This window comes from Mustelus asterias, unplaced genomic scaffold (genome assembly GCF_964213995.1).
Source record: "Mustelus asterias unplaced genomic scaffold, sMusAst1.hap1.1 HAP1_SCAFFOLD_2234, whole genome shotgun sequence".
Lineage (NCBI taxonomy): Eukaryota > Metazoa > Chordata > Chondrichthyes > Carcharhiniformes > Triakidae > Mustelus > Mustelus asterias.
The window spans coordinates 1-61,595 of NW_027592179.1; the positions used below are offsets into that span (position 1 = coordinate 1).

At 55.6% G+C, this 61,595-nt stretch overlaps 2 protein-coding genes across 2 annotated transcripts; both read left to right on the forward strand.

Annotated features, from left to right (window-relative positions):
• Nucleotides 1-7,602: 7,602 nt before the first annotated feature.
• Nucleotides 7,603-41,982, forward strand: LOC144489489 (V-type proton ATPase 116 kDa subunit a 2-like). The gene is made up of 9 exons (XM_078207350.1): nt 7,603-7,753; nt 8,421-8,511; nt 11,342-11,460; nt 13,243-13,456; nt 21,347-21,460; nt 30,184-30,276; nt 32,017-32,134; nt 41,295-41,466; nt 41,695-41,982. The coding sequence occupies exons 1-9, from the start codon at nt 7,608-7,610 to the stop codon at nt 41,786-41,788; spliced, it is 1,161 nt and encodes a 386-aa protein (XP_078063476.1). The 5' UTR covers nt 7,603-7,607; the 3' UTR covers nt 41,789-41,982.
• Nucleotides 41,983-57,859: 15,877 nt separating this feature from the next.
• On the forward strand, nt 57,860-59,104 carry LOC144489490 (apelin receptor B-like). The gene has a single exon (XM_078207351.1). The coding sequence runs from the start codon at nt 57,860-57,862 to the stop codon at nt 59,102-59,104; it is 1,245 nt and encodes a 414-aa protein (XP_078063477.1).
• The last annotated feature ends 2,491 nt before the right edge of the window (nt 59,105-61,595 follow it).

Sequence of the window (61,595 nt, forward strand, 5' to 3'; positions counted from 1 at the left end):
TGTGGGAGGGTGTCGGGGCTGTGGGAGGGTGTCGGGGTGAGGGAGGGTGTCGGGGTGAGGGAGGGTGTCGGGGCTGGGGGGGTGTCGGGGCTGGGAGGGTGTCGGGGCTGCGGGGGGTGTCGGGGCTGCGGGGGGTGTCGGGGCTGCGGGGGGTGTCGGGGCTGCGGGAGGGTGTCGGGGCTGTGGGAGGGTGTCGGGGCTGTGGGAGGGTGTCGGGGCTGTGGGAGGGTGTCGGGGCTGGGTGGGTGTCGGGGTGAGGGAGGGTGTCGGGGCTGGGGGGGTGTCGGGGCTGGGGGAGGGTGTCGGGGCTGTGGGAGGGTGTCGGGGCTGGGTGGGGTGTACGGGTGAGGGAGGGTGTCGGGGCTGCGGGGGGGTGTTGGGGCTGGGGGAGGGTGTCGGGGCTGGGTGGGGTGTAGGGGGAGGGTGTCGGGCTGCGGGAGGGTGTCGGGGCTGGGTGGGGTGTAGGGGGGGGTGTCGGGGCTGGGTGGGGTGTAGGGGCTGGGTGGGGTGTAGGGGGAGGGTGTCGGGGCTGCGGGAGGGTGTCGGGGCTGGGTGGGGTGTAGGGGGGGGTGTCGGGGCTGGGTGGGGTGTCGGGGCTGCGGGGGGTGTCGGGGCTGCGGGGGGTGTCGGGGCTGCGGGGGGTGTCGGGGCTGGGTGGGGTGTAGGGGGGGGTGTCGGGGCTGCGGGAGGGTGTCGGGCTGCGGGAGGGTGTCGGGGCTGGGTGGGGTGTAGGGGGAGGGTGTCGGGGCTGCGGGGGTGTCGGGGCTGCGGGGGGTGTCGGGGCTGCGGGGGGTGTCGGGGCTGGGTGGGGTGTAGGGGGAGGGTGTCGGGCTGTGGGAGGGTGTCGGGGCTGCGGGAGGGTGTCGGGGCTGGGTGGGGTGTAGGGGGGTGTCGGGGCTGGGTGGGGTGTCGGGGCTGCGGGGGGTGTCGGGGCTGTGGGAGGGTGTCGGGGCTGTGGGAGGGTGTCGGGGCTGTGGGGGGTGTCGGGGCTGTGGGGGGTGTAGGGGTGAGGGAGGGTGTCGGGGCTGTGGGAGGGTGTCGGGGCTGTGGGAGGGTGTCGGGGCTGTGGGAGGGTGTCGGGGCTGTGGGAGGGTGTCGGGGCTGCGGGGGGTGTCGGGGGCTGCGGAGGGTGTCGGGGTGAGGGAGGGTGTCGGGGCTGTGGGGGGTGTCGGGGCTGTGGGGGGTGTCGGGGCTGGGTGGGGTGTAGGGGTGAGGGAGGGTGTCGGGGCTGCGGGGGGTGTCGGGGCTGCGGGGGGTGTCGGGGCTGCGGGGGGTGTCGGGGCTGCGGGGGGTGTCGGGGCTGCGGGGGTGTCGGGGCTGTGGGAGGATGTCGGGGCTGTGGGAGGGTGTCGGGGCTGTGGGAGGGTGTCGGGGTGAGGGAGGGTGTCGGGGCTGGGGGGGTGTCGGGGCTGTGGGAGGGTGTCGGGGCTGCGGGGGGTGTCGGGGCTGTGGGAGGGTGTCGGGGCTGTGGGAGGGTGTCGGGGCTGTGGGAGGGTGTCGGGGCTGTGGGAGGGTGTCGGGGCTGGGTGGGTGTCGGGGTGAGGGAGGGTGTCGGGGCTGGGGGGTGTCGGGGCTGGGGGAGGGTGTCGGGGCTGTGGGAGGGTGTCGGGGCTGGGTGGGGTGTACGGGTGAGGGAGGGTGTCGGGGCTGCGGGGGGGTGTTGGGGCTGGGGGAGGGTGTCGGGGCTGGGTGGGGTGTAGGGGGAGGGTGTCGGGCTGCGGGAGGTTGTCGGGGCTGGGTGGGGTGTAGGGGGGGGTGTCGGGGCTGGGTGGGGTGTAGGGGCTGGGTGGGGTGTAGGGGGAGGGTGTCGGGGCTGCGGGAGGGTGTCGGGGCTGGGTGGGGTGTAGGGGGGGTGTCGGGGCTGGGTGGGGTGTCGGGGCTGCGGGGGGTGTCGGGGCTGCGGGGGGTGTCGGGGCTGGGGTGTGGTGTCGGGGCTGGGTGGGGTGTCGGGGCTGCGGGAGGGTGTCGGGCTGCGGGAGGGTGTCGGGGCTGGGTGGGGTGTAGGGGGAGGGTGTCGGGGCTGCGGGGGGTGTCGGGGCTGCGGGGGGTGTCGGGGCTGCGGGGGGTGTCGGGGCTGGGTGGGGTGTAGGGGGGGGTGTCGGGGCTGCGGGAGGGTGTCGGGCTGCGGGAGGGTGTCGGGGCTGGGTGGGGTGTAGGGGGAGGGTGTCGGGGCTGCGGGAGGGTGTCGGGGTGAGGGAGGGTGTCGGGGCTGCGGGGGGTGTCGGGGCTGCGGGGGGTGTCGGGGCTGGGTGGGGTGTAGGGGGAGGGTGTCGGGCTGCGGGAGGGTGTCGGGGCTGGGTGGGGTGTAGGGGGAGGGTGTCGGGCTGCGGGAGGGTGTCGGGGCTGGGTGGGGTGTAGGGGGAGGGTGTCGGGCTGCGGGAGGGTGTCGGGGCTGGGTGGGGTGTAGGGGGAGGGTGTCGGGGCTGGGTGGGGTGTAGGGGGAGGCTGTCGGGCTGCGGGAGGGTGTCGGGGCTGCGGGAGGGTGTCGGGGTGAGGGAGGGTGTCGGGGCTGGGAGGGTGTCGGGGCTGTGGGAGGGTGTCGGGGCTGCGGGAGGGTGTCGGGGCTGTGGGAGGGTGTCGGGGCTGCGGGGGGTGTCGGGGCTGTGGGAGGGTGTCGGGGCTGTGGGGGGTGTCGGGGCTGTGGGGGGTGTCGGGGCTGTGGGAGGGTGTCGGGGCTGGGGGGGTGTCGGGGCTGGGTGGGGTGTAGGGGTGAGGGAGGGTGTCGGGGCTGCGGGGGGTGTCGGGGCTGCGGGGGGTGTCGGGGCTGCGGGGGGTGTCGGGGCTGCGGGGGGTGTCGGGGCTGCGGGGGGTGTCGGGGCTGCGGGGGGTGTCGGGGCTGCGGGGGGTGTCGGGGCTGCGGGGGGTGTCGGGGCTGTGGGTGGGTGTCGGGGTGAGGGAGGGTGTCGGGGCTGGGGGGGGTGTCGGGGCTGTGGGGGGGTGTCGGGGCTGTGGGAGGGTGTCGGGGCTGTGGGAGGGTGTCGGGGCTGTGGGAGGGTGTCGGGGCTGTGGGAGGGTGTCGGGGCTGTGGGTGGGTGTCGGGGTGAGGGAGGGTGTCGGGGCTGCGGGGGGTGTCGGGGCTGCGGGGGTGTCGGGGCTGCGGGGGGTGTCGGGGCTGTGGGTGGGTGTCGGGGTGAGGGAGGGTGTCGGGGCTGGGGGGGGTGTCGGGGCTGTGGGGGGGTGTCGGGGCTGTGGGAGGGTGTCGGGGCTGTGGGAGGGTGTCGGGGCTGTGGGAGGGTGTCGGGGCTGTGGGAGGGTGTCGGGGCTGTGGTGGGGTGTAGGGGTGAGGGAGGGTGTCGGGGCTGCGGGGGGGTGTTGGGGCTGCGGGAGGGTGTCGGGGCTGTGGGAGGGTGTCGGGGCTGCGGGGGGTGTCGGGGCTGTGGGAGGGTGTCGGGGCTGCGGGGGGTGTCGGGGCTGTGGGGGGTGTCGGGGCTGTGGGGGGTGTCGGGGCTGCGGAGGGTGTCGGGGTGAGGGAGGGTGTCGGGGCTGTGGGAGGGTGTCGGGGCTGTGGGGGGTGTCGGGGCTGTGGGGGGTGTAGGGGTGAGGGAGGGTGTCGGGGCTGCGGGGGGTGTCGGGGTGAGGGAGGGTGTCGGGGCTGTGGGAGGGTGTCGGGGCTGCGGGGGGTGTCGGGGCTGCGGAGGGTGTCGGGGTGAGGGAGGGTGTCGGGGCTGTGAGGGGTGTCGGGGCTGTGGGGGGTGTCGGGGCTGGGTGGGGTGTAGGGGTGTGGGAGGGTGTCGGGGCTGTGGGAGGATGTCGGGGCTGTGGGAGGGTGTCGGGGCTGCGGGGGGTGTCGGGGTGTGGGAGGGTGTCGGGGCTGTGGGAGGATGTCGGGGCTGTGGGAGGGTGTCGGGGCTGTGGGAGGGTGTCGGGGCTGTGGGAGGGTGTCGGGGCTGTGGGAGGGTGTCGGGGCTGTGGGAGGGTGTCGGGGCTGTGGGAGGGTGTCGGGGCTGGGTGGGTGTCGGGGTGAGGGAGGGTGTCGGGGCTGTGGGAGGGTGTCGGGGCTGTGGGAGGGTGTCGGGGCTGTGGGAGGGTGTCGGGGCTGGGTGGGTGTCGGGGTGAGGGAGGGTGTCGGGGCTGGGGGGTGTCGGGGCTGGGGGAGGGTGTCGGGGCTGTGGGAGGGTGTCGGGGCTGGGTGGGGTGTACGGGTGAGGGAGGGTGTCGGGGCTGCGGGGGGGTGTTGGGGCTGGGGGAGGGTGTCGGGGCTGGGTGGGGTGTAGGGGGAGGGTGTCGGGCTGCGGGAGGGTGTCGGGGCTGGGTGGGGTGTAGGGGGGGGTGTCGGGCTGGGTGGGGTGTAGGGGCTGGGTGGGGTGTAGGGGGAGGGTGTCGGGGCTGCGGGAGGGTGTCGGGGCTGGGTGGGGTGTAGGGGGGGTGTCGGGGCTGGGTGGGGTGTAGGGGGGGTGTCGGGGCTGGGGTGTGGTGTCGGGGCTGGGTGGGGTGTAGGGGGGGGTGTCGGGGCTGCGGGAGGGTGTCGGGGTGAGGGAGGGTGTCGGGGCTGGGTGGGGTGTAGGGGGGGGTGTCGGGCTGCGGGAGGGTGTCGGGGCTGGGTGGGGTGTAGGGGGAGGGTGTCGGGCTGCGGGAGGGTGTCGGGGCTGGGTGGGGTGTAGGGGGAGGGTGTCGGGCTGCGGGAGGGTGTCGGGGCTGGGTGGGGTGTCGGGGCTGGGGGGTGGTGTCGGGGCTGGGTGGGGTGTAGGGGGAGGGTGTCGGGCTGCGGGAGGGTGTCGGGGCTGGGTGGGGTGTAGGGGGAGGGTGTCGGGGCTGGGTGGGGTGTAGGGGGAGGCTGTCGGGCTGCGGGAGGGTGTCGGGGTGAGGGAGGGTGTCGGGCTGCGGGAGGGTGTCGGGGTGAGGGAGGGTGTCGGGGCTGCGGGGGGTGTCGGGGCGGCTGGGTGGGGTGTAGGGGGAGGGTGTCGGGCTGCGGGAGGGTGTCGGGGCTGTGGGAGGGTGTCGGGGCTGCGGGAGGGTGTCGGGGCTGTGGGAGGGTGTCGGGGCTGTGGGAGGGTGTTCGGGCTGTGGGAGGGTGTCGGGGCTGTGGGGGGTGTCGGGGCTGTGGGAGGGTGTCGGGGCTGTGGGAGGGTGTCGGGGTGAGGGAGGGTGTCGGGGCTGTGGGAGGGTGTCGGGGCTGCGGGAGGGTGTCGGGGCTGGGGGGGTGTCGGGGCTGGGGGGGTGTCGGGGCTGCGGGGGGTGTCGGGGCTGCGGGAGGGTGTCGGGGCTGGGGGGGTGTCGTGGCTGGGGGGGTGTCGGGGCTGCGGGGGGGTGTCGGGGCTGTGGGAGGGTGTCGGGGCTGGGGGGGTGTCGGGCTGGGTGGGGTGTAGGGGTGAGGGAGGGTGTCGGGGCTGTGGGAGGGTGTCGGGGCTGGGGGGGTGTCGTGGCTGGGGGGTGTCGGGGCTGCGGGGGGGTGTCGGGGCTGTGGGAGGGTGTCGGGGCTGGGGGGTGTCGGGGCTGTGGGGTGTAGGGGTGAGGGAGGGTGTCGGGGCTGCGGGAGGGTGTCGGGGCTGCGGGAGGGTGTCGGGGCTGCGGGGGGTGTCGGGGCTGCGGGTGTCGGGGCTGTGGGAGGGTGTCGGGGCTGTGGGAGGGTGTCGGGGCTGTGGGGGGTGTCGGGGCTGTGGGAGGGTGTCGGGGCTGCGGGAGGGTGTCGGGGCTGCGGGGGGTGTCGGGGCTGGGGGAGGGTGTCGGGGCTGTGGGAGGGTGTCGGGGCTGTGGGAGGGGTGGGGGGTGTGGGGAGGGTGTCGGGGCTGCGGGGGGTGTCGGGGGCTGTGGGAGGGTGTCGGGGCTGCGGGGGGTGTCGGGGCTGCGGGGGGTGTCGGGGCTGCGGGGGGTGTCGGGGCTGCGGGGGGTGTCGGGGCTGGGAGGGTGTCGGGGCTGTGGGAGGGTGTCGGGGCTGTGGGAGGGTGTCGGGGCTGTGGGAGGGTGTCGGGGCTGTGGGAGGGTGTCGGGGCTGGGTGGGTGTCGGGGTGAGGGAGGGTGTCGGGGCTGGGGGGTGTCGGGGCTGGGGGAGGGTGTCGGGGCTGTGGGAGGGTGTCGGGGCTGGGTGGGGTGTAGGGGGGGGTGTCGGGGCTGGGTGGGGTGTAGGGGCTGGGTGGGGTGTAGGGGGAGGGTGTCGGGGCTGCGGGAGGGTGTCGGGGCTGGGTGGGGTGTAGGGGGGGGTGTCGGGGCTGGGTGGGGTGTAGGGGCTGGGTGGGGTGTAGGGGTGAGGGAGGGTGTCGGGGCTGCGGGTGGGTGTTGGGGCTGGGGGAGGGTGTCGGGGCTGGGTGGGGTGTAGGGGGAGGGTGTCGGGCTGCGGGAGGGTGTCGGGGCTGGGTGGGGTGTAGGGGGGGGTGTCGGGGCTGGGTGGGGTGTAGGGGCTGGGTGGGGTGTAGGGGGAGGGTGTCGGGGCTGCGGGAGGGTGTCGGGGCTGGGTGGGGTGTAGGGGGGGTGTCGGGGCTGGGTGGGGTGTAGGGGGGGGTGTCGGGGCTGGGGTGTGGTGTCGGGGCTGGGTGGGGTGTAGGGGGGGGTGTCGGGGCTGCGGGAGGGTGTCGGGGGTGAGGGAGGGTGTCGGGGCTGGGTGGGGTGTAGGGGGAGGGTGTCGGGGCTGCGGGAGGGTGTCGGGGTGAGGGAGGGTGTCGGGGCTGCGGGGGGTGTCGGGGCTGCGGGGGGTGTCGGGGCTGCGGGGGGTGTCGGGGCTGGGTGGGGTGTAGGGGGAGGGTGTCGGGCTGCGGGAGGGTGTCGGGGCTGGGTGGGGTGTAGGGGGAGGGTGTCGGGCTGCGGGAGGGTGTCGGGGCTGGGTGGGGTGTCGGGGCTGGGGGGTGGTGTCGGGGCTGGGTGGGGTGTAGGGGGAGGGTGTCGGGCTGCGGGAGGGTGTCGGGGCTGGGTGGGGTGTAGGGGGAGGGTGTCGGGGCTGGGTGGGGTGTAGGGGGAGGCTGTCGGGCTGCGGGAGGGTGTCGGGGCTGGGTGGGGTGTAGGGGGGGTGTCGGGGCTGGGGGAGGGTGTCGGGGCTGGGTGGGGTGTAGGGGGGGGTGTCGGGGCTGGGGGGTGGTGTCGGGGCTGGGTGGGGTGTCGGGGGAGGGTGTCGGGGCTGCGGGGGGTGTCGGGGCTGCGGGGGGTGTCGGGGCTGGGGGGTGGTGTCGGGGCTGCGGGGGGTGTCGGGGCTGGGGGAGGGTGTCGGGGCTGTGGGGGGTGTCGGGGCTGCGGGGGGTGTCGGGGCTGCGGGGGGTGTCGGGGCTGCGGGGGGTGTCGGGGCTGCGGGGGGTGTCGGGGCTGCGGGGGGTGTCGGGGCTGGGGGAGGGTGTCGGGGCTGGGTGGGGTGTAGGGGGGGGGGTGTCGGGGCTGGGGGGTGGTGTCGGGGCTGGGTGGGGTGTAGGGGGGGGTGTCGGGGCTGCGGGTGGTGTCGGGGCTGGGTGGGGTGTAGGGGGAGGGTGTCGGGCTGCGGGAGGGTGTCGGGGTGAGGGAGGGTGTCGGGGCTGGGGTGGTGTCGGGGCTGCGGGGGGTGTCGGGGCTGGGGGAGGTTGTCGGGGCTGTGGGGGGTGTAGGGGGGGGTGTCGGGGCTGTGGGGGGTGAGGGAGGTGAGTTGCGCTGTGTGTGTGGCTCTGGGATTCACTCTGTCCTTTCCCGCTCTCCCTCTCTCTCAGATTTGGAGGATGTTTTTTGAAGGCCGTTTCCTCATTCTGCTGATGGGGATATTCTCAATCTACACCGGCCTGATTTACAATGATTGCTTCAGTCTCTCACTCTCCATCTTTCCGTCTGCCTGGCATGTCCAGCCAATGTTCGAGCATGTCTGGGGGTAGGTTCATGTCTCCCTCCCTCTGTGTCTCACTCGCTCCCTCCCTCCCTGTCTCATTCCCTCCATCTCTCACTCGCTCCCCCTCTCACCCTCTCCCCCTCCGTCTCGCTCCCTCCCTCGTCCTCTCCCCCTCCGTCTCGCTCCCTCCCTCTCCGTCTCTCCCTCTCTCCGTCTCGCTCCCTCTCTCTCTCGTTCCCTCCCTCTCTGCCTCGCTCCCTTTCTCTCCGTCTCTCTCTCTCTCTCCCGCTCTCTCCGTCTCTCTTGCTCCCTCTCCGTCTCGCTCCCTCCCTCTCCGTCTCTCCCTCTCCATCTCTCCCTCTCTCCATCTCGCTCCCTCTCTCTCTCGCTCCCTCCCTCTCTGTCTCGCTCCCTCTCTCTCCGTCCCTCTCCGTCTCTCTCTCCCTCCCTCTCCGTCTCTCTCCCTCCATCTCTGTCTCTCTCCGTCCCTCTCCGTCTCTCTCCCTCCTTTTCTCTCCCTCCCTCTCCGTCTCTCTCTCTCCCTCTCCGTCTCTCTCTCTCCCTCTCCGTCTCTCTCTCTCCCTCTCTGTCTCTCTCCCTCCCTCTCCGTCTCTCTCCCTCCCTCTCCGTCTCCCTCCCTCTCTCTCTCTCTCTCTCTCCCCCTCCTCCCCCTCTCTCCGGTTCTGATACTTGTTGCTCTCTCCTGCAGCGAATCTGATCTGGGGAAATATCCGTACCTGGCTCTGGATCCCAATGTCAGCAGCGTGTTTGAGGGTGTTTACCCGTTCGGGATCGACCCGGTGAGTGAATCGGAGGCCGGCACTGCCGCTCAGAGTTCGGTGTTTGTCCCGGGATGGGGGGGGGGGTTTGGGCAGATCGCTGGGGGGGGGGGAACTCCAGCCACAGGGGCAAAGAAAGCTCACCACCTCAATCACGGCAAGAGTTACAGGAGAACCGGGAAAGGAGGGGGGCGGGGGCTAGGGAGCTGGGGGGTGGGGGGGCGGAAGGAGGGAGACGGGAGGGACGGGGACAGCCGGGGTAGGAGGGAGCTGTGGGAGGAGGGAGCTGGGGGAGGGGGGTGGGCGGAGGGGGGCGGGAGGGACGGGGACAGCCGGGGTAGGAGGGAGCTGTGGGAGGAGGGAGCTGGGGGAGGGGGGGTGGGCGGAGGGGGGCGGGAGGGACGGGGACAGCCGGGGTAGGAGGGAGCTGTGGGAGGAGGGAGCTGGGGGAGGGGGGAGCTGGGGGAGGGGGGGCCGGGAGGGACAGGGACAGCCGGGGTAGGAGGGAGCCGGGGGAGGGGGGGCGGGCGGAGGGGGGCGGGAGCCCAGGGGAGCGGGGAGGGGGGAGTGGAGGGAGTCGGGGGAGCTGGGGGAGGGGGGAGGGGGAGGGGGAGTCGGCAGGGGGGGAGTCGGCAGTGGGGGGAGCCAGGGGGCGGACGAGGGGGAGGGGGAGATTCTGCAAAAGTTTGAACTTTGTCATTTCCACGGTCAGGATGGAAAATGGGAATGTTTTTGGGAAATCGGTGAAACGTGTTTGTCCGCCTTTGGGATGAGAAGCCACAGTCACCGAGTCAGCAACCCGTCCCCATCCAACATCGGGAAGGGAAGGGACAAGTGGCACCGGGGACCGGGCTTCCGGAATAGAGAATTCCCCCCGCACCGCGGAACCCATCCACCCTGGACCGGCAAGGATACAGCCGGGAGCTTTCCCCAAGATAGTTGATTGGATTTCTGGGAGCTGGGCGTCTCTGGCTAATTATTATCCATCCCTAATTGCCCCTCGAGAACCAACGGCACGGTGGCCCAGTGGGTTAACGCTGCTGCCTCACAGCGCCAGGGACCCGGGTTCGATTCCCGGTTTGGGTCACTGTCTGTGTGGAGTCTGCACATTCTCCCCGTGTCTGCATGGGTTTCCTCCGGGTGCTCCGGTTTCCTCCCACACTCCGAAAGATGTGCTGGTTAGGGTGCATTGGCCGTGCTAAATTCTCCCTCAGTGTCAAGGGATTAGCAGGGTAAATACGTGGAGTTACGGGAATGGGGCCTGGGTGGGATTGTGGTCGGTGCAGACTCGATGGGCCGAATGGCCTCCTTCTGCACTGTCGGGATTCTATGGAGCAGCTGGTGGGAAGCTGCCGCTCAAACCCACGGAGGATTTTGATTTGATATATTATTGTCACGTGTATTGGGATACAGTTAAAAGTATTGTTTCTTGCACGCTATACAAAGCATACCGTTCGTAGAGTACAGAGGGGAGAAGGAAAGGAGAGGGTGCAGAATGGAGTGTTACAGACACAGCTAGGGTGTAGAGAAAGATCAACTTAATGCGAGGTCGGTCCATTCAAAAGTCTGACAGCAGCAGGGAAGAAGCTGTTCTTGAGTCGGTCGGTACGTGACCTCAGACTTTTGTATCTTTTCCCCGACGGAAGAAGGTGGAAGAGAGAATGTCCGGGGTGCGTGGGGTCCTTGATTATGCCGGCTGCTTTTCCCCGAGGCAGCGGGAAGTGTAGACAGAGTCAATGGTCGGGAGTACTGGTTTGCGCGATGGACTGGGCGACATTCACCACCCTTTGTAGTTCCTTGCGGTCTTGGGCAGAGCAGGAGCCCAGACCAAGCTCCCAGTCGCATTAGGGCGGCACGGGTAGCACAGTGGTTATCACTGCTGCTTTACAGCTCCAGGGACCTGGGTTCGATTCCCGGCTCGGGTCACTGTCTGTGTGGAGTCTGCACATTCTCCCCGTGTCTGCGTGGGTTTCCTCCGGGTGCTCCGGTTTCCCCCCACTGTCCAAAGATGTGCGGGTTAGGTTGATTGGCCAGGTTAAAATTGCCCCTTAGAGTCCTGGGATGCGTAGGTTAGAGGGATTAGTGGGTAAATGTGTAAGGGTATGGGGATAGGGCCTGGGTGGGATTGTGGTCGGTGCAGACTCGATGGGCCGAATGGCCTCTTTCTGTGCTGTAGGGATTCTAAGATTCTAAGATTCATTCTAAGATACACCCAGAAAGGATGCTTTCTATGGGGCATCTGTAAAAGTTGGTGAGAGTCGTAGCGGACATGGCAAATTTCCTTAGTCTCCTGAGAAAGTAGAGGCGTTGGTGGGCTTTCTTAACTATAGTGTCGGCGTGGGGGGGACCAGGACAGGTTGTTGGTGATCTGGACACCTAGAAACCTGAAGCTCTCGACCCTTTCTACTTCGTCCCCGTTGATGTAGACAGGAGCATGTTCTCCTTTACGCTTCCTGAAGTCGATGACAATCTCCTTGGTTTTGTTGACATTGAGGGAGAGATTATTGTTGCCGCACCAGTTCACCAGATTCTCTATCTCATTCCTGTACTGATGTAGACAAGTGCATGTTCTCCACTCAGCTTCCCAGATTTGCAGAGGCGAAAGGTGTCACGGGGAGAGAGCCGGGGAGCCTGATGTTAACCAGGAGGATTAGCCATGATCTTATGAATGGGGTAGTAGTCCCTTTGGGCCGAATGGCCTACTTTTTATTTTGTGACCATCGAGGTTATTAACCCAGGGAACAGTGGGGTAGCGGCAAGGCGTAAGACGAACTGGAGACAGGAGGAGGCCATTCAGCCCCTCAGAGGCCCCTGCTCGCACTCACATTAACCTTCTCTCTCTCCATTACAGATCTGGCACCTCGCAAACAATAAATTAAACTTCCTCAACTCGTTCAAGATGAAGATGTCAGTGATCCTGGGAATTATCCACATGTGTTTCGGGGTCTCGCTGAGTGTGTTTAACTACATGTGAGTGTCCGCCAGTACCAAGGGAGTGCCGCACTGTCAGAGGGTCAGTACCGAGGGAGTGCCGCACTGTCAGAGGGTCAGTGCTGAGGGAGTGCCGCACTGTCAGAGGGTCAGTGCTGAGGGAGTGCCGCACTGTCAGAGGGTCAGTACTGAGGGAGTGCCGCACTGTCAGAGGGTCAGTGCTGAGGGAGTGCCGCACTGTCAGAGGGTCAGTACCAAGGGAGTGCCGCACTGTCAGAGGGTCAGTGCTGAGGGAGTGTCGCACTGTCAGAGGGTCAGTGCTGAGGGAGTGTCGCACTGTCAGAGGGTCAGTGCTGAGGGAGTGTCGCACTGTCAGAGGGTCAGTGCTGAGGGAGTGCCGCACTGTCAGAGGGTCAGTGCTGAGGGAGTGCCGCACTGTCAGAGGGTCAGTGCTGAGGGAGTGCCGCACTGTCAGAGGGTCAGTCCTGAGGGAGCGCGCACTGTCAGAGGGTCAGTGCTGAGGGAGTGCTGCACTGTCAGAGAGTCAGTGCTGAGGGAGTGCCGCACTGTCAGAGGGTCAGTGCTGAGGGAGTGCTGCACTGTCAGAGAGTCAGTGCTGAGGGAGTGCCGCACTGTCAGAGGGTCAGTGCTGAGGGAGTGCTGCACTGTCAGAGAGTCAGTGCTGAGGGAGTGCCGCACTGTCAGAGGGTCAGTCCTGAGGGAGCGCGCACTGTCAGAGGGTCAGTGCTGAGGGAGTGCCGCACTGTCAGAGGGTCAGTCCTGAGGGAGCGCGCACTGTCAGAGGGTCAGTGCTGAGGGAGTGCCGCACTGTCAGAGGGTCAGTACTGAGGGAGTGCCGCACAGTCAGAGGGTCAGTGCTGAGGGAGTGCCGCACTGTCAGAGGGTCAGTCCTGAGGGAGCGCGCACTGTCAGAGGGTCAGTGCTGAGGGAGTGCCACACTGTCAGAGGGTCAGTGCTGAGGGAGTGCCACACTGTCAGAGGGTCAGTGCTGAGGGAGTGCCGCACTGTCAGAGGGTCAGTGCTGAGGGAGTGCTGCAGTGTCAGAGGGTCAGTGCTGAGGGAGTGCTGCAGTGTCAGAGGGTCAGTGCTGAGGGAGTGCCGCACTGTCAGAGGGTCAGTGGTGAGGGAGTGCTGCACTGTCAGAGGGTCAGTGCTGAGGGAGTGCCGCACTGTCAGAGGGTCAGTGCTGAGGGAGTGCCGCGCTATCAGAGGGTCAGTGCTGAGGGAGTGCCGCACTGTCAGAGGGTCAGTGTTGAGGGAGTGCCGCACTGTCAGAGGGTCAGTGCTGAGGGAGTGCCGCACTGTTAGAGGGTCAGTGCTGAGGGAGTGCCGCACTGTCAGAGGGTCAGTACTGAGGGAGTGCCGCACTGTCAGAGGGTCAGTGCTGAGGGAGTGCCGCACAGTCAGGGGGTCAGTGCTGAGGGAGTGTCGCACTGTCAGAGGGTCAGCGCTGAGGGAGTGTCGCACTGTCAGAGGGTCAGTACTGAGGGAGTGCCGCACTGTCAGAGGGTCAGTACTGAGGGAGTGCCGCACTGTCAGAGAGTCAGTGCTGAGGGAGTGCCGCACTGTCAGAGGGTCAGTGCTGAGGGAGTGCCACATTGTCAGAGGGTCAGTGCTGAGGGAGTGCCGCACTGTCAGAGGCACTGAAGACATTCGCCCTTTCTCCAGCCTGTTACACAGGAACAGGAGGAGACCATTCGGCCCTCCTTGAGTCTGGATCCAACATGGCTGACAGCTGTGTCACTACAAAATGGCCTCCCCCGTTCCATGAGTAAATGTGGTGTTTTGGTCCCACGGCAGACACTTCAAGAAGCGTTGGTTAATTCTGCTGGTGTTCGTGCCGGAGATGCTCTTCATGTTGTGCCTCTTTGGCTACCTGGTCTTCCTGATTGTCTACAAGTGGTTGGCCTACACGGTGGTGCGGTCACAGGAAGCCCCCAGTATCCTTATCCACTTCATCGACATGTTCCTCTTCACCACGAGTGCGTCCAATGAAGACCTGTACGAGTCTCAGGTGAGGAGAGGGGGAAGGGGGGCAAGTGTGGGGCAAACGGTCTGTTGGGGCCTTCATTGCCAGAGGTTTTGAGTACAGGCGCAGGGATTAGAGTTTTTCGAGGAGGTTACCAGGAAAGTGGATGAAGGGAAGGCGGTGGATGTTGTCTACCTGGATTTCAGCAAGGCCTTTGACAAGGTCCCTCATGGGAGGTTAGTTAGGAAGGTTCAGTCGCTGGGTATACATGGGGAGGTAGTAAATTGGATTAGACACTGGCTCAATGGAAGAAGCCAGAGAGTGGTTGTGGAGGATTGCTTCTCTGAGTGGAGGCCTGTGACTAGTGGTGTGCCGCAGGGATCGGTGTTGGGTCCATTGTTGTTTGTCATCTATATCAATGATCTGGATGATAATGTGGTAAATTGGATCAGCAAGTTTGCTGATGATACAAAGATTGGAGGTGTAGTGGACGGTGAGGAAGGTTTTCAAAGCTTGCAGAGGGATTTGGACCAACTAGAAAAATGGGCTGAAAAATGGCAAATGGAATTTAACGCAGACAAGTGTGAGATATTGCACTTTGGAAGGACAAACCAAAGTAGAACGTACAGGGTAAATGGTAGGACTCTGAAGAGTGCAGTTGAACAGAGGGATCTGGGAATACAGGTACAGAATTCCCTAAAAGTGACGTCACAGGTGGATAGGCTCGTAAAGAGTGCCTTTGGTACATTGGCCTTTATAAATCGGAGTATCGAGAATAAAAGTTGGAGTGTTATGGTAAGGTTATATAAGGCATTGGTGAGGCCGAATTTAGAGTATTGTGTACAGTTTTGGTCACCTAGTTACAGGAAGGATGTAAATAAGGTTGAAAGAGTGCAGAGAAGGTTCACAAGGATGTTGCCGGGACTTGAGAAGCTGAGTTACAGAGAGAGATTGAATAGGTTGGGACTTTATTCCCTGGAGCGTAGAAGATTGAGGGGAGATTTGATAGAGGTGTATAAGATTTTGATGGGTATAGATAGAGTGAATGCAAGCAGGCTTTTTCCACTGAGCCTAGGGGAGAAAAAAACCAGAGGGCATGGGTTAAGGGTGAAAGGAGAAAAGTTTAAAGGGAATATTAGGGGCGGCTTCTTCATGCAGAGAGTGGTGGGAGTGTGGAATGAGCTGCCGGATAAAGTGGTAAATGCTTCAACACCTCGATCACTTTTAACATTTAAGAAAAACTTGGACGGGTTCATGGATGAGAGGGGTGTGGAGGGATATGGTCCAGGTGCAGGTCAGTGGGACTCGGCAAAAAATGGTTCGGCACAGACAAGAAGGGCCAAAAGGCCTGTTTCTGAGCTGTAATTTTCTATGGTTCTATGGATGTGTTGTTCAGAGAATCACACAGAATCCGACAGTGCAGAAGAGGTCCTTTATCCCATCGAGTCTGCAATAAAGGCCCTAACCTGCCCACCTAATCCCATTTCCCGGAGCCCGGAATATTATGGTGTGCCAAGTGCTCATCCGAATACATTTTAAAGGATGTGAGGCATCCCGCCTCCACCACCCTCCCGGGCAGCGCATTCCAGACCCTCACCACCCTCTGAACAAAGAACAGTACAGCACAGGAAACAGGCCCTTCGGCCCTCCAAGCCTGTGCCGCTCCTTGGTCCAACTAGACCAATCGTTTGTATCCCTCCATTCCCAGGCTGCTCATGTGACTATCCAGGTAAGTCTTAAACGATGTCAGCGTGCCTGCCTCCACCACCCTACTTGGCAGCGCATTCCAGGCCCCCACCACCCTCTGTGTAAAAAACGTCCCTCTGATATCTGAGTTATACTTCGCCCCTCTCACCTTGAGCCCGTGACCCCTCGTGATCGTCACCTCCGACCTGGGAAAAAGCTTCCCACTGTTCACCCTATCTATCCCCTTCATAATCTTGTACACCTCTATTAGATCTCCCCTCATTCTCCGTCTTTCCAAGGGGAACAACCCCAGTCTACCCAATCTCTCCTCATAGCTAAGACCCTCCATACCAGGCAACATCCTGGTAAACCTTCTCTGCACTCTCTCCAATGCCTCCACGTCCTTCTGGTAGTGCGGCGACCAGAACTGGATGCAGTACTCCAAATGTGGCCTAACCAGCGTTAGGGTAAAAAAGCTTTCCCTCACATTCCCCCCCTAAACCTCCCCCCCTCACCTTGAACCCGTGTCCCCCTCGTGACTGACCCTTCAACTCAGGGGAACAGCTGCTCCCTATCCACCCTGTCCGTGTCCCTCATAATCTTCAACACCTCGATCAGGTCGCCCCTCAGTCTTCTCTGCTCCAATGAAAACAACCCAAGCCTCTCCGACCTCTCTTCATAACTTAAACACTCCGTCCCAGGCAGCGTCCTGGTGAATCTCCTCTGCACCCCCTCCAGTCCAATCACATCCTCCCTATAATGTGGTGACCAGAACTGCACCCAGTGCTCCAGCTGTGGCCTCCCCAAAGTTCGATACAACTCCAACAGGACGTCCCTGCTTCTGTAATCTACACCCCGATTGATAAAGGCCAGTGTGAATATGCCTTTCTCACCTCCCTATTTACCTGCCTTTCCCCCCTCAGAGATCTGTGGACAAACACGCCAAGGTCCCTGTGTCCCACAGAACTTCCCAGTGCCAGACCTTTCAGAGTCTACTGCCTTGTCAAATTACTCCTTCCAACGTGCATCACCTCACACTTTTCAGGGTTAAATTCCACTTATCTGCCCATTTGGAGAGGGTGGCACAGTGGTTGGCACTGCCACCTCACAGCGCCAGGCACCCAGGTTCGATTCCCGGCTCGGGTCACTGTCTGTGTGGAGTTTGCACATTCTCCCCGTGTCTGCGTGGGTTTCCTCCGGGTGCTCCGGTTTCCTCCCACAGTCCAAAGGTGTGCGGGTTAGGTGGATTGGCCGTGCTAAATTGCCCCTTAGTATCAAGGGGACTAGCTAGGGTAAATGCATGGGGTTATGGGGATAGGTGAGATTGTGGTCAGTGTGGACTTGATGGGCTGAATGGCCTCCTTCTGCATGATGCTATCACCATCTCGTCTGTATCTCCCTGTAACCCAAGACACTCAACCTGTTGCGATTATACAGGGCCTTGGTGAGGCCACACCGAGAGTATTGTGTGCAGTTTTGGTCTCCTTTTCTGAGGAAGGATGTTCTTGCTCTCGAGGGAGTGCAGCGAAGGTTTACCAGGCTGATTCCGGGGATGGCGGGACTGATGTATGAGGAGAGATTGACCAGGTTAGGATTGTTTTCACTGGAGTTCAAACCAATGAGGGGGGATCTCAGAGAGACTTATAAAATTCTAACAGGACTAGACAGGGTAGATGCAGGGAGGATGTTCCCGATGGTGGGGGGAGTCCAGAACCAGGGGTCACAGCCTGAGGATTCGGGGTAGACCATTTAGGACGGAGATGAGGAGACATTTCTTCACCCGGTGAGCCTGTGGAATTCATTCCCACAGGAAGTAGTTGATGCCAAAACATTGAATGTATTGAAGAGGCGGCTGGATAGAGCACTTGGGGCGAACGGGGTCAAAGGTTATGGGGGGAAAGCAGGATTAGGCGATTGAGTTGGATGATCAGCCATGATGGTGATGAATGGGGGAGCAGGCCCGAAGGGCCGAATGGCCTCCTCCTGCTCCTATGTCTATCTGGCGGAGAGGAAATGAGGAATATTTGGGAGAAGTAACACAGATGTGAGACAGTCAGTCCTCCGCAGGGTCACTCCCCTCCCAACTCCTCCCCCCAACCTACCTCCCTCCCCCACGGCCCATCCACCATCTCCAGGGACACAGGTGCCGGGCACTGACCATCTCCAGCGAGAGAGAATCTAACCATCCCCCCTGGACCTTCAATATCATTCCCATCGCTGAATCCCCCCTCCCACTCTCAACATCCTGGGAGTTACCACTGACCAGAAACTGAACTGGACCCAGCCGTATAAACACAGTGGCTCCCAGAGCAGGTCAGAGGCTGGGAATCCTGCGGAGAGTAACTCACCTCCTGACTCCCCCCAAAGCCTGTCCACCATCTACAAGGACACAGTCAGGAGTGTGATGGAACACTCCCCACTCGCCTGGATGGGTGCGGCTCCCAACAACACTCGAGAAGCTCAACACCATCCAGGACAAAGCAGCCCATCTCGATCGACACGCTAACCACAAACACTCACTCCCTCCACCCCCGACGCACAGTGACAGCCGTGTGTACCGTCTACAAGATGCACCGCAGCGACTCACCAAGGCTCCTTAGGCAGCACCTTCCAAACCCACCACCTCTACCATCTAGAAGGACAAGGGCAGCAGATACCTGGGAACACCCCCACCTGGAGGCTCCCCTCCGAGTCACTCACCATCCCGACTTGGAAATATATCGGCTGTTCCTTCACTGTCGCTGGGTCCAAATCCTGGAACTCCCTCCCTAACAGCACTGTGGGTGTACCTACACCACACGGACTGACTAATGTCCAATAACAATCCTGGAACTCCCTCCCTAACAGCACTGTGGGTGTACCTACACCACACGGACTGACTGATGTCCAATAACAATCCTGGAACTCCCTCCCTAACAGCACGGTGGGTGGACCTACACCACACGGGGACTGACTGATGTCCAATAACAATCCTGGAACTCCCTCCCTAACAGCACTGTGGGTGTACCTACACCACACGGGGACTGACTGATGTCCAATAACAATCCTGGAACTCCCTCCCTAACAGCACTGTGGGTGTACCTACACCACACGGGGACTGACTGATGTCCAATAACAATCCTGGAACTCCCTCCCTAACAGCACTGTGGGTGTACCTACACCTCAGGGACTGCATTGGGTTCAAGATGGCGGCTCACCTGCCACTCTGTTTTGTGGAGGAGGTTACAGAGATCATAGAATCTCTACAGTGCAGGATGAGGCCATTCGGCCCATTGAGTCTGCACCAATCACAATCCCACCCAGGCCCTATCCCTGGAACCCCATGTATTTACCCTTTCAATCCTCCTGACAGTAAGGGGCAATTTAGCATGGCCAATCAACCTAACCCGCACATCTTTGGAGTGTGGGAGGAAACCGGAGCACCCGGAGGAAACCCACACAGACACGGGGAGAACGTGCAAACTCCACACAGACAGTGACCCGAGCCGGGAATCGAACCCGGGTCCCTGGCGCTGTGAGGCAGCAGCGCTAACCCACTGTGCTACCAGGCCTGTGGGATGTACGGGGCCGGAGGAGGTTACAGAGATAGGGAGGGGTGTAGGGGCTGGAGGACGTTACAGAGATAGGGAGGGGTGTAGGGAGCTGGAGGAGGTTACAGAGATAGGGAGGGGTGTAGGGGCTGGAGGAGGTTACAGAGATAGGGAGGGGTGTAGGAGCTGGAGGGGGTTACAGAGATAGGGAGGGGTGTAGGAGCTGGAGGGGGTTACAGAGATAGGGAGGGGTGTAGGGGCCGGAGGAGGTTACAGAGATAGGGAGGGGTGGAGGGGCTGGAGGAGGTTACAGAGATAGGGAGGGGTGGAGGGGCTGGAGGAGGTTACAGAGATAGGGAGGGGTGTAGGGTCTGGAGGCGGTTACAGGGATAAGGAGGGGTGTAGGGGCTGGAGGAGGTTACAGGGATAAGGAGGGGTGTAGGGACTGGAGGAGGTTATAGAGATAGGGAGGGGTGTAGGGTCTGGAGGCGGTTACAGGGATAAGGAGGGGTGTAGGGGCTGGAGGAGGTTACAGGGATAAGGAGGGGTGTAGGGACTGGAGGAGGTTACAGAGATAGGGAGGGGTGTAGGGGCTGGAGGAGGTTATAGAGATAGGGAGGTGTGTAGTGGCTGGAGGAGGTTACAGAGATAGGGAGGGGTGTAGAGGCTGGAGGAGGTTACAGAGATAGGGAGGGGTGTAGGGGCTGGAGGAGGTTACAGGGAGAGGGAGGGGGTGTAGGGACTGGAGGACGTTACAGATATAGAGAGGGGGTGTAGGGGCTGGAGGTTACAGAGATAGGGAGGGGTGTAGGGGCTGGAGGGGGTTACAGAGATAGGGAGGGGTGTAGGGGCTGGAGGAGGTTACAGAGATAGGGAGGGGTGTAGGGGCTGGAGGAGGTTACAGAGATAGGGAGGGGTGTAGGGGCTGGAGGAGGTTACAGAGATAGGGAGGGGGTGTAGGAGCTGGAGGAGGTTACAGAGATAGGGAGGGGTGTAGGGACTGGAGGAGGTTACAGAGATAGGGAGGGGGTGTAGGAGCTGGAGGAGGTTACAGAGATAGGGAGGGGGTGTAGGAGCTGGAGGAGGTTACAGAGATAGGGAAGGGTGTAGGGGCTGGAGGGGGGGGGCGGTTACAGAGTTAGGGAGGGGTGTAGGGGCTGGAGGAGGTTACAGAGATAGGGAGTGGTGTCGGGGCTGGAGGAGGGTACAGAGATAGGGAGGGGTGGAGGGGCTGGAGGAGGTTACAGAGATAGGGAGTGGTGTCGGGGCTGGAGGAGGTTACAGAGATAGGGAGGGGTGGAGGGGCTGGAGGAGGTTACAGAGATAGGGAGGGGTGTCGGGGCTGGAGGAGGTTACAGAGATAGGGAGGGGTGTCGGGGCTGGAGGAGGTGACAGAAATAGGGAGGGGTGTAGGGGCTGGAGGAGGTTACAGAGATAGGGAGTGGTGTCGGGGCTGGAGGAGATTACAGAGATAGGGAGGAGTGTAGGGGCTGGAGGAGGTTACAGAGATAGGGAGTGGTGTCGGGGCTGGAGGAGGTTACAGAGATAGGGAGGGGTGTCGGGGCTGGAGGAGGTGACAGAAATAGGGAGGGGTGTAGGGGCTGGAGGAGGTTACAGAGATAGGGAGTGGTGTCGGGGCTGGAGGAGGTTACAGAGATAGGGAGGAGTGTAGGGGCTGGAGGAGGTTACAGAGCTAGGGAGTGGTGTCGGGGCTGGAGGAGGTTACAGAGATAGGGAGGGGTGTCGGGGCTGGAGGAGGTGACAGAAATAGGGAGGGGTGTAGGGGCTGGAGGAGGTTACAGAGATAGGGAGCGGTGTCGGGGCTGGAGGAGGTGACAGAGATAGGGAGTGGTGTCGGGGCTGGAGGAGGTTACAGAGATAGGGAGGGGTGTCGGGGCTGGAGGAGGTGACATAAATAGGGAGGGGTGTAGGGGCTGGAGGAGGTTACAGAGATAGGGAGGGGTGTAGGGGCTGGAGGAGGTTTCAGAGATAGGGAGGGGTGTCGGGGCTGGAGGAGGTTATAGAGATAGGGAGTGGTGTCGGGGCTGGAGGGGGTTACAGCGATAGGGAGCGGTGTCGGGGCTGGAGGAGGTTACAGAGATAGGGAGGGGTGTAGAGGCTGGAGGAGGTTACAGAGATAGGGAGTGGTGTCGGGGCTGGAGGAGGTTACAGAGATAGGGAGGGGTGTAGAGGCTGGGGGAGGTTACAGAGATAGGGAGTGGTGTCGGGGCTGGAGGAGGTTACAGAGATAGGGAGGGGTGTAGAGGCTGGAGGAGGTTACAGAGATAGGGAGGGGTGTAGGGACTGGAGGAGGTTACAGAGATAGGGAGGGGTGTAGGGGCTGGAGGAGGTTACAGAGATAGGGAGGGGTGTAGGGGCTGGAGGAGGTGACAGAGATAGGGAGGGGTGTAGGGACTGGAGGAGGTTACAGAGATAGGGAGGGGTGTAGGGGCTGGAGGAGGTTACAGAGATAGGGAGTGGTGTCGGGGCTGGAGGAGGTGACAGAGATAGGGACGGAATAGCCGATTCTGGAGATCACGGCGACGTGTGTGATGGTTCCAGCAGTCGATGAGCTGAGTCGGGGTGCAGTCGGGGATGTTACGGAGCCTTCTGTATTATCCACAAAGTGAGTATCGGAACCTGAAGAAATGCTGTGGGTTTGGGATGGCCGCTGTCTCCGCTGAGGTTCTTCAATCTGAATTCTCTTTTATCCTCACAGCGAGCTGTCCAGATTGTGCTCTTCATGGTCGCTCTGCTCTCGGTCCCTGTCCTACTCCTCGGGAAACCCCTCTACCTCTACTACCAACACAGGAACACCTACCGCACCTGTCGGGTACGTATCAGACACTGCGTCACGCCCGCAGCAGGGAAGAAGCTGTTCTTGAGTCGGTCGGTGCGTGACCTCAGACTTTTGTATCTTTTTCCCGACGGAAGAAGGTGGAAGAGAGAATGTCCGGGGTGTGTGGGGGGGGTCCTTGATTATGCCGGCTGCTTTTCCCCGAGGCAGCGGGAAGTGTAGACAGAGTCAATGGATGGGAGGCTGGTTTGCGTGATGGATTGGGCTACATTCACAACCCTTTGTAGTTCCTTGTGGTCTTGGGCAGAGCAGGAGCCCCATACCGAGCTGTGATACAACCAGAAAGAATGCTTTCTATGGGGCATCTGTCGAAGACTCAAGAACAGCTTCTTCCCTGCTGCTGTCAGACTTTTGAATGGAACTACCTTATATTAAGTTGATCTTTCTCTCCACCCTAGCTGTGAATGTAACACTACATTCTGCACTCTCTCCTTTCCTTCTCTATGAACGGTATGCTTTGTCTGAATCACGCGCAAGAAACAATACTTTTCACTGTATCCCAGTACAGGCGACAATAATAAAACAGATCAAGAGCATTCACTGAGTTTGTGGATTACGAATCTCGCGGTAACATCCCGTGGCATCGCCGCCCCATAACGCTCTACGCTCATCTCGCTCTCCTCTTAGAAACCCTACAGCACAGAAAGAGGCCATTCGGCCCATCGAGTCTGCACCGACCACAATCCCACCCAGGCCCTACCCCCATACCCCTACATATTTACCCACTACTCCCTCTAACCTACGGACACTAAGGGGCAATTTTAGCGTGGCCAATCAACCTAACCCACACATCTTTCGGACTGTGGGAGGAAACCGGAGCTCCCGGAGGAAACCCACGCAGACACGAGGAGAATGTGCAAACTCCACACAGACAGTGACCCGAGCCGGGAATCGAACCCGGGTCCCTGGAGCTGTGAAGCAGCAGTGCTAACCACTGTGCTACCGTGCCGCCCTCCATGTCCTTCCCCCCGGAGAATTCCGACGCAAAGTACTCCTGACTAACTCAGAAGTCACACTTAATTTCCTGCATCTCCTGAGTTCACCTTGTCGAGGCAATGGCGGAGTTGAGTCGATGAAGGTGTGCAGGATGTCTGTACAGAGTAAAATACTAAAGGGGGTAACAGCTGGGCAGGGTCCCTTTAAAAACTGATTGCGACAGTGCCTGCAGAAGCTGCCTTTGTTCCAAGCTGAGATTTTTAAAATGCACAGCACCCAAACCGCAGCATTAGTTCCAGACCAAAAGCTTTGGTAACAGACTGTAGGCAGTTGCATTTTGATCGCATATCAGAGTCAAAAAAGCACTAAGAATCACAGAATCCTACAGTGCAGAAGAGGCCCATCGAGTCTCCACTGATGCAAGAAAGTCTCTAACCCGCCCACCATTCCCAGCCCGGAGCCCTGAATGTTCCGACGCGCCAAGTGCTCATCCAGGTGCTTTTTAAAGGATGTGAGGCCTCCCGCCTCCACCACCCTCCCGGGCAGCGCATTCCACACCCTCACCACCCTCTGGGGAAAAAAGCTTTCCCTCACATCCCCCCTAAACCTCCCCCCCCCCTCACCTTGAACCCGTGTCCCCCTCGTGACTGACCCTTCAACTCAGGGGAACAGCTGCCCCCTATCCACTCTGTCCGTGTCCCTCATAATCTTCAACACCTCGATCAGGTCACCCCCTCAGTCTTCTCTGCTCCAATGAAAACAACCCAAGCCTCTCCGACCTCTCTTCATAACTTAAACACTCCGTCCCAGGCAGCGTCCTGGTGAATCTCCTCTGCACCCCCTCCAGTCCAATCACATCCTTCCTATAATGTGGTGACCAGAACTGCACCCAGTGCTCCAGCTGTGGCCTCCCCAAAGTTCGATACAACTCCAACAGGACGTCCCTGCTTCTGTAATCTACACCCCGATTGATAAAGGCCAGTGTGAATGTGCCTTTCTCACCACCCTATTTACCTGCCTTTCCCCCCTCAGAGATCTGTGGACAAACACGCCAAGGTCCCTGTGTCCCACAGAACTTCCCAGTGCCAGACCTTTCAGAGTCTACTGCCTTGTCAAATTACTCCTTCCAACGTGCATCACCTCACACCTTTTAGGGTTCACACTCGGCTAACAAACTATGAATTTAAGGAAGACACTCGGCCATCAGCAGCCTATCAGATTTGAATTTACTATAGAGTCACAGAGGTTTACAGCATGGAAACAGGCCCTTCGGCCCAACTTGTCCATGCCGCCCCTTTCTTCAACCCCTAAGCTAATCCCAATTGCCTGCGTTTGGCCCATATCCCTCTATACCCATCTTACCCATGTAACTGTCTAAATGCTTTTTAAAAGACAAAATTGTACCCGCCTCTACTACTGCCTCTGGCAGCTCGTTCCAGACACTCACCACCCTCTGTGTGAAAAAATTGCCCCTCTGGACACTTTTGTATCTCTCCCCTCTCACCTTAAACCTATGCCCTCTAGTTTTAGACTCCCCTACCTTTGGGAAAAGATATTGACTATCTCGCTGATCTGTGCCCCTCATTATTTTATAGACCTCTATAAGATCACCCCTCAGCCTCCAACGCTCCAGAGAAAATAGTCCCAGTCTATCCAGCCTCTCCTTATAACTCAATCCATCAAGTCCCGGTAGCATCCTAGTAAATCTTTTCTGCACTCTCTCTAGTTTAATAATATCCTTTCTATAATAGGGTGACCAGAACTGTATACAGTATTCCAAGTGTGGTCTTACCAATACAGTAAGAAGTCTCACAACACCAGGTTAAAGTCCAATAGGTTTATTTGGTAGCAAATACCATAAGCTTTCGGAGCAGAGCTCCTTTGTCAGATGGAGTGGAAATCTGCTCTCAAACAGGGCATAGAGACACAAAATCAAGTTACAGAATACTGATTAGAATGCAAATCTCTACAGCCAACCAGGTCTTAAATGTACAGACAATGTGGGTGGAGGGAGCATTCAACACAGGTTAAAGAGATGTGTATTGTCTCCAGACAGAACAGATTTCCACTCCATCTGACGAAGGAGCTCTGCTCCGAAAGCTTATGGTATTTGCTACCAAATAAACCTGTTGGACTTTAACCTGGTGTTGTTAAACTTCTTACTGTGTTTACCCCAGTCCAACGCCAGCATCTCCACATCATGCTTACCAATACATACAGAGTCATACAGGTTTACAGCATGGAAACAGGCCCTTCGGCCCAACTTGTCCATGCCACCCCTTTTTTTTAACCACTAAGCTAGTCCCAAATGCCCGCGTTTGGCCCATATCTCTCTATACCCATCTTACCCATGTAACTGTCTAAATGGTTTTTAAAAGACAAAATTGTACCCGTCTCTACTACTGCCTCCGACAATTCTCTCTGGAATGCTGAAGCCAGGTGTGCTTTGTGGACGCATCAACTCACTCAGCAGCCGTTTGATGAGCACACATTTGAACAAAAAGTTTGAAAATCATGAAGATACAGAAGCTGTTTATTGAGAAATATATTGTAGCGCTCCTTAGAGAGATGATGACGGCAAGACCATACAATGTTTAGATAGCCCTATGGTTGTAGTCTCAGAATCTCCATTTCTCACTCATCGTTCATGAGAGATAAATGTAGGTTATCACTACATTTAGTGATAGAAGAGGAAGTATTTCTGAGTGCTTCCAGAGTGTGTTTGTCAACCACAGAGCAAGGACTGGAGTTCAAATTACAACCTTCAGGAAGGATAAAGATGGAACTATCTATAATGAGGAAGTGGAGGGGGTGGGGAGAGATAAAATATCATTTACATTTGACAACACGATCAACTCATGCGAAAGCCAATGGGAAAGTCCTCCCCCTTGACCATGAATAATTACTGCAGCAGAATTAAATTACTGAATTAAATATTTGAAATTCATGGAAGCACAGTGAAATCTGTCTCATTCTTTGACAGTTTCATGTCAAGTCATTTCAAACAAAGCAGAGCTCTATATCTTCAAAAATACAATCACTATTTGACTGGACTTGCGGATAGCGAAGAGCATTGTCGGGCAATACAGCAGGATATAGATAGGCTGGAAAATTGGGCGGAGAGGTGGCAGATGGAGTTTAATCCAGATAAATGCGAAGTGATGCATTTTGGAAGAAATAATGTAGGGAGGAGTTATACAATAAATGGCAGAGTCATCAGGAGTATAGAAACACAGAGGGACCGAGGTGTGGAAGTCCACAAATCCTTGAAGGTGGCAACACGGGTGGAGAAGGTGGTGAAGAAGGCATATGGTGTGCTTGCCTTTATAGGACGGGGTATAGAGTATAAAAGCTGGAGTCTGATGATGCAGCTGTATAGAACGCTGGTTAGGCCACATTTGGAGTACTGCGTCCAGTTCTGGTCGCCGCACTACCAGAAGGACGTGGAGGCGTTAGAGAGAGTGCAGAGAAGGTTTACCAGGATGTTGCCTGGTATGGAGGGCCTTAGCTATGAGGAGCGATTGGGTAGACTGGGGTTGTTCTCCCTGGAAAGACGGAGAATGAGGGGAGATCTAATAGAGGTGTACAAGATTATGAAGGGGATAGATAGGGTGAACGGTGGGAAGCTTTTTCCCAGGTCGGAGGTGACGATCACGAGGGGTCACAGGCTCAAGGTGAGAGGGGCGAAGTATAACTCAGATATCAGAGGGACGTTTTTTACACAGAGGGTGGTGGGGGCCTGGAATGCGCTGCCAAGTAGGGTGGTGGAGGCAGACACGCTGACATCGTTTAAGACTTACCTGGATAGTCACATGAGCAGCCTGGGAATGGAGGGATACAAACGATTGGTCTAGTTGGACCAAGGAGCGGCACAGGCTTGGAGGGCCGAAGGGCCTGTTTCCTGTGCTGTACTGTTCTTTGTTCTTTGACTTGGAAAAATACTTTGTTCCAATTTTATTCCCCGTTCTTCAGATTTGCTCACTTCTTGTTCATTGTACACTACCAGCACTCCAGAGCTTCTGCCCAACTCCCAGTTCTTCATGTCTCGGCCTTGAAGGTGTATGCTGACAGATTGCTTAAACATGGAGGGCTTGATAACTGAGCTTGATCCTGTTGTTCACAATCAAACGTTATCCTGCATCGGCCACAGGACAGAAATCAGAGTGGGGGGTTGGGGGAATCCCTGGACTTGCGGATAGCGAAGAGCATTGTCGGGCAATACAGCAGGATATAGATAGGCTGGAAAATTGGGCGGAGAGGTGGCAGATGGAGTTTAATCCGGATAAATGCGAAGTGATGTATTTTGGAAGAAATAATGTCGGGAGGAGTTATACAATAAATGGCAGAGTCACCAGGAGAATAGAAACACAGAGGGACCTGGGTGTGCAAGTCCACAAATCCTTGAAGGTGGCAACACAGGTGGAGAAGGTGGTGAAGAAGGCATATGGTGTGCTTGCCTTTATAGGACGGGGTACAGAGTATAAAATCTGGAGACCATCCGTGCTTTGAACGGGTGGGAACGCTGGAGCGGGCAGAGAATCCTAAAACAGCATCTACACCAGTGGAATTTCCCACTGAGAGATATTTCCCACACCCCCTCTACCCTGGCCAATGACGTAATTGGGTTCCTGCCATGAAAAGTCAGGAACCCCATGACTATAATTTAAACGTCATTAGTGGGCCTCCCCACTGTATTGTCCCCCTCACGTATGGAATTCTCTCCCCCTCCCAATCCCGCTACTACCCCCCCCCCCCCCCACCCCCCGACATGATGTCATGGCGTTGTCTACAACAGGTCTTGGACAAACGGGAACCTGGCGAAGTGATGCCGCCAGGATCGCCCAGCTAAGTACAGACCCTAGGAAGTAGAGGGTCATGCCTGGGCAGTGCCACCTGGCCAATCTATCAGGGGCCGAGGTTGTTGGTGGGATGGGTTCATTCAGTGCAAACCCCACCAGCTTGACATCGGGGGGCCTGTCATAGAATCATAGAAACCCTACAGTACAGAAGGAGGCCATTCGGCCCATCGAGTCTGCACCGACCACAATCCCACCCAGGCCCTACCCCCACATATTTACCCGCCAATCCCTCTAACCTATGCATCTCAGGACTCTAAGGGGCAATTTTTAACCTGGCCAATCAACCTAACCCACACATCTTTGGACTGTGGGAGGGAACCGGAGCACCCGGAGGAAACCCACGCAGACACGAGGAGAATGTGCAAACTCCACACAGACAGTGACCCGAGCCGGGAATCGAACCCGGGACCCTGGAGCTGTGAAGCAGCAGTGCTAACCACTGTGCTACTGTGCCGCTCATGTCGCCAGAATTTGTTCTGACCATCTGTCAGGAAGTATTGCAGGAAAAGCGGGCAGTGCAGCTCATGGTGCTTTCCCTGCCTGAGTTTGATTCAATCACAATCCGCACTCATTCACCTTCTGCACCTGGGTTTGATTCTGGCTTTGGGTGTCTGTGTGGAGTTCGCACCTTCTCCCCGTGTCCGTGTGCCTTCCCTCAGGGTGGTCTGGTTTCCTCTCACACTCCAAAGATGTGCAGGTCGATGGATTAGCTCTGGTAAATATGGATTGGGGAAGGAGGAGGTCCTGGGTAAGATGCTCTTTCGGAGAGTCGGTGTACAATGTCTTCTACAACTTCAACAAGACGTCCCAACTCCTGTATTCAATGTTCTGACCGATGAAACCAAGCATGTCGAATGCCTTCTTCACCACTCTGTCCACCTGTGACTCCACTTTCAAGGAGCTATGAACAAGTACCCCTAGATCTCTTTGTTCTGTAACTCTCCCCAACGCCCTACCATTAACTGAGTAAGTCCTGCCCTGGTTCGATCGACCAAAATGCATCACCTCGCATTTGTCTAAATTAAACTCCATCCGCCATTCGTCAGCCCACTGGCCCAATTGATCAAGTTGCAATTAGAGATAACCTTCCTCACTGTCCACTCTGCCACCAATCTTGGTGTCATCTGCAAACTTACTAACCATGCCTCCTACAGTTAGATGATCTGGAGCAGTTAATTCTTAATCCAGATTTAGATCAGCCTCACCAATAATTCCTCCTCTAACCAGCGCTTACAGACAGCGGACAACTTTGGAAGAACTCCAGAAAGCTTCCGAATTCCATCAAGTCTGGTTGGATCATTTATTTGCAAGTTACTAGAATTCAGTTATTTCCGCTTTGGGTAATGAATGTTCTTTGTATCATCCGAAAATAATTTCAACTGAAATGTTTTGATTTGATTTGATTTGATTTATTGTTGTCACATGTATTGGGATACAGTGAAAAGTATTGTTTCTTGCGCACCAAACAGACAAAGCATACCGTTCATAGAGAAGGAAAGGAGAGGGTGCAGAATGTTGTGTTACAGTCATAGCTAGGGTGTAGAGAAAGATCAACTTAATGCGAGGTAGGTCCATTCAAAAGTCTGACGGCAGCAGGGAAGAAGCTGTTCTTGAGTCGGTCGGTACGTGACCCCAGACTTTTGTCTTTTTCCCGAAGGAAGAAGGTGGAAGAGAGAATGTCCGGGGTGCGTGGGGTCCTTAATTATGCTGCCTGCTTTTCCCGAGGCAGCGGGAAGTGTGGACAGAGTCAATGGATGGGAGGCTGGTTTGCGTGATGGATTGGGCTACATTCACGACCTTTTGTAGTTCCTTGCGGTCTTGGCCAGAGCAGGAGCCCCAGACCAAGCTGTGATACATCCAGAAAGAATGCTTTCTATGGTGCATCTGTAAAAGTTGGTGAGAGTTGTAGCTGACATGCCAAATTTCCTTAGTCTCCTGAGAAAATAGAGGCGTTGGTGGGGCTTTCTTAACTATAGTGTCGGCGTGGGGGGGACCAGGACAGGTTGTTGGTGATCTGGACACCTAAAAACGTGAAGTTCTCGACCCTTTCTACTTTGTCCCCGTTGATGGAGACAGGAGCATGTTCTCCTTTACGCTTCCTGAAGTCGATGACAATCTCCTTCATTTTGTTGGCATTGAGGGAGAGATTATTGTTGCTGCACCAGTTCACCAGATTCTCTATCTCATCCCTGTACTCTGTCTCGTCATTGTTTGAGATCCGACCCACTACGGTGGTGTCGTCAGCAAACTGGAAACTCGAATTGGAGGGGAATTTGGCCGCACAGTCAGGGGGTGGATAAGGAGTATAGCAGGGGCTGAGAACACAGCCTTGTGGGGCACCGGTGTTGAGGATGATCATGGAGGAGATATTGTTGCCGATCCTTACTGATTGTGGTCTGTGAGTTCGGAAGTTCAGGATCCAGTCGCAGAGGGAAATGTACCCGAGTTAATGTGTTAATTGTTTAGTTAGAGTTCCTGGTTATTGAAATAAAACACCTTGTTAATTCTTCACTTAAAGCAAGTGTCAGGTCTTTATATTAATGAACCTCTAACCGTTAATTAAGAACAGTGAACAACTTCCCAAATAATGAAGCAGTTTACCACGTGAAGTAAAGGGGATTAACCTCTGTGTCGCAACTCAAAGTTCGAAGCTTGTCTCCTCCTTTAAACTCTTCCTCTTCAGTTTCCCATTGATACCAACTTGCCTCAGGAAAATATCTCTTCACACTGTAGCTTGGTTCCTCAGCATATCCAGGAGCAGGGGGAAATTACTCCTTCGAATTTCCAATCCTTTTAAAAAATCTAACCAGCGGACATCACTGCCGAATGTGTACAGATCATTGCGAAGTTTGGCTCTGGACGAGACGTGTCCGAACCTTCAAACATTCACCTTTCCGTTTGCAGGGAGGATATCGAAGCTTGAACGAAGATTGCGGAAACTCGATAAACCAGAGCAACGATAGCATGGAGAACGATGATTCAAATGTCCCTGATGACGTGAGTACAGAGGGAGCTTTACTCTGTATCTAACCCTGTGCTGTACCTGTCCTGGGAGTGTTTGATGGGGGACAGTGTAGAGGGAGCTTTACTCTGTATCTAACCCCGTGCTGTACCTGTCCTGGGAGTGTTTGATGGGGGACAGTGTAGAGGGAGCTTTACTCTGTATCTAACCCCGTGCTGTACCTGTCCTGGGAGTGTTTGATGGGGACAGTGCAGAGGGAGCTTTACTCTGTATCTAACCCTGTGCTGTACCTGTCCTGGGAGTGTTTGATGGGGGACAGTGTAGAGGGAGCTTTACTCTGTATCTAACCCCGTGCTGTACCTGTCCTGGGAGTGTTTGATGGGGACAGTGCAGAGGGAGCTTTACTCTGTATCTAACCCTGTGCTGTACCTGTCCTGGGAGTGTTTGATGGGGGACAGTGTAGAGGGAGCTTTACTCTGTATCTAACCCCGTGCTGTACCTGTCCTGGGAGTGTTTGATGGGGACAGTGAAGAGGGAGCTTTACTCTGTATCTAACCCCGTGCTGTACCTGTCCTGGGAGTGTTTGATGGGGACAGTGTAGAGGGAGCTTTACTCTGTATCTAACCCCGTGCTGTACCTGTCCTGGGAGTGTTTGATGGGGGACAGTGTAGAGGGAGCTTTACTCTGTATCTAACCCCGTGCTGTACCTGTCCTGGGAGTGTTTGATGGGGACAGTGTAGAGGGAGCTTTACTCTGTATCTAACCCCGTGCTGTACCTGTCCTGGGAGTGTTTGATGGGGGGACAGTGTAGAGGGAGCTTTACTCTGTATCTAACCCCATGCTGTACCTGTCCTGGGAGTGTTTGATGGGGAGAGTGTAGAGGGAGCTTTACTCTGTATCTAACCCCGTGCTGTACCTGTCCTGGGAGTGTTTGATGGGGGACAGTGTAGAGGGAGCTTTACTCTGTATCTAACCCCGTGCTGTACCTGTCCTGGGAGTGTTTGATGGGGACAGTGTAGAGGGAGCTTTACTCTGTATCTAACCCCGTGCTGTACCTGTCCTGGGAGTGTTTGATGGGGGACAGTGTCGAGGGAGCTTTACTCTGTATCTAACCCCGTGCTGTACCGTCCTGGGAGTGTTTGATGGGGACAGTGTAGAGGGAGCTTTACTCTGTATCTAACCCCGTGCTGTACCTGTCCTGGGTGTGTTTGATGGGGGACAGTGTAGAGGGAGCTTTACTCTGTATCTAACCCCGTGCTGTACCTGTCCTGGGAGTGTTTGATGGGGGACAGTGTAGAGGGAGCTTTACTCTGTATCTAACCCCGTGCTGTACCTGTCCTGGGAGTGTTTGATGGGGACAGTGTAGAGGGAGCTTTACTCTGTATCTAACCCCGTGCTGTACCTGTCCTGGGAGTGTTTGATGGGGGACAGTGTCGAGGGAGCTTTACTCTGTATCTAACCCCGTGCTGTACCGTCCTGGGAGTGTTTGATGGGGACAGTGTAGAGGGAGCTTTACTCTGTATCTAACCCCGTGCTGTACCTGTCCTGGGTGTGTTTGATGGGGGACAGTGTAGAGGGAGCTTTACTCTGTATCTAACCCCGTGCTGTACCTGTCCTGGGTGTGTTTGATGGGGGACAGTGTAGAGGGAGCTTTACTCTGTATCTAACCCCGTGCTGTACCTGTCCTGGGAGTGTTTGATGGGGACAGGGTAGAGGGAGCTTTACTCTGTATCTAATGCCTGGCGATGGCTGATTGGCTCATTCCCTCTCTTCAGTTTGACAGCGCGGATGTCTTCATGAAACAGGCCATTCACACCATCGAATACTGTCTCAGTTGTATCTCCAACACCGCATCCTACCTTCGTCTCTGGGCGTTGAGTCTGGCACATGCAGGTAAGTTGACCTTCTGGATCATTCCTCACGGTTGGAGATTGGGGGCGGTTTGGGGCGGGGAGACCCTGAGGTGGTGCCCAGCGAGTACGCAGATGGCAGGTGAAGATTTGTTGGGGTCCAGCTCCCCTCACTGATGTGGCAGGGGGTGGGGGGGAATCTGTGACCTTTCACCCCTGGTGCAGGCCAGGTTGGCCCAATGCCAGCGGGCTGGAGAATCGCAAATACAACAAACAGGAGTGCGGATAAACTCAGGTGGACAATTCAAGAGGTGCGGATGGTTCTAGAAAACCCAATTCAGCACGAAATTAATATTCACCAGGGCCTGTGCTGGTTCATCGTGGATTGAAGAGTTTTGAGGAGCGAACAGAGATTGGATTTGATTGATTGTTGTCACGTGTTGGGATGCAGTGAAAAATATTGTTTCTCGCGCGCGATACAAAGCATACCGTTCATAGAGTACACAGGGGAGAAGGAAAAGGATTTGATTTATTATTGTCACGTGTATTGGGATACAGTGAAAGGTATTGAGGGGAGGGCGATTCTCCCATTGTGACCCACAACCTTTCTGGCGGGTCAGGTTGGGAGAGGTGTGTTGCCGGCCTTGTCCCGGGATTTGGGCATTCGCCGGGAACGCATGTGTTGCTCCCAGAGCTGGAGAACGGTCGCCGGCCAGACCACGCTGGAAACCGGCAGGAAGGGAGGGAAGGAACTTTAATCTGTTTTAAATGTCATTTAAATCCGTTTTAAATCTAATTATCGGGAACTTACTGGTCCCGATTGAATCTCCCACCCAACCAGGAGTACTCCATTCTGGCGGACTTCAGACTAGCCCCCCAAGTTCGGGGAACTAGCGGGAGACCCCGACGGAATGAAGGGCGGGCATTTGGGGCCACCCAGTGTGTCGGGCGGCAGGGGTGGGGGGGGTGCCCCCTGCGCACCCTGGCAATGCCAGCCTGTGACCCCTAGCACTGGCCAAGGGGCAAAGTGCCCATGCCTAGGGGGCACCTTGGCACTGCCCATAGGGCATCGGGCAGTGTCAACGGGGCAGGACCTATTGTGGGCGGGGCTTAGGGGGTGATCGGTGGTGGTGTTGGGGGGGGGTCCCGCTGCCACTCTGCATGACGATCGGTCTGGGTTGGAGGGAGGGCAGTGATTGGAGCGGGTTGGGGGGAGTGGCTGGTCTGCCGGGGGGGGGGCATGCCTCCGGGGGGATCTGACCCCAGGGGAGGGGGGGTTCAGTCGGGGGTTCAGCGGGAGTCGGGGGGGCGTGGAGGGATCGCCACTGCTGGGTGCGGGGGCCGTGGGGGGGGCGCTGGAGGGGCAGCACTGTGGGGGTCCCGGGCTGGCCAGCCATCGAGTTCCAGAACTGTCAAACTCCGGCGTAATAGGCCCCAGCCCCCCTGGGTTTTTGATGAGATTCCCGACTGGGACCTCTGCATTGCACAGAGTGCAGAGATTCAGGATTTAGACCAGTTTTCCCACCAATTCAGCACTTTTGGGACAATCACCCCCATTGTTTCTTGCGCGCTATACTGACAAAGAACATAGAACATAGAACATAGAACATTACAGCGCAGAACAGGCCCTTCGGCCCACGATGTTGCACCGACCAGTTAAAAAAAAAACTGTGACCCTCCAACCTAAACCAATTTCTTTTCGTCCATGAACCTATCTACGGATCTCTTAAACGCCCCCAAACTAGGCGCATTTACTACTGATGCTGGCAGGGCATTCCAATCCCTCACCACCCTCTGGGTAAAGAACCTACCCCTGACATCGGTTCTATAACTACCCCCCCTCAATTTAAAGCCATGCCCCCTCGTGCTGGATTTCTCCATCAGAGGAAAAAGGCTATCACTATCCACCCTATCTAAACCTCTAATCATCTTATATGTTTCAATAAGATCCCCTCTTAGCCGCCGCCTTTCCAGCGAAAACAATCCCAAATCCCTCAGCCTCTCCTCATAGGATCTCCCCTCCATACCAGGCAACATCCTGGTAAACCTCCTCTGCACCCTCTCCAAAGCCTCCACATCCTTCCTGTAATGTGGGGACCAGAACTGCACACAGTACTCCAAGTGCGGCCGCACCAGAGTTGTGTACAGTTGCAACATAACGCTACGACTCCTAAATTCAATCCCCCTACCAATAAACGCCAAGACACCATATGCCTTCTTAACAACCTTATCTACTTGATTCCCAACTTTCAGGGATCTATGCACACATACACCTAGATCCCTCTGCTCCTCCACACTATTCAAAGTCCTCCCGTTAGCCCTATACTCAACACATCTGTTATTCCTACCAAAGTGAATTACCTCACACTTCTCCGCATTAAACTCCATCCGCCACCTCTCGGCCCAACTTTGCAACCTGTCTAAGTCTTCCTGCAAACTACGACACCCTTCCTCACTGTCTACCACACCACCGACTTTGGTGTCATCAGCAAATTTGCTAATCCACCCAACTATACCCTCATCCAGATCATTAATAAATATTACAAACAGCAGTGGCCCCAAAACAGATCCCTGAGGTACACCACTTGTAACCGCACTCCATGATGAATATACCATTCATAGAGTAGCACAGTGGTTAGCACTGCTGCCTCACAGTTCCAGGGACCCATGTTCGATTCCTGGCTCAGGTCATTGTCTGTGTGGGGTCTGCACATTCTCCCCGTGTCTGCGTGGGTTTCCTCCGGGTTCTCCGGTTTCCTCCCACAGTCCAAAGATGTGCAGGTTAGGTGGATTGGCCGAGCTAAATTGTCCCTTAATGTCCAAAGATGTGCAGGTTAGGGGGATTGGCCATGCCAAATTGCCCCTTAGTGTCCAAAGATGTGCAGGTCAGGGGGATTGGCCATGCTAAATTGTCCCTTAGTGTCCAAAGATGTGCAGGTTAGGTGGATTGGCCATGCTAAATTGCCCCTTAGTGTTCAAAGATGTGCAGGTTAGGTGGATTGGCCATGCCAAATTGCCCCTTAGTGTCCAAAGATGTGCAGGTCAGGGGGATTGGCCATGCTAAATTGTCCCTTAGTGTCCAAAGATGTACAGGTTTGGTGGATTGGCCATGCTAACTTGCCCCTTAGTGTCCAACGATGTGCGGGTTAGGTGGATTGGCCATGCTAAATTGTCCCTTAGTGTCCAAAGTTGTGCAGGTTAGGTGGATTGGCCGTGCTAAATTGCCCCTTAGTGTTCCGCGATGTGTAGGTTAGAGGGATTAGATAGGGCCTGGGTGGGATTGTTGTCAGTGTAGACTCGATGGGCCGAATGGCCTCCTTCTGCACTGTCGGGATTGTATGACACTGGGAGAAGGAAAGGAGAGGGTGCAGAATGTAGTGTTACAGTCACAGCTCGGGTCTAGAGAAAGATCAGCTTAATATTTGGGTAGCACAGTGGGTTAGCACTGCTGCCTCACAGCGCCAGGGACCCGGGTTCGATTCCCGGGGGCACGGTGACACAGTGGGTTAGCACTGCTGCCTCACAGCGCCAGGGACCCGGGTTCGATTCCTGGCTGGGGTCACTGTCTGTGTGGAGTCTGCACGTTCTCCCCGTGTCTGCGTGGGTTTCCTCCGGGTGCTCCGGTTTCCTCCCACAGTGCAAAGATGTGCAGGTTAGGGGGATTGGCCATGCTAAATTGCCCCTAGTGTCAGGGGATTAGCAGGGTAAATGTGTGGGGTTGCGGGATAGGGTGGGATCGACTCAATGGGCTGAATGGCCTCCTTCTGTACTGTAGGGTTTCTATGATTCTATGATGTGGGAGGTCCATTCAAAAGTGCGGCAACAATAATCTCTCCCTCAATGTCAACAAAACGAAGGAGATTGTCATCGACTTCAGGAAGCGTAAAGGAGAACATGCTCCTGTCGACATCGTAAGAAGTCTCACAACACCAGGTTAAAGTCCAACAGGTTTATTTGGTAGCAAATACCATTCGCTTTCGGAGCGCTGCTCCTTCGTCAGATGGAGTGGAAATCTGCTCTCAAACAGGGCACAGAGACACAAAATCAAGTTACAGAATACTGATTAGAATGCGAATCTCTACAGCCAGCCAGGTCTTGTTAGAAGGACTCCAGCGCTCCGAAAGCTTATGGTATTTGCTACCAAATAAACCTGTTGGACTTTAACCTGGTGTTGTGAGACTTCTTACTGTGTTCACCCCAGTCCAACGCCGGCATCTCCACATCATGCCTACCTGTCTACATCAACAGGGATGAAGTGAAGATGGTCGAGAACTTCAAGTTTCTAGGTGTCCAGATCACCAACAACCTGTCCTGGTCCCCCCCATGCCGACACTATAGTTAAGAAAGCCCCACCAACGCCTCTACTTTCTCAGAAGACTGAGGAAATTTGGCATGTCAGCTACGACTCTCACCAACTTTTACAGATGCACCATAGAAAGCATTCTTCCTGGTTGTATCACAGCTTGGTCTGGGCTCCTGCTCTGCCCAAGACCGCAAGGAACTACAAAGGGTTGTAAATGTAGCCCAATCCATCACGCAAACCAGCCTCCCATCCATTGACTCTGTCTACACTTCCCGCTGCCTCGGGAAAAGCAGCCAGCATCATCAAGGATCCCACGCACCCCGGACATTCTCTCTTCCACCTTCTTCCGTCGGGAAAAAGATACAAAAGTCTGAGATCACGTACCGATCGACTCAAGAACAGCTTCTTCCCTGCTGCTGTCAGACTTTTGAATGGACCCACCTCGCATTAAGTTGATCTTTCTCTACACCCTAGCTGTGACTGTAACACTACATTCTGCACCCTCTCCTTTCCTTCTCCCCTCTGTACTCTATGAACGGTATGCTTTGTCTGTATAGCGTGCAAGAAACAATACTTTTCACTGTATCCCAATACACACGGCAATAATAAATCAAATCAAAAAGAAGGAAAGGAGAGGGTGCAGAATGCAGTGTTACAGTCACAGCTCGGGTGTAGAGAAAGATCAACTTAATGCGAGGTGGGTCCATTCAAAAGTCTGACAGCAGCAGGGAAGAAGCTGTTCTTGAGTCGGTCGGTGCGTGACCTCAGACTTTTGTATCTTTTTCCCGACGGAAGAAGGTGGAAGAGAGAATGTCCGGGTGTGTGGGGTCCTTGATTATGCTGCTGCTTTTCCCCGAGGCAGCGGGAAGTGTAGACAGAGTCAATGGATGGGAGGCTGGTTTGCGTGATGGATTGGGCTACATTCACAACCCTTTGTAGTTCCTTGCGGTCTTGGGCAGAGCAGGAGCCCAGACCGAGCTGTGATACATCCAGAAAGAATGCTTTCTATGGAGCATCTGTAAAAGTTGGTGAGAGTCGTAGCGGACATGCCAAATTTCCTTAGTCTTCTGAGAAAGTAGAGACATTGGTGGGGCTTTCTTAACTATAGTGTCAGCATGGGGGGGCCCAGGACAGGTTGTGGGAGTCGATGTGGGTAACGATGTTGATGTGATATACTTAGACTTTCAGAATGCATTTGATACAGTTCCACACAACAGATCTGTGAGGAAGGTTATAGTTCACGGAAATGGGACGGGAGAAACCGGGAGACAAAATGGGCTGAAGGACAGGAAGGGGAGAGAAATGGTGAATGGATGTGTTTTGGGCTGGAGGAAGGGGTGTGGTGGAGATCCCCAGGGGTCAGTATGGGGACCCTCGCTTTCATAATCATTGAGATCGCAGGAAAGACCCTTCAGCCCATCAAAAACAACCACCCAAGCATTCTAATCTTGGGTGGCACAGTGGTTAGCACTGTGGCCTCACAACGCCGGGACCCCGGGTTCGATTCCAAGCTTGGGCCACTGTCTGTGCGGAGTCTGCACGTTCTCCCCATGTCTGCGTGGGTTTCCTCTGGGTGCTCCGGTTCCCTCCCACAGTCCGGAAGACGTGCTGCTTAGGGTGCATTGGTCATACTAAATTCTCTCAGTGGAGCCAGAGAGTGGTGAATCTGTGGAACTCTTTGCCACAGAGGAGGTCGGGTCATTGAGTGTCTTTAAGACAGAGATAGATAGGTTCTTGATTAATAAGGGGATCAGGGGTTATGGGGAAAAGGCAGGAGAATGGGGATGAGAAAAATATCAGCCATGATTGAATGGCGGAGCAGACTCGATGGGCCGAGTGGCCTCATTCCTATGTCTTATGGTCTTACCCGAACAGGCGCCGGAGTGTGGCGACTAAGGGATTTTCACAGTAACTTCATTGCAGTGTTAATAGAAACTAGAAGCAGGAGGAGGCCATTCAGCCCTTCCAGCTGCTCCACCATTCATTTTGACCATGGCTGATCATCCAATTCAATATCCTGACCCCCCCTTCCCCCCATATCCCTCGATCCCTTTCGCCCCAAGAGCGAAATCTAATTTCTTCCTGAAATCACACAACGTTTTGGCCTCAACTACTTTCTGTGGGAGTGAATTCCACGCATTCACCACCCTCTGGGTGAAGAAATTTCTCCCCACCTCAGTCCTAAAAGGTTTCCCCCTTATCCTCAAACTCTGACCCCTAGTTCTGGACTCCCCCCACCATCGGGAACATTCTTTCTGAATCTACCCTGTCTAACCCTGTTAGAATTTTATAAGTTTCTATCAGATCCCCTCTCACTCTTCTAAACTCCAGTGAATATAATCCGAACCCACTTAGTCTGTCCTCATATGACAGACCTGCCATCCCAGGAATCAGCCTGGTAAACCTTCGCTGTGCTCCCTATCTAGCAAGGACATCCTTCCTCAGATAAGGAGACCAAAACTGCCCACAATACTCCAGGTGTGGCCTCACCAACGCCCTGTCCAATTGCAGCAAAACATCCCTATCCCTATACTCAAATCCTCTCGCTAATGTAAGCTTACTTGTGACACTAGTCAATAAACTATTGCGGCCCTTCAGTCCATCAAAAGCAACCACCCAACTATTCAATCCCCTCCAAACCTTCTGCACGCCCCCTTAGCTGAAATCTATGCCCTCTGATCATTGATGTGTGTGGGTGAAGCCACAGCTGGAGCAGGGTGCGCAGGTCTGGTCACCTCACTATGGGAAGGATGGGGCTGCAGAGGAGATTCACCAGGACGCTGCCTGGGACGGAGTGTTTGAGCTGGAAGGGGAGACGGGATAGGCTGGGGGGTGTTTCCTCCAGAGCAGGGAAGGCTGAGGGGGGACATGATTGAGGTGGAATCCCTACAGTGCAGAAGGAGGCCATTTGGCCCATCGAGTCTGCACCAACTCTCCCATCCAGGCCCGATCTCCGTAACCCCACACATTTATCCTAGCTGATCCCCTCGACACTAAGGGGCAATTTAGCACGGCCAATCCCCCTAACCCGCACATCTTTGGACACTAAGGGGCAGTTTAGCATGGCCAATCCCCCTAACCTACACATCTTTGGACACTAAGGGGCAATTTAGCACGGCCAATCCCCCTAACCTACACATCTTTGGACACTAAGGGGCAATTTAGCACGGCCAATCCCCCTAACCTACACATCTTTGGACACTAAGGGGCAATTTAGCATGACCAATCCACCTAACCTACACATCTTTGGACACTAAGGGGCAATTGAGCATGGCCAATCCACCTAACCTGCACATCTTTGGACACTAAGGGGCAATTTAGCATGGCCAATCCACCGAACCTACACATCTTTGGACACTAAGGGGCAATTTAGCATGGCCAATCCACCTAACCTACACATCTTTGGACACGAAGGGACAATTTAGCATGGGAAATCTTGCTAACCTGCACATCTTTGGACACTAAGGGGCAATTTAGCATGGCCAATCCACCTAACCTACACATCTTTGGACACGAAGGGACAATTTAGCATGGGAAATCTTGCTAACCTGCACATCTTTGGACACTAAGGGGACAATTTAGCATGGCCAATCCACCGAACCTGCACATCTTTGGACACTAAGGGGCAATTTAGCATGGCCAATCCACCTAACCGACACATCTTTGGACACAAAGGGACAATTTAGCATGGGAAATCTTGCTAACCTGCACATCTTTGGACACTAAGGGGCAATTTAGCATGGCCAATCCCCCTAACCTGCACATCTTTGGACACTAAGGGGCAATTTAGCATGGCCAATCCACCGAACCTGCACATCTTTGGACACTAAGGGGCAATTTAGCATGGCCAATCCACCTAACCTACACATCTTTGGACACGAAGGGACAATTTAGCATGGGAAATCTTGCTAACCTGCACATCTTTGGACACTAAGGGGCAATTTAGCATGGCCAATCCCCCTAACCTGCACATCTTTGGACACTAAGGGGCAATTTAGCACGGCCGATCCCCCTAACCTGCACATCTTTGGACACTAAGGGGCAATTGAGCATGGCCAATCCACCTAACCTGCACATCTTTGGACACTAAGGGGCAATTTAGCATGGCCAATCCACCTAACCTGCACATCTTTAGACTGTGGGAGGAAACCGGAGCACCCGGAGGAAACCCACGCAGACACGGGGAGAACATGCAGACTCTGCACAGACAGTGACCCGAGCCCGGAATTGAACCCGGGTCCCTGGCGCTGTGAGGGAGCAGCGCTAACCACTGTGTCACCTGGTATATAAGATTATGAGGGGTTTGGACAGGGTGAGTGGGTAGCAGCTGTTCCCCTTGGTTGAGGGGTCACTCACAAGGAGGCAGAGTTTTAGAGTGAGGGGCAGGAGGTTCAGAGGGGATCTGAGAACGGAAATTCACTCAGAGGGCAGAGGGAATCTGGAATGCACTGCCTGGGAAGGTAGTGGAGGCTGGAAACCTTACAGAACTGTGCACGGTGCTCCGAGTGTGGGTCTAACCGAGGGATACGGAGAACGGAACTGTGCACAGTGCTCCCAGTGTGGGTCTAACCGAGGGATACGGAGACTGGAACTGTGCACGGTGCTCCGAGTGTCGGTCTAACCGAGGGATACGGAGACTGGAACTGTGCATGGTGCTCCCAGTGTGGGTCTAACCGAGGGATACGGAGACTGGAACTGTGCCCAGTGCCCCCAGTGTGGGTCTAACTGAGGTTCGAGAAAACCCGGAGTTAAGATGTGGATTTAGGCTGTGTACGTCTCTGGGGAAATGGAGTTTGGTTTGCAGTTTTACCCGGGGTAAGGCTGCTGTGACATTAACTGGGTGAATGGGACTGACACGTCCTTCAGCATGTGACCTGTTTTTTTCTGGAACTTTCTCTAGAGCTTTCGGAAGTACTGTGGACCATGGTTCTCCGCAAGGGGTTAAAAGACACGGAGTATTACTGGTCGCTCGCCCTGTTCATCACCTTCGCATTCTTCGCTGTGCTCACAGTAGCAATTCTGCTCATCATGGAAGGACTTTCAGCCTTCCTCCACGCTCTCCGATTGCACTGGTATGTCTCTGGGATTGGGAGCGAGCCAGGAGGCAGTGGGAACAGACCACTACCCTGTATCTAACCCCGTGCTGTACCTGTCCTGGGAGTGTTTGATGGGGGACAGTGTAGAGGGAGCTTTACTCTGTATCTAACCCCGTGCTGTACCTGTCCTGGGAGTGTTTGATGGGGGACAGTGTAGAGGGAGCTTTACTCTGTATCTAACCCGGTGTATTTTTTATCCATTAGGGTGGAGTTTCAGAATAAGTTCTACGTTGGTACGGGGTACAGGTTTATGCCGTTCTCCTTCTCCCTCTTGTGTGTGGCTGACGTGTCGCCGTGAGGGAGTCTGCGTGAGTGAATCCGGCCTCTGGCCTCCCTGCAGCCCAGTGACAAGGGGACGATGGATGTGGAGAATGCTGCGTCTCTCTGCTCTCCTCCCCGCTGCACACTCTCACACCTGCCTCCTCAACTGTTTGACATGCGGTTGTCATTTGCGATTTGTATCACAATAAAATTTACTCCCTCTTTCCAGAATTTTCTGTTTCGTCTCTCATTCACAATATCTTCCTCCTTATCGACTAACCTCCTCCAGCCCCTACACCCCTCCCTATCTCTGGAACCTCCTCCAGCCCCTACACCCCCTCCCTATCTCTGTAACCTCCTCCAGCCCCTACACCCCTCCCTATCTCTGTAACCTCCTCCAGCCCCGACACCCCTCCCTATCTCTGTAACCTCCTCCAGCCCCTACACCCCTCCCTATCTCTGGAACCTCCTCCAGCCCCTACACCCCCTCCCTATCTCTGTAACCTCCTCCAGCCCCTACACCCCTCCCTATCTCTGTAACCTCCTCCAGCCCCGACACCCCTCCCTATCTCTGTAACCTCCTCCAGCCCCTACACCCCTCCCTATCTCTGTAACCTCCTCCAGTCCCTACACCCCTCCCTATCTCTGTAACCTCCTCCAGCCCCGACACCCCTCCCTATCTCTGTAACCTCCTCCAGCCCCTACACCCCTCCCTATCTCTGTAACCTCCTCCAGCCCCTGCACCCCTTCCTATCTCTGTAACCTTCTCCAGCCCCTACACCCCTCCCTCTCTCTGTAACCTCATCCAGCCCCTACGACCCTCCCTATCTCTGTAAACCCCTCCAGCCCCTACACCCCTCCCTCTCTCTGTAACCTCATCCAGCCCCTACGACCCTCCCTATCTCTGTAAACCCCTCCAGCCCCTACACCCCTCCCTATCTCTGTAACCTCCTCCAGCCTCTACACCCCTATCTCTGTAACCTCCTCCAGCCCCAACACCCCTCCCTATCTCTGTAACCTCCTCCAGCCCCAACACCCCTCCCTATCACTGTAACCTCCTCCAGCCCCTACACCCTCGTTCCATCTCTGTAACCTCCTCCAGCCCCGACACCCCTCCCTATCTCTGTAACCTCCTCCAGCCCCTACACCCCTCCCTATCTCTGTAACCCCCTCCAGCCCCGACACCCCTCCTATCTCAGTAACCTCCACCAGCCCCTACACCCCTCCCTATCTCTGTAACCTCCTCCAGCCCCTACACCCTTCCCTCTCCATTCTGCCCCATACAGCAGATGAATGGGACCTCCTCCTGTTCCTGTGTAACAGGCTGGAGAAGGGGCTGAATGGGGCCTCCTCCTGTTCCTGTGGAACAGGCTGGAGAAGGGGCTGAATGGGGCCTCCTCCTGTTCCTGTGTAACAGGCTGGAGAAGGGGCTGAATGGCCTCCTCCTGTTCCTGTGTAACAGGCTGGAGAAGGGGCTGAATGGCCTCCTCCTGTTCCTGTGTAACAGGCTGGAGAAGGGGCTGAATGGCCTCCTCCTGTTCCTGTGTAACAGGCTGGAGAAGGGGCTGAATGGGGCCTCCTCCTGTTCCTGTGTAACAGGCTGGAGAAGGGGCTGAATGGGGCCTCCTCCTGTTCCTGTGTAACAGCCTGGAGAATGGGCTGAATGGGGCCTCCTCCTGTTCCTGTGTAACAGGCTGGAGAAGGGGCTGAATGGCCTCCTCCTGTTCCTGTGTAACAGGCTGGAGAAGGGGCTGAATGGCCTCCTCCTGTTCCTGTGTAACAGGCTGGAGAAGGGGCTGAATGGGACCTCCTCCTGTTCCTGTGTAACAGGCTGGAGAAGGGGCTGAATGGGGCCTCCTCCTGTTCCTGTGTAACAGGCTGGAAAAGGGGCTGAATGGGGCCTGATCCTGTTCCCTGTGGGTTTGTGAATGGTTCCCGGGTGGTTCTGGGACAGTGATGGTCCTGTCTCTGGTTCCCGGGTGGTTCTGGGACAGTGATGATCCTGTCTCTGGTTCCCGGGTGGTTCTGGGACAGTGATGGTCCTGTCTCTGGTTCCCGGGTGGTTCTGGGACAGTGATGGTCCTGTCTCTGGTTCCCAGACGGTTCTGGGACAGTGATGATCCTGTCTCTGGTTCCCGGGTGGTTCTGGGACAGTGATGATCCTGTCTCTGGTTCCCGGGTGGTTCTGGGACAGTGATGGTCCTGTCTCTGGTTCCCGGGTGGTTCTGGGACAGTGATGGTCCTGTCTCTGGTTCCCGGGTGGTTCTGGGACAGTGATGGTCCTGTCTCTGGTTCCCGGGTGGTTCTGGGGCAGTGATGGTCCTGTCTCTGGTTCCCGGGTGGTTCTGGGACAGTGATGGTCCTGTCTCTGGTTCCCGGGTGGTTCTGGGACAGTGATGATCCTGTCTCTGGTTCCCGGGTGGTTCTGGGACAGTGATGGTCCTGTCTCTGGTTCCCGGGTGGTTCTGGGGCAGTGATGGTCCTGTCTCTGGTTCCCGGGTGGTTCTGGGACAGTGATGGTCCTGTCTCTGGTTCCCGGGTGGTTCTGGGACAGTGATGGTCCTGTCTCTGGTTCCCAGACGGTTCTGGGACAGTGATGGTCCTGTCTCTGGTTCCCAGACGGTTCTGGGACAGTGATGGTCCTGTCTCTGGTTCCCGGGTGGTTCTGGGACAGTGATGGTCCTGTCTCTGGTTCCCGGGTGGTTCTGGGACAGTGATGATCCTGTCTCTGGTTCCCGGGTGGTTCTGGGGCAGTGATGATCCTGTCTCTGGTTCCCAGACGGTTCTGGGACAGTGATGGTCCTGTCTCTGGTTCCCGGGTGGTTCTGGGACAGTGATGATCCTGTCTCTGGTTCCCGGGCGGTTCTGGGACAGTGATGGTCCTGTCTCTGGTTCCCGGGTGGTTCTGGGACAGTGATGGTCCTGTCTCTGGTTCCCAGACGGTTCTGGGACAGTGATGATCCTGTCTCTGGTTCCCGGGTGGTTCTGGGGCAGTGATGATCCTGTCTCTGGTTCCCGGGTGGTTCTGGGACAGTGATGATCCTGTCTCTGGTTCCCAGGTGGTTCTGGGACAGTGATGGTCCTGTCTCTGGTTCCCAGGTGGTTTTGGGGCAGTGATGGTCCTGTCTCTGGTTCCCAGGTGGTTCTGGGACAGTGATGGTCCTGTCTCTGGTTCCCGGGTGGTTCTGGGACAGTGATGATCCTGTCTCTGGTTCCCGGGTGGTTCTGGGACAGTGATGATCCTGTCTCTGGTTCCCGGGTGGTTCTGGGGCAGTGATGATCCTGTCTCTGGTTCCCGGGTGGTTCTGGGACAGTAATGGTCCTGTCTCTGGTTCCCGGGTGGTTCTGGGACAGTGATGGTCCTGTCTCTGGTTCCCAGACGGTTCTGGGACAGTGATGATCCTGTCTCTGGTTCCCGGGCGGTTCTGGGGCAGTGATGGTCCTGTCTCTGGTTCCCGGGTGGTTCTGGGACAGTGATGATCCTGTCTCTGGTTCCCGGGTGGTTCTGGGACAGTGATGGTCCTGTCTCTGGTTCCCGGGTGGTTCTGGGACAGTGATGGTCCTGTCTCTGGTTCCCAGACGGTTCTGGGGCAGTGATGATCCTGTCTCTGGTTCCCGGGTGGTTCTGGGACAGTGATGATCCTGTCTCTGGTTCCCGGGTGGTTCTGGGACAGTGATGGTCCTGTCTCTGGTTCCCGGGTGGTTCTGGGACAGTGATGGTCCTGTCTCTGGTTCCCGGGTGGTTCTGGGACAGTGATGATTCTGTCTCTGGTTCCCGGGTGGTTCTGGGACAGTGATGGTCCTGTCTCTGGTTCCCGGGCGGTTCTGGGACAGTGATGATCCTGTCTCTGGTTCCCGGGTGGTTCTGGGACAGTGATGGTCCTGTCTCTGGTTCCCGGGTGGTTCTGGGACAGTGATGGTCCTGTCTCTGGTTCCCGGGTGGTTCTGGGACAGTGATGGTCCTGTCTCTGGTTCCTGGGTGGTTCTGGGACAGTGATGATCCTGTCTCTGGTTCCCGGGTGGTTCTGGGACAGTGATGGTCCTGTCTCTGGTTCCCGGGTGGTTCTGGGACAGTGATGATCCTGTCTCTGGTTCCCGGGTGGTTCTGGGACAGTGATGGTCCTGTCTCTGGTTCCCGGGTGGTTCTGGCACAGTGATTGTCCTGTCTCTGGTTCCCGGGTGGTTCTGGGACAGTGATGGTCCTGTCTCTGGTTCCCGGGTGGTTCTGGGACAGTGATAGTTCTGTCTCTGGTTCCCAGACGGTTCTGGGGCAGTGATGGTCCTGTCTCTGGTTCCCAGACGGTTCTGGGACAGTGATGGTCCTGTCTCTGGTTCCCAGACGGTTCTGGGGCAGTTATGGTCCTGTCTCTGGTTCCCGGGTGGTTCTGGGACAGTGATGGTCCTGTCTCTGGTTCCCGGGTGGTTCTGGGACAGTGATGATCCTGTCTCTGGTTCCCGGACGGTTCTGGGACAGTGATGGTCCTGTCTCTGGTTCCCAGACGGTTCTGGGACACTGATGATCCTGTCTCTGGTTCCCGGACGGTTCTGGGGCCGTGTTGGTCCTGTTTGGTTCCCAGACGGTTCTGGGGCAGTGATGGTCCTGTCTCTGGTTCCCGGACGGTTCTGGGGCCGTGTTGGTCCTGTCTCTGGTTCCCGGACGGTTCTGGGGCCGTGTTGGTCCTGTCTGGTTCCCAGACGGTTCTGGGACAGTGATGGTCCTGTCTCTGGTTCCCGGACGGTTCTGGGGCCGTGTTGGTCCTGTTTGGTTCCCAGACGGTTCTGGGACAGTGATGGTTCTCTCTCCAGCTGCTGTCTCCGTTCCCGGGCTGTGTACAGATTGATTTGAGTCTCTCATTTCACAACAATCTGTGAATGTTTGCCAAAGCTGCAAATCACACTCAGGCGGACAAAGCCTTCGTCCAGCGGGGGTTTGAGTGCAGGGTGGGGGCTGTGTGTATGTTTGTGCGATTCTACCCCAGGTTGAATAGCTACTGCCTCCTGTTCCTCTGGGACTGTCAACTCACAGACCAGCTTGGAGAGTGTCACTGACTGTGTCTGGGGGAGAGAGATCTGTCTATCCGTCTGTCTCTCTCTCTCCGTCTCTGTCTCATGCTCTGTCTCTGCCTCTGTCTCTCTGTCTCTCTGTTTTTGTCTCTCTCTCTGTCTCTCTGTTTTTCTCTCCCTCTGTCTCTCTCTCTCTCTCTCTCTATCTCTATTTCTCTCTCTGTCTCTGCATCTCTCCCCGTCTCTCCCTCTCCGTCTCTCCCTCTCCGTCTCTCCCTCTCCGTCTCTCCCTCTCCGTCTCTCCCTCTCCGTCTCTCCCTCTCCGTCTCTTCCTGCCCGTCTCTCCCTGCCTCTCTCTCCCTGCCTCTCTCTCTGCCCCTCTAGACAGAGACAGAGAACTAGGGTGGCATGGTAGCACAGTGGTTAGCACTGCTGCTTCACAGCTCCAGGGACCTGGGTTCGATTCCCGGCTCGGGTCACTGTCTGTGTGGAGTTTGCACATTCTCCTCGTGTCTGCGTGGGTTTCCTCCGGGTGCTCCGGTTTCCTCCCACAGTCCAAAGATGTGCGGGTTAGGTTGATTGGCCATGCTAAAATGGCCCCTTAGTGTCTGGAGATGCGTAGGTTAGAGGGATTAGCGGGTAAATATGTGTAGGGATATGGGAGTAGGGCCTGGGTGGGATTGTGGTCGGTGCAGACTCGATGGGCCGAATGGCCTGTTTCTGCACTGTAGGGTTTCTATGATTTCTTCTATGATTTCTCTCTCTCTGCCCCTCTCTCTCTCTCTGTCTTTCTCTCTCTCTCTGTCTCTCTCTCTCTCTCCCTCTGTCTCTCTCTGTTACAGTCATAGCTAGGGTGTAGAGAAAGATCAACTTAATGCGAGGTCGGTCCATTCAAAAGTCTGACAGCAGCAGGGAAGAAGATGCAAAAAGTCTGAGGTCACGGACCGACCGACTCAAGAACAGCTTCTTCCCTGCTGCTGTCAGACTTTTGAATGGAACTACCTCGCATTAAGTTGATCTTTCTCTACACCCGAGCTGTGACTGGAACACTACATTCTGCACCCTCTCCTTTCCTTCTCTATGAACGGTATGCTTTGTCTGTATAGCGCGCAAGAAACAATACTTTTCACTGTATCCCAATACATGTGACAATAAATCAAATCAAATTCAAGAGTTGTTGTCCCACCAATGTTTAATCCAATTCCAACACTCAATCCTTCTTTTATATTCGATATCTCTGCCAATGAAGGAGAGAATTCTTTTTTGTTTAATTTGTTCATGGGACACGGGCGTCGCCGGCTGGGCCCAGCATTTATTGCCCAGTTGCCCCTTGGAGGGCAGTTGAGAGTCACCCACATTGCTGTGGCTCTGGAGTCACATGTAGGCCAGACCGGGTAAGGACGGCAGATTTCCTTCCCTAAAGGGAACCAGATGGGTTTTCCCGACAATGGGTCATCAGTAGATTCTTAATCCCAGATATTTTTTATTGAATTCAAATTCCACCATCTGCCGTGGCGGGATTCGAACCCGGGTCCCCCAGAACATCAGCTGAGTTTCTGGATTAATAGTCTAGCGATAATACCACTTGGCCATCACCTCCGCTTGTACATGAAGCACGGAAAGCTAGCGTGCAGGTACAGCAGGTAATCGGGAAGGGTAAGGGGCAATGTTGGATCTGGTTTCGGGGGGGGGGGGGGGGGGGGGGGGTTGGTGTTTCAGAGTCGGGAGGTCTTGCTGCAACTGTACAAGGTGCTGGTGGAACCACACCTGGAGCTCCGTAAGCAGCTTAAATCCCCTTATCTAAGGGAAGGCGTTGGAGGCAGTTCAGAGAAGGTCGACGAGGATGATCAGCGGGTAGGGAGGGATTGTCTGGTGAAGCAAAGGGTAAATAGGGAGTGATTCCACTCATCGGGATTGAGGAGAATGAGGGAAGGTCTCACTGGGACATGCAGGATTCTAATGGGGCTTGACAGGGTAAATGGGAGAGGATGTTTACCCCTCGTGGGAGAGTCGAAGACCAGAGGGACAGTCTCAGAATAAACGGGCGCCAAGTTCAAACCGAGATGAGGAGGAATTTCTACTGAGGGTTTGGAACTCCTTGCCAGAGAGAGCTGTGGGGGTAGAGAGCTGGTGTATATTTAAGACTGAGATAGACAGATTTTTAAGACCATAGAACATAGAACAGCACAGAACAGGCCCTTCGGCCCATGATATCGTGCCGAGCTTTATCTGAAACCAAGATCAAGCTATCCCACTCCCTATCATCCTGGTGTGCTCCATGTGCCTATCCAATAACCGCTTAAATGTTCCTAAAGTGTCTGACTCCACTATCACTGCAGGCAGTCCATTCCACACCCCAACCACTCTCTGCGTAAAGAACCTACCTCTGATATCCTTCCTATATCTCCCACCACGAACCCTATAGTTATGCCCCCTTGTAATAGCTCCATCCACCCGAGGAAATGGTCTTTGAACGTTCACTCTATCTATCCCCTTCATCATTTTATAAACCTCTATTAAGTCTCCCCTCAGCCTCCTCCGCCCCAGAGAGAACAGCCCTAGCTCCCTCAACCTTTCCTCATAAGACCTACCCTCCAAACCAGGCAGCATCCTGGTAAATCTCCTCTGCACTCTTTCCAGCACTTCCACATCCTTCTTATAGTGAGGTGACCAGAACTGCACACAATATTCCAAATGTGGTCTCACCAAGGTCCTGTACAGTTGCAGCATAACCCCACGGCTCTTAAACTCCAACCCCCTGTTCATAAAAGCTAACACACTATAGGCCTTCTTCACAGGTCTATCCACTTGAGTGGCAACCTTTAGAGATCTGTGCATATGGACCCCAAGATCTCTCTGTTCCTCCACAGTCTTCAGAACCCTACCTTTGACCCTGTAATCCACATTTAAATTAGTCCTACCAAAATGAATCACCTCACATTTATCAGGGTTATACTCCATTTGCTATTTTTCAGCCCAGCTTTGCATCCTATCTATGTCTCTTTGCAGCCTACAACAGCCCTCCACCTCATCCACTACTCCACCAATCTTGGTGTCATCAGCAAATTTACTGATCCACCCTTCAGCCCCCTCCTCTAAGTCATTAATAAAAATCACAAAGAGCAGAGGACCAAGCACTGATCCCTGCGGCACACCGCTAGCAACCTGCCTCCAGTCCGAAAATTTTCCATAGGAGCAGAATGAGGCCACTCGGCCCATCGAGTCTGCTCCGCCATTCAATCCTGGCTGATATTTTTCTCATCCCCATTTTCCTGCCTTTTCCCCATAACCCCTGATCCCCTTATTCATCAAGAACCTGTCTGTCTCTGTCTTAAAGACACTCAATGACCCGACCTCCTCTGTGGCAAAGAGTTCCACAGATTCACCACTCTCTGGCTGAAGAAATTCCTCCTCATCTCTGTTTTAAAGGATCGTCCCTTTACCCTGAGGTTGTTCCCTCTGGTTCTAGTTTTTCCCTCGAGTGGAAACATCCTCTCCACGTCCACTCTATCCAGGCCTCGCAGTATCCTGTAAGTTTCAATAAGATCCCCCCTCATCCTTCTAAACTCCATCGAGTACAGACCCAGAGTCCTCAACCGTTCCTCATACGACAAGCTCTTCATTCCAGGGATCATTCTTGTGAACCTCCTCTGGACCTTTTTTGATCAGTAAGGGAATCGAGGGTTCCGGGGAATCGGCAGGAAAGTGGACGTGAGGAATGTGGGATAAGCGCTGATCCAATTGAATGACGGAGCAGGCTCGAGGGGCTGAATGGCCTTCCTCCTGTTCCTATTTCTGAAGGTCTTGTATTCAAGGGGTGAATCACTCCAATCCAGTCCCCACTGGGCCCGAGACCTCTGTCATCGACCAGTCTCCTGTAGCAAATGGAATCTCCATCTTGGCAGGAGACCCCCAGGGGGAGGGATGGGAGGGTTTCGGGAACATCCTTGGGAGTCCAGCCGAAACTTAGAAACTAGAAGCAGGAGGAGGCCATTCAGCCCTTCCAGCTGCTCCCCCATTCATTCTGATCACGGCTGATCATCGAATTCAATATCCTGATCCCCCCTTCCCCCCATATCCCTCGATCCCTTTCGCCCCAAGAGCGATATCGAATTTCTTCCTGAAATCACACAACGTTTTGGCCTCAACTACTTTCTGTGGGAGTGAATTCCACACATTCACCACCCTCTGGGTGAAGAAATTTCTCCTCACCTCAGTTCTAAAAGGTTTCCCCCTTATCCTCAAACTCTGACCCCTAGTTCTGGACTCCCCCCACCATCGGGAACATTCTTTCTGAATCTACCCTGTCTAACCCTGTTAGAATTTTATAAGTTTCTATCAGATCCCCTCTCACTCTTCTAAACTCCAGTGAATATAATCCTAACCCACTTAGTCTCTCCTCATATGACAGACCTGCCATCCCAGGAATCAGCCTGGTAAACCTTCGCTGCGCTCCCTCTATAGCAAGGACATCCTTCCTCAGATAAGGAGACCAAAACTGCGCACAATACTCCAGGTGTGGCCTCACCAACGCCCTGTACAGTTGCAGCAAAACATCCCTATCCCAATACTCGAATCCTCTCGCTATGAAGGCCAACATACCATTCACCTTCTTTACTGCCTGCTGTACCTGCACGCTTACTCTCAGCGACTGATGCACGAGGACTCCAAGGTCTCGCTGAGTATCCGCCTCTCTCAATTTACACCCATTCCAATAATAATCTGCTCTGCCCAAGACCGCAAGAAACTACAAAAGGCCGTGAATGTAGCCCAATCCATCACGCAAACCAGCCTCCCATCCATTGACTCTGTCTACACTTCCCGCTGCCTCGGGGAAAAGCAGCCGGCATAATCAAGGACCCCACGCACCCCGGACATTCTCTCTTCCAGCTTCTTCCGTCGGGAAAAAGATACAAAAGTCTGAGGTCACGCACCGACCGACTCAAGAACAGCTTCTTCCCTGCTGCTGTCAGACTTTTGAATGGACCTAGCTCACATTAAGTTGATCTTTCTCTACACCCGAGCTATGACTGTAACACTACATTCTGCACCTGTCATTTCCTTCTCTATGAACGGTATGCTTTGTCTGTATAGCGCGCAAGAAACAATACTTTTCACTGTATGTTAATACATGTGACAATAAATCAAATTAAATTCCTATTATTGCTGCCAGAGTGGATAACCTCACATTTATCCACATTATTCTGTATCTGCCACGCAGATACCCACACACTCAGCCTGTCCAAATCACACTGAATCATCTCTACATCCTCCTCACAGCTCACCCTCCCACCCAACTTAGTATCATCCTGGCTTGGGTCACTGTCTGTGTGGAGTTTGCACATTCTCCCTGTGTCTGCGTGAGTTTCCTCCGGGTGCTCCGGTTTCCTCCCACAGTCCAAAGATGTGTAGGTTAGGTGGATTGGCCATGCTAAATTGCCCCTTAGTGTCCAAAGATGTGTAGGTTAGGTGGATTGGCCATGCTAAATTGCCCCTTAGTGTCCAAAGATGTGCAGGTTCGGTGGATTGGCCGTGCTAAATTGCCCCTTAGTGTCCAAAGATGTGCAGGTGAGGTGGATTGGCCATGCTAAATTGCCCCTTAGTGTCCAAAGATGTGTAGGTTAGGGGGATTGGCCATGCTAAATTGCCCCTTAGTGTCCAAAGATGTGCAGGTTAGGTGGATTGGCCATGCTAAATGGCCCCTTAGTGTCCAAAGATATGCAGGTTAGGTGGATTGGCCGTGCTAAATTGCCCCTTAGTGTCCAAAGATGTGTATGTTAGGTGGATTGGCCATGCTAAATTGCCCCTTAGTGTCCTGGGATGTGTAGGTTAGAGGGATTAGCGGGTAAAATATGAAGGGATATGGGGGTAGGGCCTGGGTGGGATTGTGGTCGGTGCAGACTCGATGGGCCGAATGGCCTCCTTCTGTACTGTAGGGATTCTAAGAAAAAAAAAACAGTTGGGGTCCCAGCACGGATCCCTGTGGAACCCCACTAGTCCCTGCCTGCCAATCAGAAAAAGACCCATTGATGCCAACTCTTAGCTTCCTATCTGCTCACCAGCTTTCTATCCGTCTCAAGACACTGCCCGCAATGCCATGTACTTTAACTTTACACAACAGTCTGTTATGTGAGACCTTGTCGAAAGCCTCCTGAAAGTCGAGATAAACTGGTTCTCCTCGGTCAACTCTACTGGCTACATCCTCAAAGAATTCCAGTAGATTCGTCAAGCATGATTTCCCCTTTGGAAATCCATGCTGACTTTGTCTGATTATCCCACTGCCTTCCAAATGCCCAGTTGTGAAACCCTTGATAATGGACTCCAGCAGCTTCCCCAGTGCTGACGTTAGGCTCACTGGTCTATAGTTCCCTGTTTCTCTCGACCTCCCTTTTTGAATTGCGGGCTTACATTAACTACCCTCCAATCTGCAGGAACCAGTCCAGAGTCCAAAGAATTGGGGAAAGGGACCCCCAAAGGGTCTACTGTTTCCAGGGCCACTTCCTCAAGCACTCTGGGATGAAGATTATCCGGACCTGGAGATTTATCCACCTTCAATCCCATCAATTTCCCCGAAACCATTTCTCTACTCGTGCTGATTGCCTTCAGCTCTGAAGAGGTCAAAGCTCCCTGTGAGGAGGCGGAGGAAGGTGTTAACGTCCGGAGTTCTCACTCAGGAAAGCGGAATGTCTCATGTTGGTGGGAGGTTGTGGAAACAGCTGTACAATCCATTCCCCATCGCAGTTTAACCCTGAAGCACTCATCCTGTTTATTAACATCTCCCTGTTAACCAAACTCACACACAGCAATGGACAACACACTCACACACACTCCCACATACACCCACACACACTCTCTCACACACAGCAATGGACAACACACTCACACACACTCCCACATACACCCACACACACTCTCTCACACACACCCACACACACTCTCTCACACACAGCAATGGACAACACACTCCCACATACACCCACACACACTCTCTCACACACAGCAATGGACAACACACTCACACACACTCCCACATACACCCACACACACTCTCTCACACACACCCACACACACTCTCTCACACACAGCAATGGACAACACACTCACACACACTCCCACATACACCCACACACACTCTCTCACACACACCCACACACACTCTCTCACACACAGCAATGGACAACACACTCACACACACTCCCACATACACCCACACACACTCTCTCACACACACCCACACACACTCTCTCACACACAGCAATGGACAACACACTCACACACACTCCCACATACACCCACACACACTCTCTCACACACACCCACACACACTCACACACAGCAATGGACAACACACTCACACACACTCCCACATACACCCACACACACTCCCTCACACACACCCACACACACTCTCTCACACACACCCACACACACTCTCTCACACACACCCACACACACTCTCTCACACACAGCAATGGACAACACACTCCCACATACACCCACACACACTCTCTCACACACACCCACACACACTCTCTCACACACAGCAATGGACAACACACTCACACACACTCCCACATACACCCACACACACTCTCTCTCACACACCCACACACACTCTCTCACACACAGCAATGGACAACACACTCACACACACTCCCACATACACCCACACACACTCTCTCACACACACCCACACACACTCTCTCACACACACCCACACACACACTCTCACACACAGCAATGGACAACACACTCACACACACTCCCACATACACCCACACACACTCTCTCACACACACCCACACACACACTCTCACACACAGCAATGGACAACACACTCACACACACTCCCACATACACCCACACACACTCTCTCACACACACCCACACACACTCACACACAGCAATGGACAACACACTCACACACACTCCCACATACACCCACACACACTCTCTCACACACACCCACACACACTCTCTCACACACACCCACACACACTCTCTCACACACAGCAATAGACAACACACACACACACCCACACACTCTCTCACACAAACACATTCACTCACACACACACACACTCTCTCTCTCTCTCTCACTCACACTCTCTCACACACTCACACACACACACACACACATTCTCTCACTCTCTCACACACACACTCTCACTCTCTCACACACACTCCCTCTCTCTCTCTCACACACACACTCTCACTCTCTCACACACACACACTCTCTCTCTCACACTGACACTCACACTCTCACTCACACACACACTCACACTCTCTCACACACACACTCTCTCTCTCCCACACTTACACTCACACTCTCACTCACACACACACTCTCTCACACATTCACACATACTCACACACACGCACACACTCTCACACACACACCCACACACACACTCTCACACACTCTCTCTCACACACACTCACACTCTCTCACACACACACTCTCTCTCTCTCTCACACATGCACACACTCTCACACACTCTCTCTCACACACACACACACTCTCTCTCTTCTCACACTTACACTCACACTCACTCACACACTCTCTCACACATTCACACATCCTCACTCACACACACGCACACTCACTCACATACACACACACACACACTCACTCACATACACACACACACACTCACACACACACACTCACACACATTCTCACACTCACTCTCACACGCACTCACATACACACTCACACTCTCTCTCACACACACTCACTCTCACACACTCTCTCACACACACACACTCACACTCTCTCTCTCTCACACACACACTCACTCACTCTCTCTCTCTCACACACACACACTCATACTCTCTCTCACACACACTCTCTCTCACACACACACACTCTCTCTCTCACACACACACACACTCACTCTCTCTCTCTCACACAACTCTCTCTCTCTCACACACACACACACTCACTCTCTCTCACACACACACTCTCTCTCTCACACACACACACACTCACTCTCTCTCTCTCACACACACACTCACTCTCTCTCACACAACTCTCTCTCTCTCACACACACACACAGTCACTCTCTCTCTCACACACACACTCTCTCTCTCACACACACACACACACACTCTCTCTCACACACACACACTCACACACACACACTCACACTCTCTCACACACACACTCACTCTCCCACTCACTCTCACACGCACTCACATACACACACTCAGACACATACACACTTTCACACACACTCACACACACTCTCTCTCTCACACTTACACACACTCTCTCACTCACACACACACGCTCTCTCTCAAACACATTCACACATACTCACTCACACACACTATATATTTCTGTCTCTGTCTCTCTCTCTGCCTCTCTTTCTGGGCGGCACGGTAGCACGGTAGCACGGTAGCACGGTGGTTAGCACTGCTGCTTCACAGCTCCAGGGTCCCGGGTTCAATTCCTGGCTCGGGTCACTGTCTGTGTGGAGTTTGCACATTCTCCTCGTGTCTGCGTGGGTTTCCTCCGGGTGCTCCGGTTTCCTCCCACAGTCCAAAGATGTGCGGGTTAGGTTGATTGGCCAGGTTAAAAAAAAAAAAAAAATTGCCCCTTAGAGTCCTGGGATGTGTAGGTTAAAGGGATTAGCGGCTAAAATATGTGGGGGTAGGGCCTGGGTGGGATTGTGGTCGGTGCAGACTCGATGGGCCGAATGGCCTCCTTCTGCACTGTAGGGTTTCTATGATTTCTATGATTCTTTCTGTCTCTCTCCCTCTGTGTCTCTCCCTCTGTGTCTCTCCCTCTTTCTGTCTCTCTGTGTCTCCCTCTCTCTCTCTGTCTCCCTCTCTCTCTGTCTCGCTCCCTCTCTCTCTCTCTCTCTGTCTCGCTCCCTCTCTCTGTCTCCCTCTCTCTGTCTCCCTCTCTCTGTCTCCCTCTCTCTGTCTCCCTCTCTCTGTCTCCCTCTCTGTCTCCCTCTCTGTCTCCCTCTCTGTCTCCCTCTCTGTCTCCCTCTCTCTGTCTCTCTCCCTCTCTGTCTCTCTCTCTCTCTCTCTCTGTCTCCCTCTCTCTCTCTCTATCTCTCTCTATCTCTCTCTGTCTGTCTCCCTCTCTCTGTCTCCCTCCCTCTGTCTCTCTCCCTCTGTCTCTCTCTCTCTCTCTGTCTCCCTCTCTCTGTCTCCCTCTCTGTCTCTCTCTCTCTCTGTCTCCCTCTCTGTCTCTCTCTCTCTGTCTCTCTCTCTCTCTGTCTCTCTCTCTCTCTCTCTGTCTCTCCCTCCCCCTCTGCAAACAGCTGTCCGGGGAATGACAGACAGGACATGACTGTCACAGCTGGAGCCCAGGCTGGGCTGCTGTTCACCGCTGCTTCATCACAGGATACTCGGAGCGCAGAGAAAGGGAGAGTGACGGAGAGAGTGAGAGAGAAAGAGAGCGAGAGAGAGAGAGACGGAGAGAGAGAGCTAGAGAGCGACGGAGAGAGAGACGGAGATAGAGAGAGAGACAGTGAGAGAGAGAGATTCAGAGAGAGACGGAGAGAGAAACAGAGAGAGAGAAAGAGATAGAGAGGGACAGAAAGAGAGAGAGAGAGAGAGAGACAATGAGAAAGACATAGAGAGAGAAAGAGAGACAGAGTGAGAGAGAGACACACACACACACAGAGAAGAGAGAGAGACTGAGAGAGAGAGACAGAGAGAGAGAGAGAGAGACTCAGAGAGACAGAGAGAGACAATCAGAGAGAGGGAGAGACAGAGAGAGAGAGACAGAGAGACAGAGAGAGAGAGACAGACAGAGAGAGGGAGAGACAGAGAGAGAGACAGAGAGAGAGAGACAGACAGACAGAGGGAGAGACAGAGAGAGAGAGACAGATAGAGAGAGAGAGACAGAGAGAGAGAGAGGGACAGAGAGAGAGAGAGAGAGACAGACGGAGAGAGAGAGAGAGAGACAGAGAGAGAGAGAGAGAGAGGGAGAGACAGAGAGAGATAGAGAGAGACAGAGAGAGAGAGAGACAGACAGAGAGAGAGAGAGAGACTGAGAGAGAGACAGAGAGAGAGAGACAGAGAGAGAGACAGAGACAGACAGAGACAGACAGAGAGGGAGAGAGAGAGACAGAGGGAGGGGGTGATGGAGGGTTCCTATTACCAGGAGATGTTTGTGAATGAGAGTGATTATTTTTACAATGACACTGCTTGCCCGCTCTGGGAATGGGAGGTTTCCTTTGCTCTGATCCCGGTGATTTACCTGCTGGTGTTTGTTTTGGGCCTGTTGGGGAACGGGACGGTTCTCTGGGCATCCTGGCATTCGGGAGGAGTTCGCCGCAAATCCGCTGACGCTTTCATCGCCCACTTGGCGCTGGCTGACTTGGCCTTCGTGCTGACCCTGCCTCTGTGGGCGGCCTACACAGCGCGGGGTTACCGCTGGCCCTTTGGGATCGCCCTGTGCAAACTCAGCAGCTATCTGGTGCTTCTCGATATGTACAGCAGCGTCTTCTGCCTGACCTGCCTGAGTGTGGATCGTTACCAGGCCATCGTGCGGAGCTCCACGGCGGGGCCTACCCAGGGAGGCCGCAAACGGAGCCTGTGGCTGGTGGCGGTGTGGGCCTCCTCCGGCCTGCTGGCTCTCCCCGCCCTGGCCTTCCGGGGGACGCTGGAGATGGCGGGGGAAGGCGGGGAGGACCACACGGTCTGCGACATGGACCTCTCGGCGCTGGGCCTGGACGAGGAGCTGGAGACGGTCTGGCTCGCGGCCTTTGGCCTTTCCTCCACCGCCCTGGGCTTCGTCCTGCCGTTTGTCGTCATGGCGACCTGCTACGGGCTGATCGGGGGCGCCCTGGCCAGCCATTTCCAACGGCGGGAGGGCCAACGGCGACGCAGGCTCCTGTCGGTCATCCTCACCCTGGTGCTGACCTTCGGCCTGTGCTGGCTGCCCTTCCACCTGGTGAAGACCCTCCACACCCTGGACTCTCTGGACATCCTGAGGCTGCCCTGCCCACTGCAGGCCTTGGCCTACGTCTGCCACCCCTACACCACCTGCCTGGCCTATGTCAACAGCTGCCTCAACCCTGTGCTCTACGCCTGGCTGGACCCCGACTTCCGACGCCGCTGCCTACGCCTCATCCGCTGCCGATGGCTTGCCCGCTCTCCTGAGGCCTCTGCCACTGCCAGTGAGGCCCACACCCGCTGTGAGGCCCACACCCGCTGTGAGGCCCACACCCGCTGCGAGGCCCACACCCGCTGCGAGGCCCACACCCCCTGCGAGGCCCACACCCCCTGCGAGGCCCACATCCCCTGCCAGGCCCACATCCCCTGCCAGGCCCACATCCCCTGCCAGGCCCACTCCCGCTGCCAGGCCCACTCCTCCAAGGCCTGATTGCAGGTGAGGGGGAGGGGAAGGGAGGAGGAGGGGGGAGAGGAGGGGGGGAGAGGAGGAGGGAGGGGGGACATTGGAAGGAGCAGCTGAATTGAGGGAAACATCCAAACTTCGAAAGTAGAAGCAGTAAGAGGCCATTCGGCCCATCGGGCCTGCTCCACCGCTCATTATCATCATCAAATTCATCCGTTTTATCAATGGATTTCTTTCTTAGTGTCAGAAGTCGGCTTACATTAACACTGCAATGAAGTTACTGTGACAATCCCCTAGTCACCACACTCTGGCTCCTGTTCGGGTCACACTGAGGGAGAATTTATCACGGCCAACGCACCCTAACCAGCACGTCTTTCAGACTGTGGGAGGAAACCGGAGCACCCGGAGGAAACCCACGCAGACACGGGGAGAACGTGCAGACTCCGCACAGACAGTGACCCGAGCCGGGAATCGAACCGGGGGTCCCTGGTGCTGTGAGGCAGCAGCGCTAACCAATATCCATTCCCCCCCTTCCCCCCATATCCCTCGATCGCTTTAGCCCCAAGAGCGATATCTAATTTCTTCCTGAAATCAGACAATGTTCTGGCCTTATCTGGAGAATTAGAGAGGTGTTGTTCCAATTGTACAGGGAGTTGGTGAGGCCACATCTGCAATATTGTGTCCGCAGCTTTAGTCTCCTTCTTTGATTTGACTTATTATTGCCACATGTATTGGGATAGAGTGAAAAGTATTGTTTCTTGCGCACTGTACAGACAAAGCATACCGTTCATAGAGAAGGAAAGGAGAGGGTGCAGAATGTAGTGTTACAGTCATAGCTCGGGTGTAGAGAAAGATCAACTTAATGCGAGGTCGGTCCATTCAAAAGTCTGACAGCAGCAGGGAAGAAGCTGTTCTTGAGTCGGTCGGTACGTGACCTCAGACTTTTGTATCTTTTCCCCGACGGAAGAAGGTGGAAGAGAGAATGTCCGGGGTGCGTGGGGTCCTTGATTATGCTGGCTGCTTTTCCTGAGGCAGCAGGAAGTGTAGACAGAGTCAATGGATTTGAGGAAGGGTGTGATGGCATTGGAGGCAGTTCAGAGGAGGTTCACCAGATTGATTCCGGGGATGAAAGGGTTGACGTATGAGGAGAGATTAAACAGTTTGGGTTGTACTCGCTGGAGTTTAGGAGGATGAGAGGGGATCTGATCGAGGTATATAAAATTTTAAAAGGGATTGATAGAGTTGACGTAGACCGAATGTTTTCCCTTGTGGGACAGTCTCGAACACGAGGTCACAGGTATAGGTTGAGAGGCGGTAGATTTAAAATTGAGATGAGGAGGAAGTACTTCTCACAGAGGCTGGTGAATTTGTGGAACTCGCTGCCCCATCGCGCGGTGGAACCCGAATCATTACGAGGAGGAGATAGAAACAGTCCAAAGATGTGCAGGTTAGGTGGATTGGCCACGCTAAATTGTCCCTTAGTGTCCAAAGATGTGTAGGTTAGGTGGATTGGCCATGCTAAATTGTCCCTTAGTGTCCAAAGATGTGCAGGTTACGGTGGATTGGCCATGCTAAATTGTCCCTTAGTGTCCAAAGATGTGCAGGTTAGGGGGATTGGCCGTGCTAAATTGTCCCTTAGTGTCCAAAGATGTGTAGGTTAGGTGGATTGGCCATGCTAAATTGTCCCTTAGTGTCCAAAGATGTGTAGGTTAGGTGGATTGGCCATGCTAAATTGTCCCTTAGTGTCCAAAGATGTGCAGGTTAGGTGGATTGGCCATGCTAAATTGTCCCTTAGTGTCCAAAGATGTGCAGGTTAGGGGGATTGGCCATGCTAAATTGTCCCTTAGTGTCCAAAGATGTGTAGGTTAGGTGGATTGGCCATGCTAAATTGTCCCTTAGTGTCCAAAGATGTGCAGGTTAGGTGGATTGGCCATGCTAAACTGCCCCTTAGTGTCCAAAGATGTGTAGGTTAGGTGGATTGGCCATGCTAAATTGTCCCTTAGTGTCCAAAGATGTGCAGGTTAGGTGGATTGGCCATGCTAAATTGTCCCTTAGTGTCCAAAGATGTGTAGGTTAGGTGGATTGGCCATGCTAAACTGCCCCTTAGTGTCCAAAGATGTGTAGGTTAGGTGGATTGGCCATGCTAAATTGTCCCTTAGTGTCCAAAGATGTGTAGGTTAGGTGGATTGGCCGTGCTAAACTGCCCCTTAGTGTCCAAAGATGTGTAGGTTAGGTGGATTGGCCATGCTAAATTGTCCCTTAGTGTTCAAAGATGTGCAGGTTAGGTGGATTGGCCATGCTAAATTGTCCCTTAGTGTCCAAAGATGTGCAGGTTAGGTGGATTGGCCATGCTAAATTGTCCCTTAGTGTCCAAAGATGTGCAGGTTAGGGGGAATTAGAAATGAGGTTTCTGTCTCTGTCCCTCTCTCTCTCCCTTTGTCTCTCTCTGTCTCTTGTCTCTCTCTCTCTCTGTCTCTCTCTCTCTCTGTCTCTCTCTCTCTCTCTCTCTGTCTCTCTC

Bases quoted from the DNA above. Each gene is read 5' to 3' on its own strand.
- LOC144489490 (XM_078207351.1), top strand. From the start codon at position 57,860: ATGGAGGGTTCCTATTACCAGGAGATGTTTGTGAATGAGAGTGATTAT.
- LOC144489489 (XM_078207350.1), top strand. From the start codon at position 7,608: ATGTTTTTTGAAGGCCGTTTCCTCATTCTGCTGATGGGGATATTCTCA. The intron at 7,754-8,420 runs GTAGGTTCATGT...TCTCTCCTGCAG, and splicing joins ATGTTCGAGCATGTCTGGGG to CGAATCTGATCTGGGGAAAT. The intron at 21,461-30,183 runs GTACGTATCAGA...TTCCGTTTGCAG, and splicing joins ACACCTACCGCACCTGTCGG to GGAGGATATCGAAGCTTGAA.